At 39.2% G+C, this 72,089-nt stretch overlaps 3 protein-coding genes across 4 annotated transcripts; 2 read left to right on the top strand and 1 right to left on the bottom strand.

The window, feature by feature from the left end:
* The first annotated feature begins 20,979 nt into the window (after positions 1-20,979).
* ncam3 (neural cell adhesion molecule 3) lies at positions 20,980-29,629 on the top strand. Its single transcript, XM_038712004.1, has 17 exons — positions 20,980-21,292; positions 21,476-21,547; positions 21,664-21,861; positions 22,636-22,773; positions 23,656-23,799; positions 24,044-24,161; positions 24,779-24,933; positions 25,150-25,283; positions 25,414-25,549; positions 25,807-25,974; positions 26,146-26,265; positions 26,666-26,668; positions 26,864-26,991; positions 27,117-27,285; positions 27,449-27,647; positions 27,764-27,886; positions 28,345-29,629. Exons 1-17 carry the CDS (start codon positions 21,217-21,219, stop codon positions 28,379-28,381), a joined length of 2,118 nt encoding a protein of 705 aa, XP_038567932.1. The 5' UTR covers positions 20,980-21,216; the 3' UTR covers positions 28,382-29,629.
* Positions 29,630-32,827: 3,198 nt separating this feature from the next.
* mroh1 (maestro heat-like repeat family member 1) lies at positions 32,828-60,603 on the top strand. Of its 2 annotated transcripts, XM_038712000.1 has the most exons (45): positions 32,828-32,987; positions 33,619-33,723; positions 33,945-34,090; positions 35,150-35,281; positions 35,382-35,544; positions 36,852-36,950; positions 37,186-37,337; positions 40,186-40,326; positions 40,604-40,696; positions 41,971-42,049; positions 42,445-42,558; positions 42,764-42,837; positions 42,975-43,097; positions 43,442-43,549; positions 44,100-44,244; positions 44,471-44,511; positions 44,936-45,077; positions 45,345-45,397; positions 45,728-45,835; positions 46,244-46,363; positions 46,478-46,600; positions 46,724-46,870; positions 47,743-47,769; positions 48,753-48,875; positions 48,980-49,059; positions 49,215-49,356; positions 49,619-49,714; positions 50,181-50,285; positions 50,561-50,696; positions 50,870-50,982; positions 52,220-52,372; positions 52,482-52,538; positions 52,811-52,908; positions 53,149-53,314; positions 53,783-53,952; positions 54,081-54,218; positions 54,686-54,800; positions 55,038-55,184; positions 55,311-55,377; positions 55,610-55,731; positions 56,805-56,954; positions 57,073-57,207; positions 57,451-57,553; positions 57,763-57,828; positions 57,973-60,603. In XM_038712000.1, the coding sequence occupies exons 1-45, from the start codon at positions 32,843-32,845 to the stop codon at positions 58,047-58,049; spliced, it is 5,139 nt and encodes a 1,712-aa protein (XP_038567928.1). In that variant the 5' UTR covers positions 32,828-32,842; the 3' UTR covers positions 58,050-60,603. The 2 variants fall into 2 exon arrangements, with proteins under 2 accessions (XP_038567928.1, XP_038567929.1); XM_038712001.1 differs by lacking the exon at positions 47,743-47,769.
* An 802-nt stretch (positions 60,604-61,405) lies between these two features.
* ccka (cholecystokinin a) lies at positions 61,406-67,126 on the bottom strand. Its single transcript, XM_038712002.1, has 4 exons — positions 67,059-67,126; positions 65,035-65,114; positions 64,402-64,570; positions 61,406-63,773 (listed from the first exon to the last, which is right to left on the bottom strand). The coding sequence occupies exons 2-4, from the start codon at positions 65,110-65,112 to the stop codon at positions 63,634-63,636; spliced, it is 387 nt and encodes a 128-aa protein (XP_038567930.1). The 5' UTR covers positions 65,113-65,114; positions 67,059-67,126; the 3' UTR covers positions 61,406-63,633.
* Between the last annotated feature and the right edge of the window lie 4,963 nt (positions 67,127-72,089).

The raw sequence follows: 72,089 nt of genomic DNA, 5'->3' as shown, positions 1-72,089 counted from the left end.
CCACACTACCATGGATAGTAGTGGTGCAACGGGTTGCAGAATCCGTGGTATGGATCTTTTCCACACGGTGCGGCACGCAGGTGAACCGCGGATTGATAGCAAAGTTTATGAAATATCCTGTTTGACCTCTCAAAATATCCTTTATTCTGGAAATGTCAGAGAACCCAGTTAGATTCTGAATGTGCAAAACTTTGAACATGAGCAGAAAACCTGCTGAAACACAGGAGCTATTAAAGTCCTTGAGTTTATAACTGAATTTAAATGATTTAATTTAATTTTGATGGTGCCACATGCACATTTAAAGAGGTTACCTCAATCAGTCAGGCCTGTGTGTGTGTTGCAGTGATGATGAGGTTACCTCAATCAGTCAGGCCTGTGTGTGTTGCAGTGATGATATTAAAAGTTGATCTACAGGAGAAACATATCTGAAAGCAACCCAAAATGCCCAAGAACTGCTCTGCATTATATTCTGTTACAGTTTTAGATTTTAAATAGCTTTATTATACCTTTATTAAATCAGAAAAACTCTTTTTCCAAGGGTGTCCTGGCCAAGGCAGGCAGTAGTACAATTGCACATTTAAGATGGAAATAAATAATCAGTTACAAGGTCATAAAATATCAAAATGTTCTTAAATACTCACCACAATTCAGCAACACCTGAATTTTGTGTGTCCCTTTACATAAATAATTTCCACAATAAATTGATGCAGAAAAGGCAGAAATTGGTGTAGAAAAACACCAGAATGCAGGAAATTAAGTGTTTAACCCCCCTGTTCATACTGTCGCAGTTTTGTTGTTATATTATTATAATTAGACACATGACATTACAATTGAGCAACATCAAAATGAGACAGTTAATAGTGTTGTTCTGAGTTTTGTTGTGCCATATAAGTAGAGGATGTTTACTGTTGCTTTACTGCTTTACAGACTTAACTTTGGGGTGGGGTGGAGGTCAATTATTATGTGAAGATATTAAGTTTTATGGGCTGGGCTAAGCCCCCAGTGTTTCAAGATCCTAAAAACGCCCCTGGCTTTCTCTGTACTAAACGCCAGAGCTGTTAAGCTGATCAGAAATTAAAATGTGTTGTTTCCGGGTAAATTCCGTGATCCTGCTGCAAGCACGTTCGTTACTAGGTAACATGGATGCGTGTGCACACACGGAGTGAGTGGAAGTTGGAAGCGCAAGAACCGATGGATGCGGTAACTGTAGGTGTCGAATCTTTTTTTTTTCTTGGACGAAATCACTTGCCTGTGATCAAAGATATTGAGAGCAGCTGATGTTGTGGAGTATCCTGTAGCCAAATTCATGTTAAATAATTATTGAGGCAGACAAAAACTTTCCAACCTCTTACAACCAGAAGCTTTGGCTTTTTCACCCAGTGGTGAACAAAGTTACTTAGGCATATTCAGATCCTTTTTTCTTTTTTTTCGTTTAATAAAAGTACTAATAGGCCTATCTCGCTGTAAAAATACTCAAGTACTGCATTGAAAAAGTTAAGTAAAAGTATGTTATTAGGCTATAAGCAGGAAAATGTAGAAGTAGCCTATTAAAAATAAAAGTAGCATACTCAAAGCAGAAAGAAAAATGTCCCATATGACTGTTATACTATTAGCCTAGATATCGTATTAGATTATTATTCCTCATGCATTAATGTAGTTGGTTGTGGTTGAACTATATTTTATCAGAGTGCTATTAATGATTATTTTTAGTATTAATCAGCTGATTATTTTCTCCATTAATCGATTGTAATAAATTCTGAAAATAGTGAGAGAGCTCTGCGTGACACCTTGTATGCTTGTTTTGTCAGTTCATACCTCAAAATCAATAAAAACACATTAAAATAATAAAAAGTTAAAGCAAATCTTCAGGTTTGTAAAGCTGGAACCATGAAATGTTTTTATATGAAAAATGACAAATGCTAAATCAGATATACAATTCAGTTTCTGTCAATTAGCTTAACTGATGCAGCAGTTCTACTAGCTGTAACTAGTAATTGAAGGGCAAGTTCTGCGTGTACGATATACATTGAGCACTGCTGTGCATTGGGCTCGTTTGGGGCCAAATCTCTTGTTATTTATGATAGGCTACATTTGTATTTTTGAAATAAGTATCAACAGTCTTATCAGATTTACCTATTTTTATAATTTCTATTTGTTCGGGTCAATTATAAACTATAGGTCAAATTTAACTGTTAGTAAAAGCTTGAGAGAATTGGCTGGGGCCGAGGGGCCGCTGCTGCAAATATTTGAGTGGCTCCTCCTCTAACATGCGTTATCTCACTCCAAACTTTTGATAAAACTTGAGAGCCCTGCCTTCGCCCTTGCCTGGTCATGTAACTTTCTTCTGTATACTCTTCAGACATTTTCCTCTTTGCCTTTTTCTCGGCTATCTCTCCTTCTCTCCAGTGCCTGGAGTCCAGCATGTGTGCCGGTGTACAGAACTCTCTCTACCACTGTTCCTGTACACGAAAACTAACACCACCTGTTGCTGATTGGCTGGAACAATGTTTTAGGGAAGGTCCACACCATTTAATTTTTTTTCCATTTTCAGAGCCAGGGCTGTGTAGGAAAAGCAGATTTTTATCAGAGCACACACAATGCAGAGAACTGGCAAACCGTGAGGAAATATTCACTGAATTAACAAAAAGACTACTGGATTACAATCAGTTACAATCCATTTGAAGGGCAACAAGTTTGCTTGGTAGTATGAAATGCAGCTGTTGTGTGTTTTGAAGTGACTGCAACATAAAGTTCAATAAGGGGTTAGAATATGGTATGTTTTTTGAACTAATTAATATATGGTGCTATATCTTTTTTGTGCATGCAATAGGTTTGCAAACACATTGTGAACCATCAGTTAAAGAGTAGGCTACACCATTTATATGCTTTTTCTTCAATATCTCAATCATATTGCTTGTTGCCTGCTTATGCTTTGGCCTTTATTAAAATATAACATTGGAAAACTGAAGTCTTCTTGGTAACCTTTTTTTTAGTTAGTTTTGGTTGCTAGACACAGGAAATAACATTTAGTGGGAGGCACAAACCACAACAGCAGTTACATATACAAAAGACCAGTTGTGGATCAGAGTGACTGCACTGTAGTCAGCCATCAGCGTGCAGGGTATATGAGGAGGCCGGAGCTTTTCAACAATGAAAACTGTTGACAGCGAGGTCTGTGGATTAAGTTGATAATAAAAGCAAGTAAAGACATTCAAGGGTACAACAGGAGAAGGAGATAAAAGCTACAGACAGTCTCCTACTATCAGGTGTTTGTGTGAGTTTGACTTGAGATCTATCTGCCCACTGTCGTCCAAATTGCTGTAAACATCCTTGTTAATATCAATCAGCCAATAATGGAAAATATTGTGTCACTATAATTATGAATATTCTAGGGCTGGGCACGTTAACACATTATTATCGCATTATATTAATTAATTTTTTAATTAATTAATTAATGCCGACAATTATTTTATTGCACGTTAAAATAAGTTTTTAACTTAGTGAAGTCTGTGCAAGTGAACACACGCACATAAGACCACCGCTATATTATATATATTATATATATAATATATATTTGATTTGATTACATTAATGTATAAGTTGAGATTTACAAGAAATATTTTATTGCTACTGTGTAAAAGGAATGCGGCTGGTAAAAAGCACCTTATTTATTTAAAGTGTTTGCAAACCAAGTTATTGCACTTTTGTGTATAAAGTCAATTTTGTGCGTAACAATCCGATTAAAAAATGTAATCGTTCCGTAGAATATTTATGACTGAAACTGTATGATTTAAACTGACCCATTTTCTTGGCTCTCAAGCTGCATGTTAAGCAACCTGGAGACTGTATGCAAACATGTCCCAGCCTGTCTCCACCCTGCAGACAACAAAGGGAGAGGCGTAATAGAGCCCGAGAGACTCATCATCTCTGGCATCTCTCACATGGCTGCACGCAGAGACACACACACAAATTTAGTTATTGTCAAATGTACAATATGCAAAGCATAATTTCACAGCTAGTGAAGTCAAATAAACGCTGCAAAAGATCACTTACTTTCTTGAAATGTTTTTCACTTAACCAATAGATGGCAGCAAAACATCATCACTGTTTCTGCGTTCACTCTCAGTAGCCAAATACAGACGCTCATAAAGAGGTCCGTCTGACAGACAGATTGATAGAAAATTAAGCTGGTTGCTGGTTTTATTTGCACCTCTAAATTTATAATTTAGAAATGTATTATTAGACATTTAAGGGTAAACATGCACTAGACAGATGATGTTATCAGAATCATCCAATAAATCGTGTCACATTCTGAACATTAAAGCTGTTAAAACCCCACATGTGCTGTGGAATTATTTTGACTCAAGACGCTGGCAAATTTATCAGTGATTGCATCCCCTGATAGATTTGTTCCTCATAGGCTCCATCATAAAGTTAAAATGAGTAAAATTTGTCATTGTCTTGGTTTGGCACTATCTCAATTAAACAAATAAATAATGTTTGAATAGTGATAAAATGTTATTCAGTTTAATGAAACTGATTAATTTCTCAACTGCTAATTACTGCTGATTGAAATATTTTGCATGAGAGTTTGCTGAACACTAGTTCATTTGTGCTATACAAATTCACAGGACTTCTAGGACCATTGCTATTTCTTGTCTTATTTCTCTTCAGCGCTGTCTTTTCAGTGAAAGGTTTCATTAAAAAAAAAACAACGCTCGTCTTGTAAATTATCCGTAAAACATTTACTCAACTTTATTTGAGTAAATGTTTATTTTATTTAAACTATGCATTTGTTCATACATCAATCCCCACATTTGTTTCAAATTCCCTTCAACATACAGTATATATCTAATCAATAACTTTATTACAACAGTAAATATCTGTACATAACAAATATCCAGGTTCTCTTCCTTTGCTCTTGTCAGTTCTATGCATTAATGAACTCGTGCACACACACACACACAAACGCGCACTCACCAGCAAGATCTAACTTTCTTGTTCCCAGACTAAGTAAAACTAAAGAAAAGATTGTGACTATATATAAATGACATAAAGCACATACTTATATTCTTTGAGTTTCAGGTTCCCTTTGTTGTTCCTTTGGCATAAAATATCAAACTGAACCTATGGGTGGGTTCACCGGACTCAAACTCTGGTGCGGACTAAACAACCACTCTCTGGTCTGCCTCGAAGAGGTGGTCTCGGACTGCTTTCAAGTGAACTCTGGTGCGGTTCATTAAATAAATGAAAATAAATAATCATAGAAATGTTTTCTCTCCCTGTTTTGGTGTCCAAAATGTCGACTAGCAGGGAACAAACCTGGACTCCCAGGGAAGTGAGATGCGACCTAAGTATTTGGGCTAAAGAGAATGTTTCTCAATTACTAGAGGAGGTACAAAATAAGTAATATTCAGCCATAAAATGAAGGAGAATAGATTCCAGAGATCTGTTGAGTCACTGTCGAGTATGTGCCAACAGTACATCAAAGTATTGTAGTATGTAAGTATTTGGCTTATGTTTCCAATTTCTGGACTGTCTTAGAGCAAACCTATAGACTATGGAGGACTTAATCACAACCGTTTATCTAATATGGCGCAGGTTAATACCATCACCAACACAGGAGCACCGATGAGACATTTTCGTACACAAGCAATGCAATGCCCGGCTCCTGCTACAGTGATATACTGTGTCATCAAATACTGAGACACCCTATTTAATTTCAGCTACAATGATGAATTGAGTTAATTTGTCAATTTACATGTATTATACCATCTGGATGATGCAGACAAAATCTGTGGTGACAAACACCAGCCATGTCCTGTACAAATACTATTATTGATTCCTGAAATGTTTGCATTTGAGACAAGATGTCTTTTTCTTTCTTGGTTTCTGTGGCGCTGAATACAAATACAAATATGTAGAAAAAGTTAGAAATCCTACATATACTTAATATATTTCAACAATCATTAATTTGATTAAAACTACTAAGCCACTGAAAGGTAAGGCACACTCCTCAGTTATTTTCTTGTTTTAAAGCATACACAACATTGTAATGCTGCAGAACTACTCCTGTGAGTGTGTGTTGGTGTGACCCTCCCATCTCCCCGTCCCCTGAGTTCTGACACTGTTTCAATTACATGGTGGCCTTTTGTGCCCGGGGGAGGGTGTGTATGTGTGTGTTTCTGTTGAGGCAGACGGTGTGGTGCCTGCTCCAGGACACCCACCTCGCTGCTGCCTTGTGCCCACTGGTCCTGCCCTGGGCTGCCCACAGGATGCTGGCCTGCTTTGATGCCCTCTTCTCATCAACATACTGTAGACATACACACTTATACAAGATAGCCAATATCTCTTTAAAGTCTGTTACTCTTAGTCAGCCAACTCTTCTCTCAAGTTGGTTGACTTCCTCCGCCCAGAGCAATGCTCACATTTATCCGATAAAACTCCAAAGGACAACAAAATGTTTTTGATCAGTTGCAGTGTTTAAAAGGCTGCTTAGGTCAAAGCAGGTTATGAAATTCACTCCCCTGTGAAACATTTTGGAGGAATTGGCTTTGAAAATTTGGATCCCAATAAACATTTGAAAACACTGAAGGCCAGACATACAAGTGTCTACAAAGGAGGTTGCCAGCGAACATAAGCACTCCAGCTTGAATAGGTGTAAAAGCTTATCTTAACACCACGACTGGAAACAAGGGGAAACAGCTTACCTGGCTCTGCCCAATGGTAACACCACCCTTCAGCACCTCTAAAGATGAATTATTATGTTCAATTTTGTTCAGGATAATGTGCTGGTATTTCTTGGCCCTTGTAAAACAGCAAATTTTCATTTTTAGTGTCTGTACAGTAACTTCTGTATTTTTAAACCTGAACCCTACTTTCCTATGTTGTTGTGTCTTTGTGACTTAATTTTTAAAATTTGTCCAGTATTGAGCAAGCACCCAGCAAAACAGGGCTGCAACTTATTCCTTGCAGATGTTTGCACCCTGTCAAAGTATGTCCACTAAAGTGCTTGTTTTTGCCACTGATAATTCAGATGTTATTTTAAGTGTCAACTTTATGGAAAGGATCCTTACAGAGATGGACCATTTTTTTTAAATAGTAAGACAGTCACTGTACCGCTCTCATCAAAGGAACAAGACACCCTTGACAAAAAGAGTAATTTTACCTCTGGTCTACGTCGATAAATTTGTTTGTGTTATTGTGCGACTATGGTGTTTTTAACCCTTTAAAAACACAAAAGTCACACAATAATACAAACAAACAAAGCAAAAAGTCACACAATAACACAAACAAACAAAGCAACAAAGTCACACAATGACACAAACAAACTAACCGGCTGAGGCAGCAGTAGACCAGCAACTCCTGTGTTCTGCAAGGTATAATTACTATTTTTATCAAGGGAGCCTGGTGGCTTTGACCATAGCAATATAGTAACAAATCTTGCTCTTTAAAAAAAAGGTCTGTCTCTGTAGGAATCCTTTCCACAATATTTCCAGACACTTAGTAACAATCTGAGTGGCAGTGGCAAAAACAACCACTTTAGTGGATGTATTCTGACAGGGCGCAATTTCCCGCAAGGATTACATTGTAGCCCTTTATCACTGCTGCTGGCGGCAGCATGCTTGCTCAACAATGGACCAACTGAAAAAAAATGTTTTCCCAATTCATCACATTTACACAAAAATATGGGAAAATAGTTACCCTTTAACCAACAATAAAGTTTTATGTACTGGAGCCCATCTGGCCAAACGAGATCTGATTCAACATCAGACTTGACCAAGGCTTGAGTTGGATTTCATCCTATTGGACAGGTAAACTAAAATTACTGCAAAGCATGTGAAATATTGTGATGTTGTGCTTTAGTTGGCTCAAGTTAGATAATGTTAGCTAGCCGACCAGTTGCTAACATTATCCGGTGAAAAATAATATAGTTGTATGGCTTTCCACATTACTTCATCAGCTAACGTGGTTCATATTACTATCTTGTGTACCACCAGTATTATGTCAAAGTGTTGATTTTAGCCTGCAAGAAATGATATAATGGTATAAAGCAAATGTGGAACGATTTGTTTATCTGAGCCTATGGTGATGCAAGGCATGAGCAGCCATCTACTTTAGCACAAATCTGCCGCTGTTTGTTTCGTAACATTCAATTTAAATTTATTGTTGTTTTACCAATGCTCAGGTACACAGCTTGTCCACTGCCTCAGTCGTTGTAACTTACATGACCCACATAATATACAATAATGCAACACAATGGTGCAGGAAAACACCACAATGGAAACCATCCACTATAGTAACGTTACTTACTGCGGTCTAACTGTCATTGATTGATTCAGTCCAGCTCACTTTTTGTTATCATACAATATATTTAGCTGTGCTGACAACTACATATAGCTCCTTTAAGTAACACCATAATTTGTTACCGTTAGACAGAGCCAGACTAGCTGTTTCCCTGTTTCCAGTCTTTAAGCTAGGCTAAGTTAACTGGCTACTGACTCCAGCTAAATATTTACTTTACAGACGTGAGAGTATCTGCGTGATATTGATGTGTGATATCAGTATTCTCATCTAATTGGCAAGAGAGTGAAAATACCAAACTATTCCTTAGCAAATTTTTTCATCACACCTTCACACGCTGAAGCTGACTATTGTATCCATAATGTTTCTGTAATATCTGCATAGCTAAACTGTCAATGCTTGATGTTCCTGTTAGATACATACAGCGCACTACCAGCCCTCCCCAGGGTCATATAGCCTGCTGTAGACAGATAGACCAGTGATAACATACACTGCAACATCTAAACTTCCTCTCCTCCCTTTTCACAGGGTAGTCACCAGGAACATTGATGCATCACCTTTGTATGCCTTCTTGTTAAATTATGGTGCACAACACGGGGTCTCTGTATTTATCTTTCTAATAGCTACCTCGACACACAGTTTGTTACTTTTTTACTTACTTTGCTTTTGCTTTGTCCTTAATTCATTTTTTTCCCAAATTAAATACTTTATACATCTGTGTGATATCTATCCATATAAAGTGGCTTTTTTTTAGAGAAAACACACCCTGGTCTTTCCTCGAATACAACAGATTTGACATATTTTAACTCAGGGCTTATGTCAAGCTGCTCAGAGCGGTTTAACCAGTTTTGATTATGGACCTTTCCTCTTCTGCTTTGTTATAGACATAAACAAAATACACATTCTTTCTGACAACATATTATCTCTTCCATCCATCCCTCAGCTGTCTACATACCCTTCATTCTCTCTTTACTTTGAATGCACTAACAACAATCAATCATATGTTTCCCCAGGACAGTGGACATATACAGTGATATATTCAGCCACGTAAACAGGTAGGTAGCATTTGCAGTGCTATGTGAATAACTTAAATTTCTCAAGCATACATGCAGATGCACACACTCTTCAGTCACGCCCCACCCAGGGTGTCTGCACAGTTCCGGGCCGTGGAGCAATTAGCAGTAATGGCAGGAAGCTAGTTAGTGTTATCTGCTGACATGGCGGCCTCCACTGGCACTGACAGACCCTGAACCGGTCACGTAGAGACACAGACAGTCAGACAGAGAGCCTGAGAGGGAGGAAGAGGAGGAGGTGAACGGGTCTAAGAGCCCCCACGCAAGTGGCCTGAGAGGACATCCATATTATTTTTTACCTGCATGCCATCATCTTAAATTAGAAATGAGACTCAAGGGAACCAGGAAATACTGTGTTTAGTCCCACATTGTCTGTCAAGAGAATAATTAAATAAACCTAAAATTTCTTTTTTTGGTAATAATTATTTATCTTACTGTTTTCATTTAGTGATTAAATGTTCTCAGTCTGTGATGATCAGGACACCAGTTATCCATGCTAAAACAATCTATTAATCAGCAATTAATAAACCAGCATAAATTATTCCTCGACATTACTGTGTCATCTATTTTTACAAAATATAAGAAAAACGACATAGTGTCCCATCTATGTGCCACTGATTAGTCTGCACTACGGCTCCTGGCTGCGATACGAAGTCTCTATTGTTTCAGCAGCACGTCTCTCTTCCTGTATGCATGACACTACACACATGCCTGGAGTGGGTGGCTGGGTGGGGGTGTTGTGAAGGGGCGCCGGGAATGACAGTATGAGTGGCGCTTTACAGTCCAGTCCAAATTTAGTTATAAACCATGTTCAAAATCTGTATAAAAGTTCTGTACAATATTTACAAAATAAAGCAAAAACTATAAAAACAACACAGTAAAATCTCAAAGATCAGTACAAAAGGACAATAAAATAAAAAGGTGACTCTCATAATGAGTTAAAAGCCAGAGAATATAAAGATTCTTGGGAGAAGGAGCAACTGTCAGCTGACCTGAGCGAACTTGATGGAATGTATGTCGTAAAAGTCGGACAGATAGGTTGGAGGCAACCCATTTAATGATTTGTAGGTAAACAATATAATCTCATTAAAAATGAGAAAAATAAAGTCATTCCATAAACGTACAGTGAGACAGAAAAGGGAGGCCAGTATGGGGGAAATGGGGTTTCGCCTGCTTTTTCCTGTTAAAAGACAAGCTGCAGCATTCTGGATCAACTGCAAAACAGCATAAAAGGATGTGGTCAGGCAGTCCCAAAAAAGACTAAACAAAATAAACAGCAGAAATCCCTGAATGAGGCTCTGACACAACATCAGGCACGTAGGTTTGACCAGCTTGGTGAAGGAAAGACTCAATTTTGTTGGCTGCCATCTGTTGTTGCTGTGTGTACAGTTCAGAATCAGTAGGTAAGAGGATCGGTAGCACGCATGCATAAAATCCGACCCCATATCTTTACATAGGCAGCAGCATAGTGTCTGAGACAGAAGGCGTGTGGTTCATTTTTATGTCAGCTTACAGCACGTTGACAAAAAAGTGATTAATTGATAAGTGATTTCATTAAAAAACTGTTCCTTGGAAGGATAGCATTGCACATTTTTTTCAAGTCTGACTGAAACACTTGCCCTTATGTAGCCTACAAAAAGTTGTTCCTGATGTCTGTGCTGGCTGTGAAGAGATCCCTTCATAATGCTATTTGTTAGTGGTGGGGAACAACATCCACAGTCCTCATTCTGAGCAAAAATACATTTCAAAGTTCAGCCAAACTTAATATGAACACATGGGCATGTGAGCCTTGAAAAATATGAACCAATCTTCAAATCCTTATTTGGCAAAAAAATGACTCAAATACTCAAATGCATGTCCTGTGTTATGCAACAACTCCAGATGTATTTGAAAGGTTATCTACTCTATAGATGATGGCCTGTTGTTGTGGACACAAATCTTTTTTGGTCAAATAGACCCAAGCCCTTGAATTTGTTTCTTTTGAACAAGGTGAAATATCATATTTTCTGTGTTACTGAGCTAATAAGCCCTGTGTGCTGGTCAAAAAGCCTGGTGCCAATTAAGGCACAGTAGTCTCAGTTTGCGTGCCACTCTTCACGATGTCTCTTTTCACACCAAATATTTTTTGGGAGGGCCAGATTTGGCCCCATTGCTGCTATTTGCCTACTAATATGATAGTGGAAGGTGGGTTTTACTCTGTGCATGTGCACATGTTTTACTCATGTTGTGGGGACTCGCTTTGCTTTTGGGGACAAAACGAAAGTCCCTAGGGTGAAGGCCTGGTTTAAGTTTAGGGTAAAGTTAAGAATATCTGGGTTGGAGTTTGGCAAGTAGTGGTTAGAGTTACGGTTAGTCTCCAGGAAATTAATGTAAGTCAATGTAATTTCTTCTGAATAGATCAAAACACGATTGTGTGATTGTGTGCCTATGTGTGAGTGTGAAAGTGGGAAACTGAGGGTTTACTGTATTTGTTTATTTTTGAAATCTTCCCTTTTCCTCTCATCAACTCCCCAAGGCAGCAGCTCAGAAAAAGAAAAGGTCTCAATCAACACTAGAGACTACGATAAGACCCACCAACAAATAACTTACAGTAATGCAGCATGGAGAGGTTACGTGCCAGTTTGCCTCACAATCATTCTCCGTCCATGACTGCTGCCAGCACCGTACTCACTGACTTCTTAAATCTAGTAGTACTAGTAGTTCCCTACTAGATAAACATTCATTCATAAAATAAACTTTGTTTTGTCAGTTTTAATGATGTCTGCTAAATGAGAGGCTGCATGTGTTTGGAAGAAAACATCCTTAACGGAAATTCTAGTAAAATATGAGCTGCTGACAAACCACTCACAGCCGGCTGCAGTGTTTGGACACAAATTCACTCATGTGATGGCATGCAAAATAAACAAAATAAACTACAAGTCAGGGCTCTATTCTGGTAAAATATTGTTAAGCTGGGATGAGGTCAACAACTTTCAGTTACAAATGTCAATGTAAACTTTAACTGAAGTTCCCCATTGTAACAGCAGTACATTATTTATGTAATTTCAATCAACTGATTCTAAATGGAAGACGCATCTAATATGAATCCTGTCTGAGCAAGTGTACGGGTCAAAATGCATAAGCCACATGTACGGAGAGAAAACTAAAGCCTTGAGCTCAGAGATGCAGAAGCAGCGTATAGGTACTTTGTGTACAAAAGCTGATTAGTCTAAACACAAATGTAAGGATGCCTAGTTTCTAGACGAGCTTCACCAGCCTACCATCTGTCTTCCTACTATTGTTGTTGCTAATTGTATTTTGAATTACAGTGACGTACAGTAACACTGACATAGCCCGTCTAACTGAATCACGTAGGGCGGCTTCAGATGACAGATTGACGATGGACTGAATGAGTGGGGAATTTAGCACTTCATAATTTCATCACTAATTTTAGTGCTTTTCTCTTCCACTTCAATCAGACAACAGACTTGAAATACTCTCACAATTGGAGGATGAGATCTTAGTGGCTCCAGATTTAAGCAGCAACCAATTTGTCAAGATTCATTGTCCCTCATCCCAATGCCACGCCTTTATAAACGTCTCTGTATCATTTCCCTCAGTTATTTGACTTGATGTAAAAATTATGTAATTCCTAAAGCATGCTCTGTACCACTCAATTCTGACTCTCTGGCTCTCAGGCTTTATTTTAATCAGAAGGACGGACCATCAATAGCACATCTGCAGCTGTATCTGCCAGTGTTTAGATGCTCTCGATGTACAGATGAAAGATCTGATGAGAGACTTAACGGCGACATTTGGGATTGTTTAGACTGCCCAGCCGTTTGATGAGGGACATGTCTTCAGTGGGAAAATCATCTCTTCCAGTAGTCCTTTAAAAAAAAAAAAAGTTATTCTGCCTTTGCACTGCGAGTGGGTCCTCCACCATTGACCTGACATGAAATCACAGATGCTCAGAGCAAACCAAGCAGACAGACAGACAGATATTAGAAGACCATGTCTATCACCTGCCTGTGTCCTGCTAATCCACTATGAGTTTCCTGTATGGCACAAGAGGCCAGGAAGAGAGGAGCACAGAGCAGGAAACAGTCACTCCCATTATTAGCTAAAAGAAAGGGCAGGGGTTTGGCTAAACGCTGGAACGGTCCAAAATAGACGGGACACGGTTAAAACACGAACAAGGCACGCACATACGGTGTACAAGAGAACACACGGCCATGTTTGTTTATTAGTTGTTTGTGTGACAACAATGGTTGGCGTAAACAGAGGTTTTGATGACCTCAGGGCGTCTCTTTCACTGTCTTCTCTGTGTATATATATAAGATGGATAAATATAGCAAGCAGCTGCATTGCAGTCACTTTCACATTGATAACAATAGAGAGAACAGAAGAGAAGGGAAGTATTTCTTTTGTTTAGAGTCTGGTCTGCCGCTATTTTAGTAACAGTGATGGTGGAACAGACGTGAGCACAAACCATGGCTCTGCGTGCAAGGAATAAGCAGCACTTGGATTACTGTGGTGGTAGTAATTACAACTGCACTAAAAAACTGTACTTAAATGAATATTCCTGCCTTTGTATCTGCACAGGTTACTGAGAATGAAGAGCTACTGGTTGATTCTGCTGCATGTCAACAGATAACTTTCCAAAAATCATCTTTTCCGCTTTTGCACTCCCAGTGATAGAACTAGCCAGCAGTCTTTCTCACATTTCGTAGTATATAATAATTATATCCTTTATCATTTAAATCTTTGCTAATGACATTTAGGGGAAACACTGTTTTTTTTAAATTTTATTTAACTAGTAAGTCCCTTGATATTAAAATCTCTTTTCCAAGGGAGACCTGGCCAAGACGGCACCGCTAGTTAAGCTATCACTGAACACTTTCTGTCTTCTGAGATATTGTATGTGTTGTCTAACTGTGTTTTTTGATCCCTATTGGTACTAAGTGCATTATACACATTGTGACTCTACGAACAGTTGTGAGCTGAATGAATTGTTGAAATGGTGAGCATCAAATATTTTACACCCCAGCTGTGTAGCCATTTGTGTACAGTGTCTTTTTGAATTTTCACTCTAAATAAGGTTTTAAGAACACCACTGCAGCAAAAAGCAACTTTAAAACTCATTGCCCACTTTTAATGAATCACATTAAAACTCTCATTTTCCAAATCCACAACATTTTCTATTATAAATTATATTTTTTTTAAACAGATTTTTTTAGAGCTAATTCTGGCAAATTAATCTTGTGAAGAGAGCATATGCATGCGCACAGACATAGACTAACATTCAGTCAGTGTGAGGGCACAGCGCTTTCATCTGGGTGGAGAGGACGTGTCTGGCAGTGGGCATTACACAAACCATTCTAGTGTCACGTGTGCAGACTAAGCACTGATTATTATCTTTGTGTGTGAGCACTAAGTACTTCCTGCATCTTGATGTCAGTAATACTATAGAGTGACGGCATGTAAGCACCATATTGGGAAGTGATGGCATGATTGCTCCTTTTGACCTATTTTTTTCCAATTTCAGTTTGCTTTGTTGGCATGAATGTCAAAAGAACAAAATTACCAAAACTTCTATCTCTTCTATCTCTTGTCCTGTCTGTGGTTGGGATGTTATTTAAGTTGTCATACACTGAAGAGATGGATGCCCAAGCAAGATTTGAATAATTGAGATAGCAGAGGTGGGACCAAGTCATTTAGTGATGTCTTAGCACTCAAGTCCTAAACTTTGAGTTTCTTGTCCTAACAAATCATAATGTGCTCTTCACCAAATTAATACCATTTCATATTTTTAACAAGGAATTAAAAAATAATAAAAACATTAAAAATGTGAAAAAGGCCGAGGTGCAGTTTCACACAACAATTGTTGTATAATTACATGAATTAAATGTGTGATAGTGTTGTAAAGTTTTGATGTGCTGCACACATTTTTTTCCATAATTTACATTTGTGTCAAGTCAGATCAACACAAAAGGTCCAAGAAGAAGTCAAGAGTCATTGGTGTTGAAGTCAAAGTCAAAATTCAGGTCTTTTTTGCAGGGAAAAAACACTTGTGAATCTGGGACTGAGGATCCGTCCAATATGTGTCTGTGCTCAGTGTAAGAATATCAAAAACTGTCCTGATTGGATTAAAGGGTCACCACACAGCCAAACTTGAGGAAATAATCCATCTCACTGCTCCATTTCACATGTTTTGAAATGATCTTGATTGGCTCCTTACAATATTTGTTACATATATCTATCATGCACATACAATCATGCCAATCAGGACTTTGCAGATGAGATTCAGTGATATTTCCAAAAGGGGACAAACATTGTTTTCAGCTCATTGTGAAAGATGGCAGCAGTCCAGGCATCTCCCAGAGTGAAAATAAATCTGGAAAACAGTGAGAAAAATGCTTTGCCTTCCTTTCACTACCTGCTTTGTGAAATGTTTTCGACAATACCGTTTACTGTGGTTCCAGTTATGTAAACCAACGAGCCAAGCTTATCTGAATAGTAAGGATACTTGAGGCCATGCACATACACACACAGGCCTGTTCTGTCCTCACAAATGGGAGTGTGAGGGTGTGTTTTCTCCAGTCACGAGAGGCTGTCTCTGTCTCTCTCTCTTTCCTGCCTGTCTCGTCTTCATGTCTTCTGCTGTCACATCATTGTTTCTGTAAGTCCGTGTGTTACATGTGACTGTGTTTGTGCGTACATTGTTTTTCTGTTTGTATTAAATGAACACAAAATGTATTATGTAAATTCATCATCTTTACCATAAACAATGCATTTTGTGTGTTTATATCTTTAACATAAACAATGTATTTGGTGTATTGTCTGTGTATTTGTCGACAGAATTGAAAACAGACACACCAACACAGCACACAAGCAAACCCTGCCAAATTGTCCTTTAGCAAGGAGTCCCTGCTAGTTATGTACCAGGTTGACTTAAAGAGGATTTTAAATGTAAGCTATTGTTAACACAGCAACACAAGTTTATGAAAGTTTCTATGATAAAGTAAAAGCTCTGTTCAGACATCACAAAACTGCCTCCATGAGGTTTTCAGACACTGGATCATTGGGAGTACTTAAGCACATGTTGAACTGTGGCATCTGAACTAGCATTATTGTTTAAACTTCCTGTGTCTTCCCGTTAGACTCACTAAATAGATTTTGGCATCAGCAGAGCAGCCAAATGTTCTCAGTGTTTTGTTTTAAGTGGTCACAAAGACAAAGAGAAGAACAATGAAAATGCAGTGCTGAGTGTGTGTGTTTGTGTTGTTATAGAGGAATAAAGATAAAATGCAGTTAAAAGCTAATATTAACTTCAACAACTTCAGCACTGTTTAAAATTATCCATTTGTTTGTAAGATAGGAAACCTTTTGAAGTAGAAGATCATAACGCTTCCCCAGTGTGTAAATGTCTTTGGGGAATATTTTCTGTAAATAATAACAACGCTGTAATTCACAGGCTCAGTTAGGACGGTCAAGCTTTAAACTTCGCACATCTCGATATGACACGTCAGGTGAGCTACACCACCTAATCTATACACTGCTCACATTTTTGACAAGTTCTACTCAGAGCTCCACAACAAGATGATAATTTTGCCATTCATTTGGAGTCATGTCTCTGTCCACTGGACAAATGTAAGTCTCCAGGTCTGAGTTTTTAGTACAATGTTCAACTTTCTTCAAAATCTATTCACTATCTTTGTCTTTCTTTCGTGCTGGACGGGTATTTCACAGTGTGTATAGGCAATTATATTATATTTATATTTTATATCAACATTGCTATTTTAAAGAAAGTAATTCTCAAACTGGAAACTGGGAAATGGTGTTAAAGGCTCAGCAAGTGACGCTGAATGGCTCAACATCACTTGTATATAATTAACAGTGTTGGCTGTTGTCTGGTTTGCATTCTCTCTATATGCTGTGCTATTTAGCTATAGTGATGTTGAGGTGGTGAATAATTCTCTGTGGGGGGCTTTCACATGAGCTTAGGTGTAGGCTAGTCAATTGAATAATTGTAAAAAATATGAGTTAGTGCACAGTTATAATTCAATTCAAATTAGCTTTATTGGCATGAATGTGTAACAACAATATTGCCAAAGCATCATAAAGCGTTATATAGGGTACAGTGGATGTCTTTCAGCTTCAATACAGATACACATCCATTTTAACCAATGCAGTTTTACACACTGAAACAGATCAAGCTTCACTCATAACTGCCACTGAAGCGCCATCATCCTTTTTAATTCAGTGTTTTGCTTAGTCGCGTGTTTGAAGTACCTGTCTTAATATTTCCCTATGAGCACTGTCAAGATGCGTAAGTGCACTGAAGCTCAAGCTAAACATTTAGTAGTCCTAAACACACTTGTGTCAAAAAGATAGACTTAACGAATAAGATGGAGCAGGTCAGAATGATGCACATAATGGCTGCAGCGTGATCTCATGTTAGAAACCATGGTCTCTGTGTCACTAAATAAAGACGTTTAAGGGTCTACACTAACTGAGTGTGGACAGCAGCATCCATAAGAACACGGGTTTTGTCAATTATATCAATTATAAGAGTTAACAAGAAAAAAACACTTTGTAAGTGGATGTGATGTAGAGCAGCTGTCGGTGTGTACCCGCCCTTGTTAATGGCCCTCCTTACCAGCTCTCATTATGAGCACACTCCATTCTAATGAGCCATAATAGCACCTCCTGATAATCAACCTGATAGGTGGCCCCTTTGGACTCTCTACCCTTTGATTGGCTGGCTGGACGGCAGTGTCGGGACACTGATAGGCTATCAAGGGGGAGGTGGGAAGGGGAGACTGGCTGTTAGCCAATGGACGTGATAGGACCCAGCGGACCGAAACTACACTGGCAGCAGGTACTAACACCACGTAGATGAAGGACAGTGACGTAAGCTGTGTGTTTGTGTGTGTGAGTGTTTGGGTGTTTCAGTTAAGGCTGGTCATTTGGTTGACCCTTCTATTAAAGGCATGTTAAAGAACAAAGCCTCAAACTTTAGGTAATGACCAAAACTGGTGTTAAGAGTTTTTTGACAAACGGCGTGCGTGATTTTGATTTTTTGTTCAGAGATTTTTATAAGAATGTCCCGTTGGCTCACTGAAGACATTTTGACATGTCATAGTAAGAAAGGCACAGGTGTAAATAATAAAATTAATTTTGGCTGAATTCTATTTAGCTGCTTCAGTCCCTCAGTTGAGGGTCCTGGTATTGTTCATGCTGGCTCACTGTCACACTGTCATTGCCTACTGGGACACTTGAACAGAACAGATCCAAGTCAAAATGTCTGCTGTTTATAAGGTCTATTGTATTTTGAGAGAAATTAGAGCCTTTTTGTTCCTTTTTCATTGACTTCTTACAATGCAGTGATATCTGGACCAAGGAGTATTTGAATTAGATTTAATGTCAAAATATTAAATGGATATGTTGGCATATAGGTCTGATTTTATATTTCCATAAAATTGCACCTTATTGTTTTTTTCTACTTCTACCTCTACTTCTGCTGGAGAACTGGATGCAAATTTGGATAAAATTCAAGACTGCTCAAATGCTCTCTCTCTGTGTACCTTGATGCTGACTTGTCCGTTAAAGCCGTCAGTCAAGTGTTGAGAGATGACTGATTAGACAAAGCTACTTTGTATCATTGTTTTTTGTAAGTTCCCAGTTAAGTTGTAATCATGATCAGTGACATATCATGATCATATCCTGAGTCAGTGTTGCACACCTCACATATTCTTTTTTTTTTTTTTTTAAACCTGCCTGGCAGCCTGGTATGAGTATGAGGAGCAGGATACCGTATTGTGCCAGACAGATTTTACTTTAACAAGACAGTATTAATATACTCCTTTGTCCTTTGTCCTTTGTCCTATTGTTATTTATTCAAATTTATTTGTCGCCGGGTCAGACAGGGGAAAGACATGGGGATGGGGAATAGAAACACCACATAAACAGACAGCACAGAGAGAGAGCAACACCTGCAAGAACAGGGAGGGGGGCTTGGGGCAGAGAAAAACATACAACAAACAAACAAAGAACAAACAAACAAAAACAAAGAGACAACCAGCCGAACAGGAGCGATAAACAGCTGACATAGTAAGATAATTGAGAGAGAAATGAAAACAAGAAAAAATCAGGCAACATAAATAAACAACACAGCACCGCCTGAGAGCTGAAATAATAACAATTAATTTAAATAACTTAATGAAAAATATCAAGAATAATTCTACCAGGGAGAACCTTTGTTTGTGTGTGTGTCTATGTGTGAGACTGTATGTGTCTGAGTGCGTGTGGGTGAGTGTGTCTGTATGTGTATGTGTGTGTATATGTTTGTGTGCATAAGCCTGTTACAGAATGTAGTTCATAGTGAGAGTGGGATGCCACAACCGTGCCGCACCGACTCCAGCGACAGTCATGTCACATATTCTTTTTACAATCAGTCTCTTGGTTGCCAATCAAGTCTATAGATCATTCTCACAGTGGCATCTTGTAAAAGGTGTAACTAATAACATTAACGATGGCTCTGTTCTATTGAAGTGTCCCAGTAAGCCAATGTGAATAATAACAGGACTAAAGCAGCTAAATTCAGCTATCATTCATTTTATATACATCTGTGCTTTTCCTAGTGTGACATGTCAAAACATCTGCTGGGAAAAAGGTTTATTGTCCATGCTAGCTAGTAAAATAACAGTTAAATAGAACAGAGTCATCATTGCTGTAATAAGTAACACCTGTTCTTTGCAATGACAAGTCTGCTATAAGAAAGGCCTTTAATGATAACATTTTTAATACCCTTTCATGCCAGTTCAAAAGCCTTGGCTATATTTCTACACACCTCTGACTGGAATCAGTTTTACTTCCATTAACGTATTGTGGTAAAGTCCATTTTGATTTAACTTTGACTTCTTATATAAAAAGCTTATCTTTGAAAAAGATGATTTAGCGTATCAACACTATCAAATTCTGTTTTCTTCGTAGAAGAATGGGTGTCACTGAGGGTTGTTGATTTCAGTATCCTAATGCCCGCTTTCAGAAAATGTGAATGGTGACCGTGTGGTAAATTTGGCACATTGTATGTGCAGTTTGGTGCATGTGCTTGAGAAGAATGTGACCTTTTTTTACTGAGAGCGGAAAAAAACGATGGAATGATTAAAATATCTTTCCCCATCTCTTCTTCCCCTGGGGGGCTGCCTCCCCTGCTTTCATCCGGTAGCCTGGAGGGAGAGAGAGGGAACAGGGTGGAGAAAGAGAGAGAGAGAGAGAGAGAGAGAGAGAGAGAGAGAGAGAGAGGTGGGGGGAAAGGGAGAGAAAGAGAAAAAAATCAAAAAGAGGTAAAAAATAAAGAAAACCAAGAGACAGACAAAGGATAGAGGCAATTGTGAGTCAACAAAGAGAGATAAATAGGACAGGAATGAGAGAGACTGACGTCATTCAATCATCACCTCCCATTTCTTTCATGAATGACAAGCGGTGACTCTGGGTTAAAGATGATAGAGCAATGCTTTCCCTCTCTCTCTCTCTCCTTCCCCCTCCCCTTTCTTGTTTGTACTCATACCCCCTGCTCCTGTGCCCCTATATAAATTCTGACACAGACCCTCTGCCTTAGAGTTATGTTAGGTGGATAGGAAACAACAGGTGTCTGCTTGTCCAAGTGATACAGAGTTACAGATATTTGAGGCTTCTTTGGGTGTAGCAGAGTTTTAGTTAATTTTGTTCAACTTTGTTAGATACATATTTGAGCATTCTGTCCCGCTGTGCTGACTGGAAAGCCAAAACATTCAGACTCAGCAGACAAACATCAGTTTTGATTTGACGCCGAATAGGACTGTCAAACAGCAGCATGGTGAACATGACGAACCAGTCTGCTTTCATCCAAAGAATTGGCTTTCTGCTGCTACTGGTGGTGTACGGCACAGGTAAGATCTGTTGACATTAATTTTTAGATTTTAGCAAGAAATTGTGTACTGGGGGACTATCAGTACGATTTCCAGGGTAGAAAGGTATTAGATCAGAAGACACGTTTTTTGGAAGTGTAGTTCTATAACACCTTTTGTAAAATGCTGAAACAGAAACAAAACTCTTCTTCTCTCCTCCTCTAGATGCAAAGATGCAAATCATTACCAGTAAGCAAGATGTTCTGGTAGGAGAAGAGATCTTACTGCTGTGTAAAGGTGAGTCATTTGTGAATGAAATGTTTCAGTTTGAATGTCTTGTAGATGATAAGCTTATTTCACTCACTCATTTCCACTCTGTCTCTTCCTGATTTCCTTCTTCTCTTCCGTCCCAGCTGGGGCAGAGGGAGAAATGACGTGGCAGAAGGATGGGGAAGATATCGATGATGAAGAAATGGTGTCAAAGGTGGATGAGACAGTCTCTAAATTGCTCATTAAGAAGGCCACACTGCAGGATACGGGCGAGTATTCCTGTCGGTGTGACTTTGACAGCGGACATCAAGATAATGCTCAGGTGCAGCTGTATGTTTATGGTACGTAACAAATGGCTACACACATATACATGTATACGGTCAGTTGTACTGAGCCTGTCCAAACCCTGTTTTGATTATCACTCATTTTGTTGCGTGTAGTATTGCCAACTGAACTTTATAGAATCTGTACTATAAATGTTCACATATAGTTTAAAAATCAGTTTAGTATGTGACACATGAGTGTGCACGGCCAGTAAGTGTTTCACTGAGAATTTTCCAGGCAGGAATCCAGGATTGAAAATAACAGGAAGTAGCATTAAGGGTTGCCAAAAACATTATTTGATAAGGGACAACGAGAAAAGCTGTGTTTTTTATATAATAAGGATTTGGTTACTATGCAAATTGTCCGCCATTTCTAAGACAGGGTTTTTTTCAGGTTAATTCAGGGGTTATAAAAATCAAATGCTGGGAGAGGCAGTTAGTTCCCTCTTTGAGCGTGAGATGGGGGAGGAGCTATTGAATCCACTGACAGGTGAAAATTCCCTTTAAATAAGACTAAATTCTTTAATTGATATGCCTCAAAAGATAATACCTTTTGAAGAACATTTAATATCTTAAATCATCATCTGGAACAGAAGTGTTTTGTCCTAGCATTTTGTTATTTGATCACTTTGTAAATATTTTACCTTTTATTAATCTGTAAATAAATATCATTTATCATTTTTAATCAGTTTATTCGATTGATTATTACTTTCTCTGAGGGAAACAAAAATGTCACCACAATTGCTTTATTACATAAAAATTATGCATCCTAACCATCTCAACTTTTGTCAGAGGGTCCATCATTTGGAAGCACCACCACCTACCATGAGTTTCTGGAGGGCAAAAACGGGATGGTACCATGCTTGGTGACTGGGCAGCCAGCGGTCAATGTTCGCTGGCTCAGAGACAAGCAAGAAATCCCTTCTCATGGTAGGACCAGCACCTTAGATCAAAAACTTTGCAGCTGCCATCAATGCACCATGAGTTAGATAATTTAGTTTTCCAGCATAGCAAGATCCAGCAAAAAGAAACATCACAGGTGGTGATGAAGACAACAGCAAATGAAATGTTTTTCGCTGTTAAACTTTCTTCAACAGTTATACTGTTCATACTGTTGTTGTCAAACATTACAACATATACATATTAACAAGGACATTGTCAGACATTGTAATAAAAACATGAATAATGTTAACAACATTTATACAGTTTTGTTACTCTTGACCCACCCATTTGTTACTTTTGTCCCGACAAGAGAAAAAGTAGTTTTCAGGGAAAAGGCTCTAAAATCCTACTTTACGCTACTGAACCAGCAAGAGACAGCAGACAGACAAAGTTAGCGACTAGCTTGAGAACATAGTGGACGAGCCAAATATTTTCATAGAACTAGCAGGAGAGTGAATATTGAATATTTGTAATGTGACCAAATAAACTCCAAAGTTTCTTGGTATCTGCTGGATAATGCTAATAAAAATTAATGACAGGAATGCAGGTTTAAGTATCACAACTAAAAATTTAAGCACTTGTCAATTTTCCCTGTGATACAGTACATATCAAGTCACCTTTACATTAATACAGTTTGTATTTGAGTGAGCACTTACTTTACAAATATACTGACTGTTTAATGGAGAGTTCAGCGTTTCTGTTGCTAATTACCACGCTGTCCTTGAGGCTCAGCAGAATGAGCTCTGCAGTGATATGGCTTTGACCAGCTGCAGAATAATGGACTTTCATCCACAAAACATAACTTTGTCTTCTTGTGTTACATCTTTCCATCTCTCTTTGTGTCTTTTCCGTTATTCTGTCTCTCTTCAGGTGAAAATCATGTGCGTCAGCTGCCTGATAACACACTACTTATTGAAACTGTAAAGCGAGAGGATGCTGGGACATACGTGTGCCAGGCCCAGATTAGAGGAAGGCCCATCTATCAGCAACTCTCCGTCTCTGTTGTCGTCAATGGTAAGTGTAATTTTTTCAAATCAGGATTAAATAGTGGCCATAGACACATAGATCTTTTTGGGCCCTTGCTAAACCTGATGTGTGTAACATAACAATGGTTTTTTTTGGTGTTTGGTTGCTTCAAAGGTTACACACTTCCTTGAAAATCTAATTTTGTATTTCACTTTAGGTGATAATGATCCCATGATAAATCTGAAGTGTGAACGAAGCTTCATTCTGACTAAAATACGATTCTTTGCTGCAGCTCCTCCTACTGTGCTTCTGAGAGAAGAGGTAAAAAAAGTGATTGCCGGACCAGAAAGCAACGTTTCCTTACGGTGCTTGGTGGACGGTCTACCAAAACCCAACATCACCTGGGCCATGTAAGTCCTGACATGTGACGGATTTGTTACACCTTTTCAGTATCTCCATAAATTGTGTTTTGAAATGCACATTATGTATTAGTATGTTCATAATCTAATTTAATTTGAAGTGAATTTAACTAAACTCAACCTGTTTTCTCTCTAATTATTTTACATTACAACAAAAGTCTGATGACTTACAGTGTATGTAATTTTTCGGTTACCTTTTGCATTGCAGTTCATTGCTTCCCCTCATTTTAGTCGACTTAGATGTTTCTCAAATATTAAAATGTTTAAATTACAACCTTAGCTTAGGACAATCTACCATCAGCAACAAAACTGGGTTATTTGTGTTGATGTTTAGTCTAGTGCACCCGACTCTCAGCATTTCTAATGTAGCATGACATCTTGTTTGTGTGCCAGTGGGTGGAGCAGAGTGCAAAGATGAGGCAAGTAATTTGCTAATCAGCTTTGTTCTGTGGCGTCAGCTGTCCCTTTTCTGACCTCTTTTTTTTTCTTCTCCAAGTTGTTTCTGCAAACATCTGGAAGGCATAACACTGTCTTTTGAATCCATATGAATAACAAATCCCTCCAACATCACTCAATGTGTACGTTGCTCTGCCTTTTCCTACTCGCAGGCCTTTGACGTTTGACCCTTCACGTCATCAGTTTAACTCAGACCGCAGCCAGTTGACAATAAGGTCTGTTGCCAGGGCAGACTATGGAGAGTACATCTGCACTGCCACCAACAAGATAGCTGAGAGCAGTGCTACCATTATGCTTCATGTTTTTGGTAAGTTCTGTTTTTTCCCCCCACTGCTCTGATAACTCCATTAGATTACTGAAACACAACAAAAATTACAACAACGAACTGTAAAAATGAAACGATAAATCACTAAACATGTTCATATGCTTCTTTATCTTGTTGTAGTGTAAAGACACTTGTCCGGCCCAACATTTCTTTGAAGTTTGGTGAAGTGGTTACTGTTATGGTGATGTTTCATTTCAGAGGCCCCAGACGTGTCTGTGTCAGCAGAGCAGCAGAGTGTTTCAGTGGGTGAGCGCTTGTCTGTGTCCTGTAACGTCTCTGGCCATCCTCAGCCTGATCTACACTGGCTCAACAAGCAGAATGGACAAACACTGGTAAGAGTGTGTGGGTGCATGCCCACACACACATAAGCACAGACACACAATACAAAACACAAAAACACACACACTTGCGCTTTGGTCTAATATGTGATTGTACATTTCCTTTCGTGTCCCCCTCTGTCAGGACTCTACCTCTGGTCGTGTCCGTGTTGTTGATGGGGTGTTGGTGATTGATGAGGTAGTGCCCTCTGATGGCGGACTGTATTCCTGCATGGCTGTCAGCTCCTCTGGAAATGCATCAAGAGATTTTGCACTACACAGTAAGATTTAAATTTGGTCTTTATTTTTAAGAAGTTCAGTGAAGTAAGAGTAGATTAAATCAATTCTATTCAAATCAATTCAATTCAATTCATATTAGCTTTATTGGCATGAATGTGTAACAACAATATTGCCAAAGCATCATACATAAATCTTTACCTATAATCATGCCATTGACACACATTTTAAAATGTTCTAATATTTGTTTTTCCATCTTCCCTTCTTTCTTTCCTCCTCCAATCTGCCTCTTGACCCACAGCCCAGCCTGGTCGCCCTCTCTACTTGTCAGTCTCACCTGGATCTACCTCAGTCCTCTTCTCCCTCAAAATCCCACCCACCAGTGGAGGAACACCAATCACAAGTTACGTCATGCAGTGGAGGCAACAACAGGCAGAACAGTGGAAGGAGACCACAGTCCCAGCTTCAGGTAAAACATCTCTTCAAAGAGGATTGCAGTTCTGTATCATGACTCTCAGTCAGTGTATCATTTATACTTTAAACTGCATGTATTATACATTTTATTCTGCCATAAATACCTACATAATATTTAATTATGTACATTAGCTGATGTTGTGTCTTTCTGTGTTTGTTTTTATAGATCCCTTAGCTATCACCGCCCTCAAGCCATATACGATGTACACAGTACGCTTGGCTGCTTTGAATGCAGTGGGAGTGGGAGAGTTCTCAGACACAAACACTGTCCAGACCCAGGGAATACGTAAGTAAATACCTAACATATTAGCAACGCACAGTGTCAACACACACCAAAGCAATATTTCATGCTATGTGTGGAGCATTAACTGGATATTAAGTGTGTGTGTGTACATATTTGCACCTTTTAAACTTTTGCATGAACGCATAAATGATGCACATTTAATGATTAAGTGTAAGCGCCCATATATTCATGGATGCTAATGTGTATGTGGTATATATATATATATATATATATGTGTGTGTCTAGTAGGCAAGGCTTTTCCTCCTCATCTGCTATCGCTCATTTTTCTTCTTCATCTTTCATGCCACCATCATCATTACATTCCCACGACATCATCACCTGCTGACTGGTGTTCATTCATGCTGCCGATGACACCGTGTAATCCTCTGTCTCCCATCCACAGAGGGTAAAGTACACACAGTGATCTATTAAACTATGAAATAATGGACTGACGTGCTCAGTCAATCTTTATGTAGCCTGTATAAAGAAATATCTAAATGCAATGATTAGGTGTTCATCATTATTTATTACTCTTAAATGTGAATGCATGGCCATCAGTTGGTCATCAGTTCTTTCCTTTCTCTTTGCCTCCTGTCTGTAGGTGAGCCTGACAGTCCAGTTTTGCTGTACAGTGCAATGAAAGTAGATGGCAACTCCTTCTACGTCCCTCTTAAACAGGTCGATGATGGTGGATCTCCGCTGCTGCACTTCAGCATACGATACAGACAGGTAAGAGACAGCGCGAGTCTGTCTCTGCATGCGCCCATTTCAATTTCTTACTCTTCATTGGTCCTTTCGTGTCCTTACTGTCATCCTTTAGTCCTCTTGTATGCTCTCTCTTTATGATCTTTCAGGATAAAGAGGGGACTGAGTGGAAAGAGATGCAGTTGTCGTCCAATGCTGACTCTGTCTCCCTTCAAGACCTGTCTTTTGGCTCAGACTATCAACTGGAAGTCACAGCGGTCAATGCTAATGGCTCCTCTCTCCCGGCCATGTTCAACTTCACCATCGCAGACCCGCCTGGTATGTGGCCTCTCACTCCTTACACAATACACTTTAGCCTGTTAGCCAGGAAATGTGGCTTAAACTACAAACTGGGAGTGCTGACACAAACATTTAAATATTATGGTGTGACAGATTCCCTAACACTAGTCTGTTTGCCACGACTTTTTATCTCTCCCCGCAGTCAAAATGAATAGCCGCAGCATGACCAAAGGCACTGTGGTTGGCATTGTCATGGTGATCTTCCTCTTGGTGTTCCTGGCGGTAGACACCACCTGCTGCTATAGAAAGCGCTGCGGCCTGCTCATGTTCATCGCTGTGAAACTCTTTGGACAGAAAGTCCCAGGCCTCAAAATGCTTGAAGAAGGAGAGGGAACCAATGGGTAAGTAGGCATCTGTAAGAGAGCATGTTTATATTGTCATTCATGTACATGTATATAAATAAAATGTCATCAAGTTGGCATCATCTTATGAATCTTTGTGTGTGTCGTGGCCGCAGGGAAGTGAAGCTGAAGGGTATATCTCCGAGAGGCAGTATCCAACCGACGGGGGTTCAGACACTCACGAAGGACGGGGGGCTCTCAGAGATCACCTGCGACAAAGCCCCCCTCACCAAACACGAGTATGTGCAATTTATCCCATTCACAGCAAACCTACATCTCACCTTTTATTTAAACACCTGCTGTAAGCTGGGGGTTTTTTCACTTTGACACCCAAGCAAGCTCCATTCATAGACAATTGCAGGAATGAACAGTAAACCAAATTCTATGCTTCCATACAACACTTTTTTTTGTCAATGTCTGTCCCCTATATGCATAGGTGTAAGTAAAGTAAATTTGTACAACGGGACAGGGAAAGGTGTTGAAGCCTTCCATGTTTAAATGGAAGTCTACATGCATTTAGTTAAGAGCAAACTATCATCATGAACATCTTCTAGATCAATTTGCAAGACACTCTTGCTCTGGCAACAGCAGTCTTTGACTTGAAGAAAATCTAAAACTCCAATTTGAACAGTTTTTTTCTACACAGTTATATGTTTTTTAACTAATATTTCATTGATGAACTCATTCTTTCCCACAGGAAAATACAGCCAGACCTGCCCACTGCTGACGCATGAGACCATAAACCGGAGAAACAACACATAAGAAGTGTGAACCAACAATTGACAATGTATATACAACAAGAAAAGATATCAAACCGTCACTCAGTCTTAACAGCTGACTCAGAACAGTTGGACATGGCTGTCATGGGAAAGGTCAAACATTACTGACAGACTGCAGAGAAAACACTGATGTTGCTGGGGCTGTTTCAGATGTCTGTGCTGTTAGGGCGCGAGTACAACAGGACTGTGCTCAGCCTCTCGTGGTGACACTGTCCTCTCCTCAGGTTGAAAATCTCCCCGCTTCCAGCAGAGGATACAGGCAGGAGATGATGTCATGTTGTTCTGACTGCTCTGATTTAGATTAGATCTCGTTCTACAGGGTAACCCCGGTGTCTGTGTGTGTTACAGGGTAAAATTATTGGTGTTTTAAGTTAAAATTCAAATAGTTACATTTTCCAGAAGTCACAAGAAATGTTTACCCACTGCATTTTGAATGTTGTACACAGACACAAGGTCTTATTTTATTTTTACTCTTTTTTAATCGATTTATTGCTATCCAGTGTAATTAGCACTTTTTGGCATTTAAAATATTTGTTTCTGTTAATCGTGTTTGGTTCCTTTACCTTTTAATTGTTATTAACTTTTTATTTCATGTTGCATTGTGGCTGCTCTTCTGGTGGTTATGTAAGGCTAAACATCTTGTTTTTTAAGATTAGATTACACTGTATCCTGATACTGACCAGTACCATTTTTAAGCTTACACTAAACCTAACTAACCTTAATGTAATTATTTTGCAGTGATATTTATTGTTTGTGCTTTGAACTTAAAGACATATTTGACTCTGTGGCCAGCTTTACTGTAATCATTTTTTGTAAAATAATTTTTATCTGGCTGGCCACATAAGGAAACTGTAATTAAAAGCAACTTTTATTATGAGAATCTTCTTCTGAAGTACCTGTAATAATAGGCGACACGTTAAACATATATACATCTAACAAAATCGACTAATGTTGTAAGTTATTTTGTATTTATAGTCATATTATTATTAACAGTAATCAAATATCTTAAAGTCAAAATGTTTCAAGTTAAATGTTAAACTCGGTTGCAGCTTCTTTATTTAGAAAATACTCCAAGTTACCTGACCAGATTAATGAAGTGTTTTGTGTTTTGAGATTGTTGTAATATTGCCTTGAACATTGTACATGGTTGTACATACATGTTGTTACATCTTTGTGCTTGATTAAAACAGGGACTGTTGAGCAGCTTTATGTGTTTTGTGCTCACCAAATGAATGAATGTCTTCTAGCAGCATCTTCATCACATTCAGTAAAATCACAACACAGACAGGAAAATGTTTTGTTTTTTAATGGCTTCATAAATCTGTGTGATTCTATAGTATCTATTCAGAGAGGAAAATACTTTTCCCTTTTAAAAAGACTTAATTCATTCTGCATGTGACTAACAACAATATAAACTAGATGTGAAAGTAGGCGTACCAGGATCAAAACACCCAGCACCACTGGGAACCAAAGGTTCACTGGAGACTGGGGGAATTACAGAATAAGGCTTAAACAGGTGGGTTAATGCACATGTGTTTTTCATACTTGGGCTGGCTGACAATACAAAATTTAGATACAAACAAATTTTGAAACAAAACAAAAACCATGGAATCGTGGAACTGATGTATTTAGGCAGTAGTTCCCTTCTCTGATCATTAATACAACACCGGGTCTTTATATACTGAAGAATCTGTCTGGGCAGAATCACTTCATTTCAGACCTTGACACTGTGTTATACAGCTGTTTGTCCGAGAGAGATTAAGACAAGAAAATGACTTTGAGAATGCATTCGACAGCCCTGGACACCGACAGGTGGGACTGTGAGATAGAAAACCAAGCGCTTTGTACCCAGGTAGAGGTGCTGAAGGCTCACCTTCAAACTGCAGAGCAGCACATTGCCTGCCAGGAGGAAAAGGTGACCGAGCTCTCCGCCAGGCTGGAGGCAGAGATGAAGAACAACATGTCTCTGTCGAAACAGATGGAGGATTTGATTAATGAGCTCCAGAGAGAGAGGGCTGAGAGACTTGAGCTGGATGATCAGCTTCAGGAGGAAAGAGCCAGTTATCAGGCTGAGCGGGGCCTGAAAACAAGACTGGAGCAGCAGACCTCCTCCAACGTTGAAATTGCCACTCAGCTTGAGGCTGATAAAGAGATGAGTCAGGCCCTTCAGGCAGAGACCGCCAAGCTGAAAGAGGAGCTGAAGACACAGGAGGAGAAAACCCTTGTTGCTTTAATGGCTGTCGAACTCCTGGTAGAGGAGGAACTCTCTGTGGACAAGGCCCCTGAAATAAAAAAGAAAAGCTCACTGTGGAAAAGAATCTGCCACTTCTTCGGTTTGAGGAGCAGAAACAACAGGAGCTGGGAGGAGGTGTCCACATCAAACTAAGATTCCTGTGCATAGCAGCTCAGGACCTTCCCCCCCTCAGTGGCTTTAACAGGCTGCAGGGCGGCACGGTGGCCCAGTGGTTAGCACTGCTGCCTCATGGACAGACCTGTTTCTGTGTGGACCACACTCCCAAGACATGAAGCTCAGGTGAAATGGACAATCTAAATTGCCCCTATTTGAATCCCATATAAATATATAAATAAATACAAATACATCTCATATACTCTGACATAGGTGTGTCATGTTTGCAAGTTACCTGACCAGATTAATGAAGTGTTTTGTGTTTTGAGATTGTTGTAATATTGCCTTGAACACTGTACATGGATGTACATACACATGTTGTTACATCTTTGTGCTTGATTAAAACAGGGACTGTTCAACAGCTTTATGTGTTTTGTGCTCACCAAATGAATGAATGTCTTCTAGCAGCATCTCCATCACATTCAGTAAAATCACAACACAGATTGGAAAATGTTTTGTTTTGTAATGGCTACACAAATCCGTGTGATTCTATTCAGAGAGGAAAATACTTTTTCCTTTTAAAAAGACCGAATTCGTCCTGCATGTGACTAACAACAATATAAACTAGATGTGAAAGTAGGTGTACCAGGATCAAAACACCCAGCACCACTGGGAACCAAAGGTTCACTGGAGACTGGGAGAATTACAGAATAAGGTGGGTTAATGCACATGTGTTTTTCATACTTGGGCTGGCTGACAATACAAAATTTAGATACAAACAAATTTTGAAACAAAACAAAACAAAACAAAAACCATGGAACTGTGGAACTCTGAGTTTCCTCTGAGTGCTTCAGTTTCCGACCACACTCCAAAGACATGAGGCTCAGGTGAAATGGAGGCTATAAATTGCCCCCAGGCTAACATAAAAGGTCAATAAAAACATTTCAGAATAAAAACTCTGTCTCTGTTGTTGTATGTCACAGTTAACACTGTTAAAGGATGACTGTTGGAGAGACACTACTGTACTGTGTTTGACATGTATAAGATGTTAAAAGTAGATGGACAGGTAAGCAAGAGGTTGACTAAACTTAAAACTACAGATATAGTCTGCAAGTTAGTCATTGATCAAATTACTAAAACTAATGTTAAGCAGATTTTTTGAAACAGCTAAATGAAATCTAAATTTTCAAGAAATTATTCACCTTAGTGAAACTGTGGTGCTTACCAAATTAAAATTTTCTTCATCTTCATCCAATACAGTAAAATCATTTACAGAATTGAAAATGTTTTGGTCTTTATTGGCTGTCAAAACAGAAAATTTGATTTACTACTACCACATGGTGGTATATATTCAGAGAGGTGTGGAACGAATCTTTCTCTAGCATAAAGTACAAGGTACAAGGTTGGTTTAATGGTCACATCACACCAGGTTGAAAAGTAAAATGTGGTTTGTAACTCCCTACTACTACATAGCAGACAATAACAAAAAACAAATGTCTAGTTATTTAGTAATTAAATCATGCAGGTGACTAATCCAAGTAACTAAAACATGTTTTCCATCATTTCAAATACTTTGGTAAGGCTGTCCAAAAACTGTTGTGTAGGCTCTCAGTGTAATTTATCAGGCATGTGACTGACCTGATTGACTCACTTTTAAACAGAAACACCAACTGATAACAGTGGACTAGGATTGTTTTGTGCACCCGTATTTGGATAATTCACAAATTCACACTGAATTTGCACACTTACACAAAAAACGTACGTAATTTGGATCCCTGTTATCAGACGTCTTCCACTCATCGGGAGGAGGATCGAACTGTTACAGCTCTTTTTCTGAAGTTGTTCTTGCCCTGACATGAGTTAAAGCTGAGTCAGACTGTCCTTAAAGACTGAGATGTGGCAATCAAGACTCTGAGGGTGCTGAGGAGTGCATGGCACATTTTATTACTCAATACATGTATAAAAGATGTGTTTGAATACCACTGAATGACTAGGTAAGAAGGCACTTAAGCTCTGTCTGTCTCAGTGCTGTGACTCTGGGCACGCCTCCTCCTGCTGACTACAAGCACATGACCCAGCGTGTTTACACCTGCAGTGACAGAGAGACACACGGCGCTAAGTGTTTCCCTGACAGGGAAGCCTATTGTTTGAACCGAGAAAAGAAGCAGCATTGTCGTGAGGGGTTACTGTTTAGCGGACGCTCTCTGGGACTTGGTAAGTTAGCTTAATTAGCAAGTCTGTGTTTTGTCCCCCGTCTTTAGTTTGCGCTGTGGTGACGCTGTTGTCTCTTCCGTAGCAGCAGCTGCTAGGTTAGCATGCTAACGTGCGTCAGTAGGTTAGCTCCCTGCTGCTGCAGCATCACCACCCAAGCAGGTTAAAGGCTGATATTAAATTATAGCTCCAGTAACAAAAGACACGGCGCTAAGCGTTTTACTTTATGTCTTAATGAATGCAGTTTTTATGTAAGTTAGCTTTGTAAAAGTGTTTGTAGCTAAAGAGGTGGCTTTAAAAGCGTGCAGAGCTGAAGTGACAGTGGTGCTAGATTTGAAAGCATAATTCAGTATATCCACATAGACTACGATAGTCTTTAGTTTAAGACAGGAATGTTGTCACAGAGGCCAGTGTCAGATGTAAATACCATCATTATATGGCTGTAGTCATGTGAGTCAGCCGCTGGTTCTCGGTATCAGTCATGTGAATGAGAAAAACAATATGAAACTTAACACTTGTGCCTTCAGAAAGCTGTCACGTTACAGGCAAATCAATGACTCTCGATAGATCTACAATATTTTAGATGTATTACATTAATAATATACACATTTCATATCCTGTTCCTCGGCTCCAGGCTACCTCTGCACGTCTGTAGCCCAGGAGGGAAGCTACATCCCCGGCCACAGGCTCCAAGAAGGCAGCCTCTTGCTCTCCACCATGGAGGAGACAGATGTGGAACGTGAGTCTGCTTCTTCTCAGCTACAGTAATGTCTTTGCTCTGTTTGACACAGCTCTGAGCACTAAGCTGTGCATATTTTCCTCAGATCTTTCTCAGGTAGCCAATAGCCGATAGCTGCAAAGGTTTCCCCAACTTTGTCTAGCCATTTGTGTTTCATCCATTCCTCTATTCTTTCTTAATTTGAATCCTTCTGCTCAGTCTCTGCTGTGTTTTCCCTCTAGAGGTGACCCTGGCTCTACTAGATGCGGCCACCGATAAAGACTCAGAGGTCCAGGAGCAGGTCAGAAAGTCTGTGTTGACCCTGGGAAAACAGCAGCCAGACAGAGTGTTAGCCATGTGTCAGGACTACCTTCTGAAACACCCAAAGGTAAAGAAAACACCACTATTATTCAGACAGCTCTCAGACTTTCAGCATAAGGACTGCCTACCGGGTTCACCTGGAACTAATTGTCAGTATTCCTACCCCACACAAGCTCTCGAAGCCCTTGTCAAAAAAGCCAGATAAGCATGACCACAAGAGCATGCTAATACTTGCATTTAACTCTGCCTCTGGTGCTGGTGTTATTGTTGGTAACGTGCGTTAAAATGAGTTGACCACTTCAGTTACATACTGTACATATTAAGAGTAGAAGGGGGAAGTGCTCCATGCCTTTGATTTCTGAAAAGGGAACATATTGTCCTTTTGAACTGTTAAAGATTAAGTAGGATTTCAGGAAGCACTAAAAACTGGTGCTGGTAAATGTCTTTGGTTTAATGAAAACGATTTGTCTTGACTCCAGTAACCCCCTGCTAACAATAGTCTGCTGCTAATCCGTTAATCAGCCTCTCAGAGCCCCTAGCATGTGGTTTGCCAGCCTGTTACAGAGAGCATGCCCATCAAGACTTTACTGCTAGAGGTTTTACACATTTATCAAGATGTAAAGAATCGAATTGCTCAGCGGGCTTCGTGTTTCAGCTCTGGTGATTAAGTTCATTTAATTTACCAGGTGTTAAATTCACTGGATTTGCCAAAAAACGATATTATTATTCATTCTAAACATTGCGAAATTTCACCATAGAGTGACTCTCAGTCTCAGCTCGTGTCTGTGTGATGCTGCAGTATCTTATCATACTGTCACAGCCATGGACTTTGTGATCAGATGTTGACATCTTAACACAGATGACATGTCTTGGGAAACATGAGTGACAAAGGATGACTCTTTTGTTACTTATGGTGTTGAATGTGTTGTAGTATATTTTATTTTGCCTTATGTGAAAGCCAGTTGCAAACATTTTACTTGGCCTTTGCTGCTGTTTTTATACAGATTAATAAATGCTGTGCCATTAATTATTGTTCCATTTTGTTTTGTATTGTATTTTAAATGTGCTCATTACAGTTATTCTCTTGCTGTCCCAATTTTTTTAAATTCTCTCCCTCCTCCTCTAGTTGGTAGTGACCCACAGAGTTGTGATTCTTCGGACTATTGAGCTGATTGTGGGCTGCAGGATCGAGGAGATCAGTTACCCCAGGATAAAGAGCATCATCTCCCTGGCCTCAGATGAGATGACACGATCAAAGGTAGAAAATGAGCTGTTCATTATTCATTTTATTGTTTGTTGCAGAGGGCAGATGATAAATGATGTTCCCTCCTGTTTTCTCCTTCTTCTGGTTCAATCAGGAGGTCGTCCCTGATTGGCAGCAGGCAGCCAGCAATATCTTGGTTGCTGTGGGTAACAAGCACATCAATGACATCATGGAGGAGATACTAAGCAAGTTTCAGCCGGGGCTCCTACCTCACTTCTTTGTGGTCCAGACGCTAGCCAACCTTTCCGACTCTAATGGTGCGACGATGTTCACACACAGAAACACAAAGGAATCACACATTCGCGTCCGTTAAGGCCTCAAAACCACACACACACACACACACACACACACACACACACACCAGGAAATCACAACGTTGGCTCACAACACAGGTATTCAGGTTGTTAAGAAATACATGAACCTGTTAAACCTGTCCAAAAAACAGCATTGGAAGACCAAATATTTTGCACACCAGAAGAATATGTTTGTTAAGGAGCAGTCTCTTTTGGGGTTTTCTAGCACTCGCACTTGGGATGTACTGAGCCAACCAACTGATCGAGACATTAATATTTGGTCAGTATCAGTTAGGGCTGCAAATAATGATCATTTTCATTGTAGATTAATCTGTCGATCACTTTCTCGATCAGTTGTTTGGTCTAAAAAATGTCAGAAAATGATGAAAAATGTAGATCAAGATATTCAGTTAACTGTCATAGAGAAGTAAAGAGGCCAGAACATATTCACACTTAAAAAGCTGGAATCGCATAATTTTTCTTAAAAAAATGACTTAAACCGATTAATTTATTATTATTATAAATACTTGCCAATTCATTTATTAGTCTAATTAATTATTCAGTTAATCATTGCAGTTGTAGTATTAGTTATATAAATACGTATTTATTTCCAATCTTTTGTCCTGCTGCCAAAGTTGCCCCGATGCGCTTATTAAAAATTTGAAATTATATTTATTGTGATACATAATGTGATTTTAACATGTTGTTTACTAACACAATGGAAGCTGCTTATAGTTACAGTGATCAGCTGCTTATGTGGATCTATTTGCACTACTGATGTTACTGTATTTGTGAATGGCATAATACTACTTTAGGCTATAGCCTTATTATAATCTGAACTACAGTAAGATATATTTTATATATAGTACTGTATTACAGTATAGTGTATTTGAATTATAAACAGTACAGTAATTTTAAAAGTGTTTGAAAGAGCTGTACTTTATTTTGAAACAGTCAATAACATTCAGTAAATAGCGACGCTGTCCATTTCATTACTTTATATTCATGAAATCTGCATGAGAAATAAAGACAAATAGTGATCAATTTGACCTCAACAGACATGATTACTATAAGAGGTTTCCACTATAGATTGATGATGAATTTTGCAAAGATAGATTTCACTGGGGGCTACTACAACCTTCCTCCATGCTTTTCTTTTACATTATGTACATCATGCCTTAGCACTGCTACATCAAATGATTACAATGTATGTGTCCCTTCCTTACAGAGAAAGTGGTAATTAATGCTGTGCTCTTTTCCTTGTTCTCTAGTTTATGGCATGGTACCTTTCCTGAATGCTATTCTGGGCACTATGTTGCCCATGCTGAGCATGGCCAAACAGGACAACATGAAGTGGGTCTTCTCCTCTGGTAAGAACTTCCCGACATGCTTATTTAAATTATAATTATTTATTATATTTATTTATAATTAATGGTATATTAACCCCTCTCCAAAAACTCTTGAAATAGTTTAATTTATGTATTCACCTCCGAAAACATTAAACTTCAAAATGTGCAATTCTGTCCGTACTCTTTCTTAAAGTTTTGTGATGACGTTGTTTTCTACTCTCTCTAATATTCCTGTGTTTTCTTTCTCTCCCTCCAGCTCTGTGTCATTTCAGTGACAGTATCTTGGAGTACCTCGCCAACCTGGACAAGGCTCCAGATCCCACAGTCAGAAAAGACACATTCTCCAGTGAAATCTATGCTTCTTTCGACATCCTCTTCAATAATTGGTTGCAAAGCAGGGAGTCTAAGGTGAGTTCGGTGTTGGGGGTAGAGCAAGATGGTTTGATAAACAGTGGATTTTACAACCTACAAAGAGGCTGTACATTTGGCATTAAGTGGGCAGAATTGACAGAAGTTGAGTAAGAAGAGCTTCTCACCTTATACAGTATTATGATGCATTGTGAGAACACTTTTCTGTTGTCATTTTCTGTTCCCAAATTAGTGAAACAACACTGTAATCACTAGCTAGTTTTCGAAGTATTACAGGGTTTCCACGGCTCCTTAAAAAGTCTTAAAAGGTCTTACATTGAAATCAGGGAAATTAAGGTCTTAAATTGTCTTAAATTTACTGTAAATTTGCTGTAGGTATAAAATTTGCCGATGGTGTGTTTAAGGCTGGTGGGGAAATTGTCACGCACAGTTGCCTAAAATGCCTAATTAGGGTGATTTTCTTTTAGTAATTGACAATGCGAGACCCCGCCATTAATATAACTCATATGTTACGTTTACGTTAGCTTCAGACATTGACGGCAAGACTGCAAGATTGGGAGACGCAAGTTAAAGTGGTTGGAGGAAGAGCCGATCGTTCTGTCTAGCTACAACTGTAGCCTACATCACGTCCTCCTCTCATTTGCGCAGGTCCAAAAATGATCTATAACTACAGGTTAAAATAACTTTCTAAAGTATGTCTTTCACTGTGATTTGTTTTCCTCCATGGATTATTTACCTCTCTTTAGCGGTGCGCCCGTAGGCTATATTAGCTCGGCTGTAAAGTGAAATTTAAGTTCGGTCCAGCATCGTTTTCTTGCTACCTTTCTTTATAATGTTCAAGATACTCTTTTCTGTTATTTTAGTAGTTTATATTGAGTTTAACACAGCAGTGTATGAGTAGGCTAAGGGCAGGGTTATATGGACAAAAATGGTAAAATCATTATTTTTATTATTAGCCTATAAGTTTAAAGGCTGTTTTTTTTTGCTCCTGAAGAAACCAGATGGTTAATTGTGCTTTTAAACTTTTCTTTATGGTCAGAACATGACAAACACTTGATGCCGAAAAGCAGCCTGGTATCAAACAGTGGATCTGTTCGCAGAGCTGAGGTAGAACATTCAAAACAACAAATATGCATGAGAAAAATAAAGTAAAGTCTTTTTTCAGTCCCTTTTCCTCAACACAATAAATATCTTAATAGAAAAGAAAGTGTTAATTCATTTGTGATTCAAGTGAATTAAATCAAATATTTATTGAACATTTGTTATATTGTTATTGAGAAAGATTGTTATCACTATAATTACCATTATTGTTTTATTGCCCAGCCCTAGTTTATGTTCACAAACGAACACGATCAGTTCACCAGAAACCTGAACATCTTCAGTAATTGGCACTGTTTGAGCACGTTTATGCACAACACTGAATGGACACAGTGTCTAGCCGCCTGTCTGCTCTGTCAGATTTTTGGATTTTATTTGCAGAAGACTGTGACCAGTAGGCTACATATTTTTGCCCAAGTAGTTGTTGTATGTGGATAGACAACTCATTTGCATCCATGTGGTCATGGTGTCCCTGACCACCTCCAGAGGTCGTTTTGCTGATTGGATCACAATCTATCCTCAGTGTGTCTCGGGTGTATTTACACGTGCTTTCATGTGGTCAAGTGCTAACCGATCACAATCTGATCACCCAAAAGACATTTTAATGCCAGGTGTAAACAGTCTCTATGTTCCCTGATTTGGAATATGCAAAGTCATTCACCTGTGGTGAAAATATAACTGCCAAATATGGCATTGTGTCGTTCGTTAAGAGAGCAAAGAAATTGTTTCAAAATTTGAGGTCTTAAATTTATATTTGTTGAGGTCTTAAAAGGACTTAAGAAGCATTAAATTTGACTTTTAAAATGGTGCAAGAACCCTGAATTAGAGCATCGGTTTGCATGTTTTCTTTGTCAGTATAGTAACCATACAAGCCCTAGTTTGTGGTTGTATTGCGTCGATACTTGGCCACGTTAACAGAGTCTAACAGTTTAACCACTGTGCCTTCATGCTGCATTACAGAAAGCAGGAAACCTATTAGATCTAATTATGGTTCACTGGAATGGCATCCACAGCTGTTCAAAAGGGCACTGAATATGCAAACAAAGAGTTCAGTATGAGCAAACACTGGAAAACGAATGATTTCAGAAGGATATTTATACGGCGACAGAACATTTGCTTTAAACACTTTTTTTGTTCTGTTGTCTACCTGAAAAGTAAAACGTAGAACCATTATGACAAGTCCCCCAAATGGATTTGCAGTCTTTCAACAAATTACCACTAGTTGTATTATCTTGTATTTTTTTATGGCTTGTGTTCCCCCTTTACTTCTTCTCTATATATTAGGGTTACTGCGATATCTACAAAATTTCCATCAGACGATGTCTACATTGAAGCATCGGGATGGACGATGGCATTGGGGGCGCGCGCGGTCTTCTTATGTGCATGTGTTCACTCACACAGACTTTACTCGGTTAAAGAGGCGGGGCAAGCCGGTGTGTTTACCTGAGATGTAGGCCTCTTGTATGTCTGAGTGTGGGGAGAAGAGAATTCCAAGGAAGGTGTGAAGCATATTTAAAATTTATAATAATAATGTTAGTGGTGATTAAAACCTAACAGTATTATGTGAAAAAATGAGATTTTTTTGCCGGGGGACGGGGTTTCACAATCACGATGCCTGCTCGACCATCTGTCAGCCATCGCCGATGAACGATGGCATTGTCTATTGGCCCAACCTTACTATCTACACACACCTAGTTGATGTTAGGAGTTAGTGAACCTACAGTATGTCAGCTAATCCGTGTCGTGTCTGTCACATGACATCCTGTCTTTCTGTCTCTGTGTGTTCCAGTTGAGGCTAACAGTAGCTGAGGCAGTGGGCTCTATGTGCCATCTGATGGCCAGCGATAAACTGGAGGAGCAGATTCCTAAACTCATTCCTGCCATCCTGTCCCTGTACAAGAAAAACAATGAGAATTATGTCATTAGCAAGGTGGGTACAGTCTGCAGCGTGAGTGAAGTGGACTGTTTAGTAATGGATTTTGTAACGTGGATAATTTGTGTTAACAAGCAGACCATCACTCTCCGTCCGTCTCTAAACTGCTTCCTGGCTTTTAATTGAATTTGTCCCTTGATGCTCCTCAGCAGGGCTTGTGGTTTAAAACCGCCAATCACAGTGTGTGTAGCATGACACTGTAACTGCGACATCACACAATTAATTTAGCTTTTTCAGAGGGTGAGTATTTATTTTCTTTCTTCTGTCTATTCAGAGTCTCTGCCAAGTGCTTGATGCTTCTGTCAACATGGGCAGCAGAGTGCTGGAGACACAACTGGACGGTCTACTCTTTGCACTGCATCAACAGGTACATGTTACGTACATACTAAAATAAATACTGCAGCTTTAACCTTGGGTGAACCAGGTGACGCACGACATAGATACCCATAAAAAAGTGGAACAAGGCAGAAAACATGAGAATATGCTCCGCCCATTTTCATAGATCCAAACCAGGTACTGTTGACTGTTTTTACACAGCTATTGGATTTAGGAGACACAAGTTTTTCTAACATCTTGAAAACTGACATAATTCTAAGAAACTCATGAGATTAGAGAAACCTTATTTAGATGTGCTAAATTGCAAAAAACTGATTTATACATAAATATATACATAGTCTTGACAGATGAAGTTTGAATACACTGTTTTTTAACACTGTACAATAAATAACTATCAAAAAAAGTCTCATTGAGCTTTTGCGGATTGTTGTAGCAGGGTGGGTTTTTGTTTTTACTTTTGGGGCCTGTTTTCAAGTCAGAGGAGAACAACTTTGAGTAGAAAAGAGCAGTGGGAGTGTCCTGTAACAGACCTGCAAACAGCAAGCGTAAAAGACTTACCAACAGTACTACATTATATTAGCTGTACCTGGATCTGTGCTCTGTTTAGTCACAAGACAAGGATGATGTCATTCTAACTGTAACCCAGTCCTTGTGTCTCAGTCTTACTGCTCAGTAACAGAGCTGCTCACCACATTGAAACTACACATCTGTTACTAAATAGTGGACAGACTGGATTACTTGTGCATATTCACCCCTATGCTGCTTTATTTCAGATGTGTCAAGTGACTGTTAGAAAGTTGCTGTTTTCAGATGTTTTCATAATCTTGTGACTCAGCTGACGCTCGACCCGATGCCTTGGCTGTAGCAGTGACCACAATGACTCATGCCAATAATATGAATGTATGATCAGGATTGTTTTTCACCAGAAGGACAGCAGCAGTACTCAAAAGTTACAGTTATTATAGTCTTGCACAAAATCTTATAACTGTATTAACACTAAATGGTGTGTGTGTGTGTGTGTGTGTGTGTGTGTGTGTGTGTGTGTGTGTGTGTGTGTGTGTGTGAGAGACTGTAAATGTTCCTGATAATTATTACTAAATGATTAGAAATCATGTGTTACAGTAAGCCATGTTCATTAAGTTTGAATACACCTATACTATAATGGTGAGTATTTTCCCATTTAACCAAAGTGTCAGTGCTCACCAGAACTCACATTATGGCATATGACGCACAGCGTCTGAGGGTGCTGAAGTTGACACGTGGCTGTTACAGAAAACTGTGTAACAACTCCTTTGTCTCCCCCAGGTGTCCGCCCCTGTTGATTACAGTAACTCTCTTACTGTCAAGAACCACAACGAGGTCCTGCGCTGCTTCAGCTTACTAGGTACTGAAGCTCTTCAGTTGGTGCTTGTATTTATGTGCACATATGTATGTTCAATGTGACTGTTGTTGCCACTCCATTAAATGATGTAAATTTTATAGACAGTTCTGTAAGAAAGTCCGTGGGGACCATGTTCAGTGTGGACTAACATCTGAGGGTTGTCCAGCAGCATCAGACCTTTCTGTCTGTCTTAGTTCTCTTCAAGTCACAAGAACAGTAATGAGATCATCCATTAGTATCTCAGACTCTGTGTGCACCAAGATTATCTTATTAACTCTGACAGCTGATCTACTTTCCCCCCCGTTCCTATGTTTTGCTCTTGCGTTTGTATTTCTTTGACAGTTTATGCATTTCACATTTTAATTTCTTTTTTTCTACTTCTGCTTCTCTCGCTCTAGCTAACTCCTTCCCAGACCGGCTGGTCATGTTTGTTCTTCAGAAGTTAGAAAACAGTAATGAGCGAAGCAGGATGGGCTCCCTGGCTGTCCTTCGTCACCTCATCAACTCCACCAGTGAGAAAATACTTTGGCATATGCATCCCCAGCTCATCCTATACAAACTTCTATATAAAATAATAATAATATATAAAATCTGTTACTCCACACACATCAGTGATTGTTTCGGACTAAGGAGGGTAGTAATGTGTGTCTGTGTGTGTCTGTGTGTGTCTGTGTGTGTGTGTGTGTGTGTGTGTGTGTGTGTGTGTGTGTGTGTCAGCTTCCACAATGGAAAGTAAGAAGTTGCTGATTCTGGCCAGCATCAGACAACCGATGGCTGACCACAGCAACAAGGTAACACACACGCAGACTCACACAGTCTCTGTGTGACTACGTCACTTGATCACAAAAAATATTTGTTTGTTAATTTTGAGTTTTCCTGAAGTTGTTTTTTGATGACATTGTTATGTCGGACTCTCTCTACGTCCCAGGTCAAGAAGCGTGTGGTCCAGGTGATCAGTGCGATGGCTCATCATGGCTACCTGGAGTTAGACGGAGGGGAGCTACTGGTTCGATTCATAGTTCAACACTGTGCCTTACCGGACACTTATCAGGTACAACTTCTGTTGTGTTTCATTCTTAGAAGTGTATTTTATGTATATTCATGCATATGTGGCTTGTGTGATTATGAGTGGTAGTTTTAGTTACTTTATGAATCCTCCAGAAAGAGAATTACTGCTCAAGTAACTTCAATATTATTCCATCATATGTTTAAAACAATATAAATATTAAAAATAAAAAAACAAAAGGAAGAAAATACTAAGCAAACAAACATCTACATGTGGTAAATGGACAATATGGAAGTTACAAGTCCGCTACTAAGTTTTCAGTAACAGATTATTTGATGCACATTTGTTAAAACATCTATCCATGTGTGATTGTGTCCGTGTGTCTCTAGCGAGTCGAGAGACCCACAGATCCAGAGGAGGTCACTAACGAGGCACTGAGGAGCATGTGTGACAGCACCCTTCATCTCCTCACCACCACTGTTGGACGACTAGCTGATGTACACTAGTATTCACTTGTTTACACTTCTGTCTAAATGGCTCATGTTGTTTGTTTCACAGCCTGTAGATATATGTTTATGAAGCTTGAGCTTTTTAAAAAATTAGTTGTCGATACGTTTATGACCAAGACAGCCTCATACCCAAACGGCAAAATAGTTTGATTGTTAATTTTCCCAAAACAACATATACAGTACAACTTTTTTCCAAAAGGACATAAATGTCCTTTGAAAAGTACAATGAGATATAGGACCATTCTCGAAAATGAGATGTATGAGCGTTGACAAGTACCAGTTCAGCGACAGGCGAACCGGTCCTTAAGTACGTTACAGAATTCAAGTGACCTAAGTCACATGACGTTAAAAAGGTTGCTCTCTATACTATGTTACCTGACTTCTTCTGCCACTAGACTTTGCACGCTAAGAAAACGTAACTATGGGTCGTTATAAGCTGCTGCATATTTTCTGGCAAGGACGGGCTGTTTAAGAGGGTTAATATCAGTTGTTGTCCATTGTGTGTGTTAGATTAACACATGTATTTTGTTATTTGTAGGTGCTATGGCCAAAGCTGCTGTACTATCTGACCCCTCCACAGTACAGCAATGCCACCACTCCTCTGTGTAAGAGTCTGATAGTGCTGGGTAACAAGAAGAAACATAATCAGGAGCCCAGCTTCAAAATAGACTTTACACAGGAAGGTAGGAGGCGTATTTACTGACCAGGTGCATCTTTGTGAAAGTTATTTTCTGTGTGTGTGTCACATGTTTGATATAAGTTCCTCATAGATAGGATGTGTGAATTATGGAAAAGATAGCACCTCAAATAATTTCTTAGGCATAGATATTGGCACTTTGAAAGTTACAATTCTTACTTTTCTGTGTGATCCACGGCGAGCTAAATGTGTCTCGTCCCTCTCTCCTCCAGTCAATCTGCCCTCTCCTCAGACACTAATGATCCGACTGCTGGTAAGTAAATCCAGTTCCACAATTTCTTCAAACTCTGGTGACTTCAAATGAAGCCAAAGTATAAAACAAAGACTCGCTAAACATTCAATCTAATAGCTTGCCTGCTAACTTGAAGCAACAGATTGTAATTAAATAATATTAATGAACTGTAGCTACGGGTTTAGACAAATTGTTTATCGTGCTAAATTTCAATCAATTCATAAATCAGTTTCCTTATCCAGTCAGATTTTTACCTTTCATGTTTCAGTCACTATCCGTGACTTTTATTATATAAACATTAAGAGCTGCTCTTACTGTGTATTTAACGTGGAGCTAGGGATGAGTTGTAAGTAAAAGTTAAATAAGTAAAAGAGAGGTTGTAATTTATATCATTCCCAACTGGTATCTGTTTATTTATATGCGTTTGTGCCTTGATGGGTCCCAGGTGAATGCAGCGTTCCCGTTCAGTAGCAGAGGTCATGGAGCTCCGTCTCTCTCTCTCCTTCAAATCCTCAGTGTCAACATTCACCCCAATACAGAGATATTCTGGGAGAAAGAGATACCTCCTCTGCTTTCAGTACTAGAGGGTATGGGAATACATGGACACCTTTTTCTATCCGTTTATTTATATAATATAGTATATATAATTAGTATATAATATATAATAGTTTTGGAGCAAGCTTGACTTTACTGCACTGACACCACAGATGAAACTTAAGTTTGCTCTACTTAGTTAACAACATTTGTGCATTTGTAGGCTGCATGGTGTATTGGGTCCTTTTTCATTGTCATTCCTTATGTACTGTAGTTTTCTTCTCTATAGTAGAGTAATCTGACTGTGTTGCTGTTTCCAGAGTCAACGGCAGAGACCCTGGATAAGAAGCAATGGGATGAAAACTTGCTGAAGGTGTGCTTGTGTACTGTACATGGGATTATAAACAATTTTACATTATAATGTGTCAGAGTCTTGCATTTGGATTAAAACTAAAATGTGGTGATAATAGAAATTTTACTTTATTTATAAAAGATCATTCCTATTTATTCTCCATTAATGGTCCATAATCATTTATCATCATAATCCATCATCATCAAAGACTGAATGCTGCTCATTAGATACCCATTATGTACTCTATATGTATAAAGCTGTCAGCTTTGTTTGTCTGCATTGAAACAGAAATATTCATCTCTGACTTGATTTAGTAAAATGTCTTTCTAAAAGTGATAAATTTGTCTTCAGCTCTTGTCTAAAACTCTGGCTACTATTGACGATGACAAGTGGGTGTGTCAGTTGACATCTGAGGCAACGAGATACCTCTCCACGTATAACAATGCCTTAGAGGAGAAGGTAAGTGCAAGAGCAAGCTGATTGCAAGCTAATGCTTTGATATTGTTGCCAACATTTGTCTACTGACTGAATGGATATAGTTTGTGGTTTGTTGAGTTTCTAAGCCCCATCAGAAAGCCTAATTTAGAGCATTATGTTTTGAGAGAGACTTTCTGGTGTTTTAACCACAGTAAACATCTTGAAATGTGTTCAGAATAAATAAGATGTTGTATATTTTATAATACAAATGGTATTTCTGCTAACCTAGAAGTAATTTCACGACACCCTAACATGATCTTGCAACCCAACGAGGAGACCCAACCTGTAGGATGTGAGCCATTTACGAGGAACATAACAGGAAAAAAAATACTGAGTACATTAAAGTACATATATGACAATAATATAATTAATATTATTCACTCTCTCTAGAATTTCCTGTATCGATGTGTTGGAGTGACTCTCCAACAGTGTTTTAATAAGGAAGTTGTCAAAAAACAGCTGCAGGAACTCCTGCTCACAGCACGACACAATGATGCCATGGAAAGAGAGGTACCTGAAACACAGATGATGATGTCATCTTTGAAAAAATCCTTGATGATTAGTATTGTGTGTTTCACACCTGGACTGGTTTAACTTACGGTTTCTTTCATCTGTATCTGTCAGGGAGTTGCAATGGGCGTCGGTCTGTGTGCCAACAGCCACTTAGAGGGAACTCTGGCCAAGTTGGATGAGTTCGGCAAATCAGACGCCTTCAAGAAATCACCAAGCATCTTCAACCTTCTCAAAGTAAAAGGAGCTTTCATGATACATCACAAATGAGAATTGTATTATAGATATAACTTGGTTTCTTCAGGTCTGGTTGTGTTGCTGTTAATGAGTCTTTGTTTCTGCTTCCTTTCCTGCCCTTAGGAGCGTAATGATGTTGAGGTAGAGAAGGTAAAAAGCACATTAATCTTGTGTTATGGTCAAGTGGCTCTGAACGCACCACCAGAAAAGATACTGACCCGCATTGATCAAGACATCCTTCGCTGCATCAGTAAACACTTCAATACCAAGGTAATGTAAATACCAAGGTAACATGACACAGATAAGGAAACTGAAGGAGAAACAAGGGTTGCAGCATGCAATCAAAGCTACTAGACTGATTGTTATGCAATGCCAGTTACAATTAGTGTTGTTTACTGTACACATCACAAACGTAAAAATACATATGTAGATAATGAAATATTTGCGCATCATAGTACACATTTATGGATTGTATTATGTGGGTTACAAATATTAAAGTCCAATAAAATCTTCCATAAAAACTTTATTAAATCCCCGCAGCCATCTGAAGGCAGTAGGACAAATATGTTTATAAACCTGCAGACTCTACTTGAGAAGTGCCAGGCAAAAGCATGTTGCACACGGCTGCCCACTATGTTTACCTCGATCATAAATACATGTAAATGACACCAGACTGTTAAAGAATAACTACACACATCAGACTTGTCAGTTATAATATGGTATTCTGCCTGTTGTTGCACAGACGTTGAATTACCAGGCTTCATTAATCCTGCGCCTCACAGCTTCCATTCCAACTTAAAAAATTAATTCATGTTTTGTGGCAAATGCTGTGTCACATTTTCAGATATGATGTGAACATTTGCAAGATGAAATACAGTAGAATTATGGCAATGGAGACCAGTGATGTAACAGGCCAAGAACGTATTTATTAATCACCACACCCCCTGATTTATATCCACTTTCACCCAGCCCTTTGCACCTGATCTAAAATAGCAGGTGCGCTCAGTTGCGCTCAAGACCTACCGCCTTGCGTTTGTCGTCTGGCTTGCGTGATTAAAATAGGTCCCATAAACATAATTTTACAGGTAAAACAGCTGTATTTGTATAGACACTCATGGCTTTATCACCTCTATTCCATACAGGTTCTGGGGATTAAAGTAGAGACAAAGGTATCGTGACAGGAATACCGGGGCGCTCTCCTCTTGCTCTCCTTCCTTAGGCTTCTTTGTATTTTTTGCACAATTGTGGTGACGTGTCACTAAAATCTTTACTGACTGTCTTCAAGTCACAAAAACACAACTTAATACAATAAAGCAATTACTTGTTCTTTAAGCTTTAACTTTGCTGTGTCTAAGTTATATTACACAATGGTAGAGCACCAGATTTGTGCCCATGTCTTGAAGGCATTCAAGATTTCTCCATCGTTAAAATGAACCCATTGCGATGGTGGAGCACATGTTTATTTTGAAAATGTTTAGTTTGAGGACTGTATTTTAGACATGTACAGTTGATACCAATCAGACCAACTCGGGGTATAATTTAGAAATTGGTCAGTTGGGAAAACGCAGATTGCCATTATGCTCATGCAGTAAGTGAAAATGCTCTGCCTCAGTGAAATATAGCTTTAAGTGATTACTTAATGGTGGATCGTACATGAAATGCTCGCCAATGACTCAGGCTGAATGTAAAAGGCCTTTTTGTAATTTCTTGCTAATTCCTAACAGCTCGTTGTGTCTCTGGGCCTTGAGCTTCTCTGTCACTTCTTAGACCAGAACCTGCTATTCAATCTCCTCTAATCACACACTCTAATTTCAGACTTTTCTCCATCCATAGGCATGGAGGATCAATCTACAGTACCTTTTTTTTGATTGATTTAATTGATTGATGGACTGTGTGGATTGATTGGAATGATTTTGGATTGTTTTTGCTTTTGCTCAGTCACGTGTATAGTTGCATCTGCTGTAAGGGGCTGCGATTCGCCTTGTTATTTGCATTCCTGACAATTTGGAAAATGCAATTATCCAATTTCCTTCATAGTTTGCCTACTTTTGCTCTTTACCTGAATCTTTTAGTCTGTGTATGTCCTGACGTATTTTCTATACGTCTTTTGCATCTCTCTGTATTTTGTTGACATGCGTTGCTGTCTTTCCAGGACCTGACTATGAAGCTCAGTTTGATCCAGAGTGTCGGGCTCATAGCCAAAGCCATCAGTGAGTGTGTTAAGAAACAAGGCTACATCTTCTCTCGCAAACAGGAGCTCATTACTGTTATGCTGGTCAGTAGTCAAGTCATTTCAGCCACAAGTTATATATGTAATTGCTGATAGAACAACAAGGGTTTTCTGATCTTTCCTTCTGCTGTTATGTCACCGCTGGTCAGGATTTTATCAAGGCAGAGCCAGCTGATTCAATGAGGACTCCAGTACGCCATCTTGTGATGACCACCTGTGCCAATCTAATGTATCCTTCAGCTGAAAAAAATAATGAACTATGTTAGAAATAAAAACAATGATTATGTTTATCAAAAAGGTTCAAAAAAGTCTGTGGTCTTTGCATTCTTGCACTGGATATTCTGTCATTTCCCAGTGTTTCATCTTTGACCTTTAGTGTGTCAGACCTCTGGACCCTGTGCTGAGTGAGAATGAGAGCTTTGACTTGCTAAAGGTGTGTGTGAACAGTGTGTTCTCTCTGCCGCCTGAGACACACACTCCAGAGAAAACTAAAGAAGAGGAGACACTGGACCCCAGTCAGAGAAAGGTGATGTAAAGAAATCAGACACATACAGTATTTGTGCTACTTCACAAATCTGCCGTGCATTAGTCTTGTGCTGATTTAAACGCTTACAACTAGATAACAAACCTTCTCCTTCAGTATCTCTTATTAACCCACTATTACCGTTTATATTTGAGATCCACAAACCTTGTATCTACAAACATGTATACTTCATTAAACATTTTGTGCAACATCTTTTAAATCCTGTCATGTTGTCAAACTAACGTGTCCTGGAACATATGTGCAGGCATTGTACAAAAAAACGTTGGCTGCACTGCAGGAGCTGCTGAAAAGTGTACTGGCAAGGGATCCTACACCCGATGGCCTGCAGAGTGTCTTCAAGGTGAAGTGTGGTGTTTCTGACTAATCGGATCTTTTCATCTTTAGCTAAACACAGTGTTAAGTATCAGTAATGCAAACACACAAAACCAGTAAACAAATGTGCATTTTTAAAAAAGGAGTAGTTAATACTGTGGATACAAATGGTGGCAGCGGTTGTCTGAACAATAGCAAATTCTTATTATTAATTTTTTGTAACAAAAACCTCACTTAGCATCTTTCACTATATAGATTACAAAATAGTACTTAAAATTATTTGAGCCAGTAAAGTATTAACCAAGTTAGTATGATAACTAAAAGCCTATCTCTCCTCCTTTAGCCCTCTGACTTGTTGTTCAGCTGTTTAATTAAAAGAAGAATAATAGGCTTCAGTAAACTGCCACGCACCAGGATGTAACCTACCCGGCAGTATCATACTGTATCACTCTGTTTTCTGACATGTATCTGACTTGTTTTTTTGTCCTGTGCAGCACATTGAGTCGTGGCTGAGCTCTGGACAGGACCACGAGAGAGAGAGAGCTGCCATAACTACTGCTCACATACTGGCTTTCTACCTGGATAACCTGACTGTCAAGGTACACACAGTTTTGTCTTGTGGGTTTCATTTTTGACGACATAACTATCCTGAACACACTACAGATGGTAGTTTTGATTATGATCCTGACAACTATTGTAGAGGTCTTGCAACTCATTCAAACTTGACCAATGGTCCAAAGTATTTATTTTTATAAGCTGTTGAATGTCACTAAATGAGCTGATGGTATATAGTCTTCTCTTGATGTTTAAACTGACATTTGGCGTAGCAGCCATTTTGTACCTTTCCTTTCTTAATACCTGCATCTTTGTCTAGAACATGGTCTCTTTCCACAACCTTGGAGCTCTGCTGGGTCGACTGTCTCCGCGGTGTTCTGACCCTCACCCTGCCGTACGCGCTGCTGCTATGGACTGCATCTACACACTTCTCTATACACAGCTACGCTATGAAGGTACACACAGCCCTGACCTTTTACCCTTATTATTAAATCAATTAAAATAAATGTTTTTTCTCCTTCAACCTACATATTCCAGCTTTAACCTAAACTTTTAATGTAGACATACAACGACTGGTCTTTGTAAAGCTTGCTGTTTTGACTTTACTTTTCCGTTTTTCTCGGTGTAGGTTTCTCACTAGATTATAAGGATGAAGCTGTGGATAGTCTTTTGTCCCTAAAAGACCAACTAGAAAACCCTGACCCCTCAGTTCTATATAAGACCTGCTCTGACCTCACCAAGGTACTGTCCACTTTGTAGCACTCAGCAAGGCTTCCTTAAAAGTCGTTACCTTAAATATTACATGTATTGAATCATGTGTCCTTGCCAAATTAGATTATTTTGACTTTTAGTATGGCATTAAATGACAAAGCATTACTGTAATCAACAATGTAGTTTTGTTGCTTTCATTCAGCTTATCTCTGTCCACTTGTGTTAATTTTGCCATTTTAAAATGTAGTCTTAGTCTTACTCCTGTGTCCAATGTCCTTGTTAGTTTTTGTCATGTTTTAGTTGACTAAAAGTCTAGGTATTGTCGTGTGATTTTAGTCAAAAGTATTTAGTCTAGTTTTTGTCATTGAACTTTACCTAAACTAAACCTTAATCTTTTTAGTATTTTCTAACTCATTAGTATAATTTTAATTAGCATTTTGGTCAATCTGCTCTAACCAAAATAGAGACATTTATAATTTTAGTCTTTATTTCGCTCATCTCACATATAGATAAAATGTTCTGTAAAATTTGAGTGTTAGCTTTGCTCATTTTTATTGCAAAGGAGACATTAACTTACCTCAATTCCCAGGTGGTTAGCCTTGATATGCCGCTTCAAGTTTGTATTGTTTTTTTTCCAAAAATCTTACAACCACATTGCTTTCCATCCAATATAATTAGGCACTCTGTTTTGTTGTCCGCCTCACTGTATTTGAAAATTGGACCAAATATTTAAGCGCCTCTTTCTCCCTAGCATCTTGTGTTCATCACCAGAGTTCGCATCCTCCACAGTTTTCCTCGCACACCAGGCGTCGCCCTGGTCGGCCAGCGTTCAAAGCACAGGAAGAAAAAAATACCAATGAATGAACACACTGTTCAAGTGAAAATTTAGAGGGAGAAATATTTCGTCTCCTCATTATACTGACAAAAACAAATGCCATTTCAAGAGATTTAGTGAACACTGTATTTTATGAATTACATTTTAGTGTCGTCATTTTTCGTCAACAATATTGCATGTTAAGATGGTCACAGTCAGTGTTTAAGTACATTGTCCCCTTCTCGTCATCATGTCGTTTTAGCTAGGGGGAAAAAAAGGTCATTGATGAATATATTTCGTTTAGTTTCGTCTGATGAAAGAAACACTACTGTCCACGATGATAGTCATACAATCAGTGTTACCTTTTTAATGTTTGTGTGAAGTTAGTAAGTAAAGACTTAAAGTATACAGTAAAACTGTGTAACTGCGTGTTTTTCATTGTGTGTGTGTCAGGTGATGAGTAAGCGTCTGCCTCAGCAGCAGCTGACGACGTTGGTGTTCATGTTGTTTGAAGGGCTGGTCGACAGTCAGACAAACTGCTGCAGAGCTTCTTCTGTCATCCTAAACAGTCTGCTGAAGAACCGAGGAGGCGGGCTACAAGACCTGGTAACACACAACACACAACACACAACACACACCTGCTGTACTGGATCACCAAAGACACTGCTTGTTTGTGTCTTTCTGTCTTTGTCTGTGTTTTACATGTGTATGTTAGGTCCCGGAGATGATGGAGGTGCTACATGTGCGTCTGCAGAGTATCACAGAGGAGCAGGTAAGGACAGACATCAGTATAACAATATTCAGCAGATATATGTATTATTCAATAGCTCTCTCTTTTTATGTTTTGAATAGGGAACATACAGACTTGATTCACCCTTTTGTGGCTTATTTTGCAATGATGGTCAGCTCACAATTATATCTTATTTGTTTGTTATCATAGATGGATAGATAATCATTATTACCTAATGATTATCTATGATCTTTACCCACTTAACTTATAATTAGTTCACACTGAAAGAACTGTTTCATTGTACCTGTGTTTAGGTGAGAGTGGCAGTGGGACAGACGGTACTAATCCTGGCCTCTCAGCATCTACAGACTGTTATCAATACACTAGTTAACCAACCACTTCCTTATGACAGGTATCTATACAACAACATTCACACACACACACACATAAAAAAAAAATATATATATATATATATATTACAACTTAGAATTATATAAACTGCTCTGTTTCAGCTAGGCCAAGGTCATTGTCAGTTGCAATTTTTTGTCTTTGTAGGGTAGAATTCCTCACATCTCGTAGAGCCAGGAGTTTTTTTTTTTTTTTTTCAATGGAACACTCTTAAAACATGAAATGTTTCTGTCTCTCTGTCCAGCTGGACCAGTGAGATGTGGATGGCCTTGGGAGCAGACCCCATCGTAGCCAGTCAGATCATCGAGATGGTGATGGAGAAGCTTGTCATCATGGCGCCCTACGTAGACAAGAAGGAGTCAATGATCAGGGGAGGGGCAACAAAGGTGGCCACCCATCAGCCACTGGCTGTAAGTCACAAACACTCAGACATGTCACTGATCAAATTGTATCTGTTCTAGATCAAGATTCTGATATTTATAATCATGATTCATGATTATAACATTTTAAAGTAGCATATGCCGATAAAGGTTGTAGGGTCTTCAGTATTATGTCCTCTGGCCATGTACTGTGTGAAACTTTTACTACTGATCATTTGCAACCCAGCTCACGTAGCGAATGCAGCACTTAGCAGAGCAGCAGCTGCTTTTGTCCTACATATGTGTCTACACAGGATGCCTTCAGGGACAGTATTGTTAGGACACCTGTTTTTTTGGCAGCTCAGAGCCCAATACACAATCACTGTTATTAAACGGAAGAAAAAAGACTTGGAAGTGTAAAAGTATGCACAGCAGCTCCATGCCAAACACAAATTGCAGAAGGGGATGATTCTTGTGCGATAACGTCTGCATGTGTGTCTGTGTGTTCTTTGTTTCCAGATGACATGCGGTCTCAAGGAACTGTTATTAAATGGCCAGAGTCAGGAGCCGGCAGTCGGTCTGTTTCCTCAGCTCTTCTCCTGTCTCACTGTCAGACTTGGAGCAAGTGTTGGGGTCTTAGCCCCGAAGGACAACAATACTAAACACATCACCGCTGTCCATGTAGCAGGGTGGGCATATTTTTCTCTATATAGCTCATAAAATGTCCCTACATGGACTAGTGATATAAACTTTTAATTTCATGTGTGTATCTGTGTGGACAAACAATATGATGAAATTGTTTTTATGTGTGTTTCAGGGTAGCAGCTGATGCCCTGCGAATCCTGTTGGCACGGGCCCAGTTAGATGAGGTGACGAAAAGACTGGATGAAGATAACGCCTGGGAGGCGATCAAGGAACCGAATACACACATTGCTGGAGTTACACTACTGGCAAAGTACGTATACATACAATGAGCGCTGTGGGTTCAGTTCGAAATTCACACCAGATAAACACTGGTAGTAGAAATTGTAGCTTGATATTTCAACTAATTTCTGCTCATCAGTATTTATTACAAAGACAAGTGTTGCAGTAGGAGAGTCCTACCTGAAGAGAGGTTATGAAGTCTTCATGCGATTAGAGAACCACATTACAGCATGATTTATCAAATTGTGTTGGACTTAAAAGTAAATGGACACTTGTAATTAACTTTACCGGACCATAGTCTCTCCAAATCCTGTGGGAAACAATGAATAAAAAGCACATTTTGACTGTTTAATTTATGCAATGCTAAAAAAAAAAAATAAATAGGCAAAATAAATGGAAAAAATGTGAATGTACTTGTTTGATATTCGGCAAAGTTTTTCATTATATTCGGTTTCACTTCGCTTAATTTCGGTGCATCCCTATTCTAAATGTCTTCAGGGCGATGGCTAAGCATGCTGGTCCCAGGTTGCCTGCCATCGTGGAGTGTCTGTGTCCCTCCTTGAACAACATCTACGAATGCCAGAGAATCACTGTCACTGCTTTCTTTTCTGAGGTGAAATATTACATCATGTTTATTTTTTCTGTGTGAGGAGGGGGTCCAGTGTTTTAATTAAGCTAAATGAAATGAACGATAAATGCCTCCACCTGTTGACTTTTTCCTCATATTCCTGACCTCCATTTAAGTTGCACAGTGTATTAAAAATTGTTCCAAATGCCATCAGATTAAGAATATCAATCAGCTTTTAATGAACAGCTGGTGGAGAACGTGTGACGTGTTTTGTTTCTCCAGCTCTTAAACCATCACGTGGTGACGGAGTTGATGTTGATAGACGTGTTAATGAACAACATGATGGAGAGGATATCAGATCCCTGTTGCACCGTCCGCATGTTGTCTGTGCGGGGGCTCGGCAATCTAGCTGTGGGATCACCTGAAAAGGTACATTGTTAAAACACACAAGCGCATGCTCTATACCACCAGGTGAAAACTAACATGGTTGTGGGATACTTGACACACACCTTTCATCTCTTCTTCTTGCTTACCCTCACTTCCTTCCCCCACCAGGTGAATAAATATGCCAAGGAGCTGCTGGCTGCCATGAGTTCAGGCATGGAAGAGAAAGACGATCCAGGTGAGTTGACACCATTTCCGATGCAGGGAAGAAGTTAAAGTTACAGTAATCTCAGGTCTGGCTCACCTGATGTATTACATTAATTCCTAAATCTTACTGTCTACTGGTTCTGGGTTTCACTTTTCTTCACCATATCCATCACGTTTATCATGAAACATGTTCAGCCACTCATGCTGGATCAGTTGTCAGAAATGCAAAACATTTTCATTAATTTCTTCTGGTCTTCCTGCAGGTAAGCTGATTACGCTTGAAGCCATGTCGGGTCTTTCTAAAGTCCTCCTCTATCTGGACAAGAAGAATGTCCACTTGCTAGTGGTCTATATCTTCATGAAGATTAAACCTTTCTTGGAAAGTGTGAGTTTCCATGAGTTTAAGATGTGGTATAATGATACATACCCTATGATAACTCTCACAATAATCCTAAGGAAAATTTGTGTATTTTAATAGTGCTGGAGATATTTAGCAGTTATTTCAGTGTTGGCCCTTAATGTAATAAACAGTATTTAACATATTTTACATATACAGAGCTGAGGATTGTTAGGCTATGTTCAGACTGCAGGCCAAAGTGACCCAAATTAGATTTTTTTTGTCCATATGTGACTCAGATCTGATCTCTTTATAACAGTGTGAACAGGCCAAGTCACATGGAATCTGATCTTTTCCAGTTCGGATTTGGGCCGCTTTCATATGTTGTCCAAATTCGATCAGATCTTTTTCAATGCGACCTCAGTCTGGACACACAGGTCGGAATTGATGCGACTTTGACGTCACTTTAGAGCAGCTGTTGTCACATTTCTGCTGAAGATTGAGCCGCGGTGAACAAAGAAACACCACAAAAAGCCTTTTATTATACAGATGGATCTGTTTTTTTTCTCTGCCTTGCTGTCATCTGCCCACAAATTCCCTTTCTTACACCTGAAATCCACCGGACCGAGAGCTCACTTCTCTCTTATTTACGTACATGCTACTTGTCCGAGCGGACGCAGTAGAGCCAGAAAGCGAGAGAGAGAAAGAGAGAGGGGGAGGGACTGAGTTGTGTGGCAGATGCGTTGTACAGCGTGAGAAACCGTAGTGAAAAGGACAGAAAGTTGTGAGCACTTGTCATAATTCATGAGAAATATGACCCGTGTGAGGTTAGTAATGGCAAGTAGGAGCTGTTTACTTCTGTACGACAGCGTGCTGCGTGTGACGTCGTGGTATTCTTCTGCGCATGTTGGTCACTTTGAGGCTGCAGACAGTTCACACTGGAGTCTGATACGGGCCACATTTAAACAATAATGTGAACTGTAAACAAAAAATGAGAATTGAGCATTAAGGCCTGCAGTCTGAACGTAGCCTTAGTGTTCTGTAGCTCTGCAGTTGTTTCCTCACTCATACAGAGACATAATAAAATGCTAATGGTACCTTCTGGCTCCGTGCTCATCCAGGAGAATGATGAAATCCGCTGTGCTTCCATACATCTCATGGGGAACCTTTCCAAGTTTGGCTCAGGAGAGCCAGTGTTCAAAGACCAGATCCACAACGTTCTGGTCAGCCTGCTGTTACACCTGGTTGACCCAAACCCACAGGTGGTCAAGGTACAGTAGGAAATGTGCATACACACACACACAAAAAGTTTTTCTTATAGTGCATGCATCTTAGTCCTACAGGGCAAACCGCTTCATTGTTTCACACAAATTTGTTGCATCTGTCCAGGCGTGCAAATATGCCATGCGAGTGTGTGCTCCTGTGGTGGGATCAGAGCAGATCACAGCCATGTTTCAGAACCACCTCCACGAAGACAAGAGCTTGCACTATGGAGAGTTCATTAATGACCTCACCAAGTACCTGGTGAGACACACAGTCAAACATGAGCATTGCTGAATAAGGGCATTTGTGCACCTTCTTATAAAGTATGAAATGTATTGAGCTGGTTCTTTGTAAGGTTACTTTGATTGTTTTTGTTTCTATTTTCTTAAAAATGATGAAACAATGGTATGGAAAGTATTTTGTAAAGTAAAGGTAGATGATATGATATTGTTGAAGAGATAGTTATTCTTCTTTGATGTTCAGTGCATGTTTTGTGGTTCCTAGATTCAGGACTTTCCAGGCATGCTGAACTTTTATCACATCTCAGTCATCCAGTTCTTCAAGAGCAGCTGGCCTGAGGTCAGAGCAGGAGCTGCCATGTTTATAGGTATGACTACAGCAAGACCTTGCTCCATGTCATGAACATTAATGTTTTTAATGTTAATCAGAGGTTTAAAATGGAGGAAGTCTTTAGCCACAAGCCTTCACAATATAAAAAACAAATCCAGTGAACTTGAGTTGATATACGGGTTAGAAGCAGTGTGTTCCTATATGATGTGACCTGACCTAAAGGGGTGTGTGTCTGTGTGTTATCAGGGTTTCTGCTAGGGAATCTTCCAGAGGAGCATCTCTCCCACCTCAACATGGGGACCATCACTAAAGGTGATTGACTGTACAACCTTGTTTTTCTTCAAACATTTCAACTCAGTATGTTTGTGTTCTTGCATTGACTGTGTGTGTGTGTGTGTGTGTGTGTGTGTGTGTGTGTACCTGTGTTTTTGTGTGTATGCATGTGTTCATCCTCAGGTTTAGTGATGCTCCTCCAAGATCCAGATCCTGTGGTGAGAGTGAAGGCTGCTGAGGCCATGGGGCGTTTCCACTGACACAAAGACAAATCTCAGCATTTCATTTAGTCACAAGTGGTAGGTCGCCACCACATAAAAACATGAAAAGATGAAGAATATTTAAGATTTGGCCTGCAGGTTGCAACAACATTTAGAGCTCACCATGTGCAGTCATTATAACAGCATTCAAATAACGCAACTACAACCTTCATTAAAACAAACACAGGGACCAAAAACAGGAACAAATGTGGAGCCAGAAACCAAACAAACACTGATTATACAAACATACACACAGATGCACATATATTTAGCACTTAGCAGCTTAGTTTAGCTTCTTTTGACACTTGACTACTTGAAAGATACTTGAATGGAGGTGTTAATTCTTAACTATATTTTAGTGACCAAAGACTGTGTTGCTGTATACAGATGGACGTTGTTTGTAGCGTTTAGTATTCTACCAGAGATATACTGTGTTCTTTCAATGAAATATACCATGCGTCAAGGAGTTTCTAATGAACGGGGTAAAAACACATTTGAGCTTGAGTGAAAGGTTTAAATTCAAATATTTCTGTGCAAACGATAACAATAATGCACATTTAGAGTACATGACAATGATTTCACATGACTGGCTGGCTAAAGTGTGTGTGTGTGTGTGTGTGTGTGTGTGTGTGTGTGTGTGTGTGTGTGTGTGTGTGTGTGTGTGTGTGTGTGTGTGTGTGTGTGTGTGTGTGTGTGTGTGTGTGTGTGTGTGTGTGTGTGTGTGTGTGTGTGTGTGTGTGTGTGTGTGTGTGTGTGTGTGTGTGTGTGTGGTCATACCAGCATTTCGTGATAGTGTTGTGGATGTCAGTTTTAGTTTCAGTTTCAGACATCCTCTTTTAGAGAGAGTTCCAATGTAGTGGGCTTGGTTTTATTGTCCTAAAGCCCCTCCCTCTGATTAACACGGTATCTTTCTTTCCTCAAATCAGCTCTGAGCTTTAACCCTGCCCTCCATGAAGATTGTAGGTCTGTTAAATGTGCAGTACCATGAGTAAATTAACATGATGTCTATAATAGAAATGGTGAAAATGCAGAAGAGCTACAGTAGGTTTTAAGGTTTTACGGTCACCTCCATTTTTGTTTATCAGTCACTGCCACCGCTACAACTAAATGGCCACACTGAACACTTCCCGGTGTAACATTAATGTGTGTGCTCCACCTCAGACGGCTGCTTTGTCCACAGTCTATTTCTTCTGCACATAGTTTATCAATCAATTTCACATTACGGGCCACAAGAGTTTTCAGGTGTGCTCCATACGGACATTAATTACCATCACAACATTGCCCGGCATCCTGTGGCAGCCATCATGAACACAACAGCCAAGTGAGAAGTTGATAATCACTTTAATGTGGTGACCCTTGTGTTTTCATTCACGTTTTGCATCATATAACACAATTCTGCGAAGCGAGCTGAGAGCGTTTTTTTGTTTTGTTTTTTTTTTGTTAGCCAGGCCAAACTTACAGACTTGACTTCTCTGAACCAGCCAGTTCCAACCAATCAAACCATTCCTGTGTAGCTGTGCTAAAACAGTTAGTGCCAAATGTTTATTGATAACACATAATACACTATAGTGATGCTGTTAATGATTCTCTCTCACTTTGAATCCACTTCATGTCTTTATTCCTTTAAATGGTGGATTTTGTACAGTTTAAGGATATGGTTGTGGGTTTGCAGACCTCTTACTATGATGAGTGAATGTTGTCTTATGTACATGTCATTTTAATGTTTATGTCTCCAAAATAATTCACTCAAATGGCAACAAGGAGAGATGCTAAATAATTCGTTATGTGTCTTAATTTGGTGACAAAACATGTCCAAAAGAGAGTCAGATGAAAGCAATATATTGTTTGTTCTAGAATAAATGATTATGTGTATGTCGATCTGCAATATCTCAGTTGCACGTTTAAGCTCTTGTCATGTAGTCCCTGATTTAAGAACTGAAAGGCAGACTAGGAGCTGAACCTGGTTGGTGTATGTACCCAGTTTCATTGAATCCTAATTTTAATTTTCTTCACGTCGACAGAAGTCACAAGCAGAGAACATTTTAATGTTTTTCTCCTGGTTTCAGCTGGTGGCTTTTGGTTATTTCAAGTTTAACAGTAAGGAAAATGTTTTCTCAGTGGAAACAAGCTAATGTTCATACTGTACATTTATCAATCAAATGCAAAAGGCAGCTCCTGGATTGCATTAGATGTTCTACAAACAGGGACTTGTGGCTTCTAGCATTTTCTAACACTATGGCTTGGTTGAAGGTGATAGGTAAATATTAATTAGCAGAGTTCTCTGTTTTAAACGATGTTACGAACTTCATACCACTGATTTGATTTTTCATGACATCTACCTGTTTTTTTTTGTTTGTTTTTTTTAACATGTTGAATGTTGTAAATGTATGTATGTCTAAGTATGTATGACACTGAGGCATGGCTCAATGTGTGAATGTATTCAGGTGTGACTGTGTGCATGTCATCTTGTTGCGTTGCTACGCCAGAAGAGAGACTGGGTGATGGCAATCAATGTATTTAAAATGAAGAAATAAACAGATCTATCCAAATGTAACTGATTGTATTTCTTGTCCAATTTGCACACATTTCCCCGTGTCCATGTGGGTACAGTAAAGAGTATTGTGGTCACACAATATACAGCTGCAGTTTGTCTTAATGCAACAACAGAATAGATTAGTTTTGAGTTTAAAACACAAATATGTAATAATGACTTTAACAATGCCAACGGTCTAACTGCCGCATATTTCCCTCACCGCTCTTCATTATATTCCTTGAGTTGTCTGTAGGCTCTTTTAATCATGTCCTCTATCAAATGTAAATGTTCAGGTGTACCAAATTATCACCGTCATCTTTTTGGGGAATTCATTTTGGGATCAGGTGTGACATGTTCATATGATATCATATCGGGGCTGTTGGTCCCTCTGTCTTCACCTTGTGTCCTTGTAGACTGACTAACTCATCATAACCAGAACTGTGAGTATAACAGCGTGCATTACAGTGGGAATTTGCATCTGGTCTCTGTGTTTGCTTGTGTGCTGTAACAGAAGCAGAGTAAATATTAACCACCTGAGGTCTCACAAGAGCTTCACAGACAGACAGTAAACAAGACTATTGTGTGTTTGGGTTTTGTCTGTGTGTCCTAAAGTGTGTGAGAGAGATGTCCTTGGTTTGTCTGTTGTACATTGTGAAAAGTATTTGTAATGAATGAGTACACCTCCTTGTGACTAAATAGTTGTTATGCATATTATAAATGTGTGATTCTGTGCTCTTTTGTTTCTGTATATTTGTGTAGCAATCAGTGTGTCTGAGTAACGGCGCTTCTCTCTCACAGTTGATCTGTCTGATAAAACACTGGATGAAGGGACTAACTTACAGCAAGCTTGATGGCTAGAGTGGTCATCTTAGCTGGTAAGTGTGATGCGTGAAGAGAAACCAGGAATATGTTTTCAGTGTGAACAGTATGCAAGAGTACGTGTGTGTGTGTGTGTGTGTGTGAGTGAAGGCAGCTGAGTTTTAATCATTCCCCATCAGAGTTAAGGATTTGCTTCACTAACTAAAACCCAACAGAAAAGACTTCTGTCTTTTCATCAAAAGTTCTATACACATACATTTTGCTTCGTGTCTGTGTAACAAACAAATTTACATCAGATGCAATACCATTTATTCTGGAGAGGTTTATTTTCAAACTAAAATCTTGAGTTTATGACATTTTCTCTAAAATGGGTGCGTTCAGGTTATGTTCAGCTGTGTGGCAAATAATGGCCTGCTTCTGCGCCTAATAATAACGCTGGCAGCGGCTACTTGAAATGGTTGGGATCAGCCCACCATGTGTCCTTGAAACATAACATCATAATCCCAAACAAATGCATTTGCATTTCTTGCTGACATGAGAGGAAAATTGAGCTTTATTTTGAATTTCATTGAATCTGAAAGTTGGTAGAAACATATTTATTCCACGAGACTTAACCTTTAAGACTGCATACATACATATATAATAATCTTTCAAAAAGAACAAAAACACTCTTCTATCCATATCTACAGTACATGTAATCATGACCTGATCCTGATCTGCCACCGAGGTCCATTATGCAATGATTGGGAGACCCCCAAGAATCTCATACAGAAGACAACACCTTGTGCTTTCTAAAACCTATCTTGTGCTTTTTCACACTGCACACTTTAATCCCAGGGTTACCTTCAGCAGGCAGGGGTGGAGGTGAAAAGTTGGTGCTGTTTTAGGCCCTTTTTTCCCAATCCCGAGATGTTCTTCCTGACTCCATACAAGTACTGTAACATTAACCTCTGCTAGATTTTAATGTTCTATCACACTGTTTTCTTTAGTTACAGACGGTATGAAAATACTTTTTTTTAACCGTACACTTGTATAAAGTTGAAGTTAAATAGAAGCTCTGGGCTGCAGTTAGCTGAGTGCATTAAGGTACCAATCAAAGATACAGACTTAAATCCCACTTTTGGTTAAATTTGCCAAAGACACTTTAGTGGCTCACTAAAGCCCGATATAAACCCTTCAATACATTCTCAATTGTCAGTGAACTGAGACACTTTAAAACTACTTTAAGTGATCTAAATTTGAGTGTTAGACACTAGGTTCTCAGTGGAATGAGGCTGAAATGTATATTTAAAGGAGCAGGTTACTCTATTCTATCTAGCTTGATAGTGTTTTGTCTTCCAAATGTTTATTGAAATTATTGAAAAAACATGATATTGCTCAGTGTTGTGCTAGAACTAAAAGCAAAAGTCTGTTGAGCTGTTAACACCAGTAAAAGAGAAGTTTACTTTGTATTTGACTCCTGTTGGTCTTTGCAGATAGGTCTGGTGGTTTATATTTTTCTTATTGTCAACAAATTTCATGAAAACATCAAAACCAACAATTTATTGAACGTTTAACATCTATTACCTGTGTAGCCAAAGCCTTATTCCTCTGTGCCATAGAACTCTCTCAAACCCATCAATGAGCTGCACTGTTGAACTGGTTGACATGTTCCTTCAGGACCATGAACACACACACACTCTAGTTCACCAATTCCTCCTATTTGAATAATGTTTGCTAACTAAATACTACTAAATACTAAACTATTTGTTAGTTGTTTTTAATGATTTGTGTCTTCAGCAGGAACAGGTGGGGTTGAGGCTTAGAGCCACAGACAGGGTAGGGAGGGTAGGGGAGTCAGAAAGTACTGAGAGATGGACTAACACACTGTTGGTTTTGATTTTTTTCATAGAATTTTGCAACAGTAACAACAATATAGACATTTTTTTCAGCCTTACCCTTTAAAATTGTCCTTAAATATTATTCTGACATACTCTGGGGAACGGTTTAGAAAGTGCTTGAAACTTTAGAGCATGGAGATTCGGGGTCTACCACAGGTTCCAGGAAATGCCCTTTAGCGAATGTTTTCTCCTCTCTGCATATATATAATGAATCTAAACTCATTCTAGGATCCAGTCGAGTCAGCCCTTGGTTACAGTAAGTGCAGTGTGAAAAGGGCTTTTTATTTTCGGGGCTTTTAGTGGCGGTGTTGGGGGTTATAACTCAGGTTTTGCAAAAAATCAAGCTATGCCTTTAGGAGGAGTATTCATACTCCTCTGCACTGCGTCTTCCAAAGTCCATCCAGCCGAGGTAATCTCTGTCCTTTATCCTGTGGCCGGGGGCTAGACCACTGGCTCTGCTGGTGATAGAGGATCTGGTCTGGTAGGGAGAGCCTGGGGCAGATGAGACAAGAAGAGAATGCTGCTCGTCACACTGATGATGTTATGAGGATAGGACGATGGCCAAAACATGATTACAGTGCACATTTTCCTGCCTATACTGACTGCATAATGAAAATGTATAACTCAAAATGAAGTTGCTGCTGACTTGTTTTGTTTCTACTCTCATGTCTGTCTCTGTGTGTGTGTGTGTGAGTGAGAGTTCTGTAAGACCAGTGAGCTCAGCAGGTCTCCCAGTCACACAGCGTTGACTTGAAAGACAAACAGAGATCCACAGTGACAGAGAGAGCAGAGAGTGAGGTCAGGAGGTAAGGAGACGAGCGAAGGAGACAAACGGAGGGAGCGGGCTGGTAGGGGGAAATGTCGGAAACAGAAATGGAAAAGACAGAAGGAGGGTACAAAGAGGAGCTATGGTAAGCTAGAGGGAGGCAGGAAAATGCCAGATGGTGGGACTAAAACACAGCATGAGTGATGGCACATTGCAGTCGGATGGATGTTGGGAAAAGAGAAATAACAAGACCAGGAGCGAGATGAGACAAAGGAATGTTCTGTGTGTAGTGAGATGATTAAAGGGAAAAACTCCCCCCTCCCTAGTAGTCATGCCATACATCTGACTGCTCACCCTTCCTGGAGATGATTCTGGCCAGTAGCTGGCTCAGGCTGTTTCGAGCGTCCCCCTGGGGCTGGTTGTAGTTGGCTAGCTGCCCTGAGGGGGGCGCAGGGGCTGAGCGGGTATGGCGCGTGTGGTTGGGTGAGGGGGGAGGCAGGCTGTCTGTCAGGAGAGCCTCTGACTAGAGGAGAAGAAAAAAGCAAGAAGGGGAATAAGAAAAATATCTGCCATTTCAACACTTTACTGTAACTTTAAATCGGTTTAAAGCAGAAACTCACTCAGTCCACTTTTGTTTGAATTTCAGCGTATATATTTTGAATGCAAAAATCTCCAATTAAGAATAATCAGACATTGTTCTGGACTAGGTGAGTTTGCAAAACACCCCATTCTCATGCTTAGTACTCAATGAATTGAGTGGGATTGAAACATATAATACTTTCATTAGTGGATCTGATGTAGCTACTGGATATGAAGAAAAGAATATATGTTTCATGGTCTGTAAAATGCACTCAATACATTATTTAGGTATGATGGATGATAATAATTATCAAAAATAAATGAAATGATGAAAATAAAATGTTTTTTTTTTTGCAAATCCATGCAGACTTCAGTACACTTCTAGCTGTGTTTGTCTGTGTGTCTTACCATGGAGTGTGAGGGCAGACTCAGCGAACTGCTGGACGCAGCAGCCAGGAGGACACACACACAGATACCTACATTCATGACTTCAGGGAGACAAAGGGGGACAGAATATAACAACAAAGTTAAAAGAAATCCACTACACCTACAGTTATGTGGTAATTTTCCTATTAGGTCACTCGCTGTTTACTTTCTCTGCACTGCCCGCTGTTTTCTTTTCTTTTCTCCATTCAGCTTGTTAAATGGGTGAAAAATATCACAGGCAAAGTGGGTTTTGCAGAAAGCGGCAATAAATCATTTCACAGTCATTGAAGTGCAGTGGTGGGGGGGGGATTAACCTTTGATGGTTCAGCTGGATCCTGAGGCAAGCATCTTTTTGTCTGTCTTACACCCTCCTTCGCTCAATCACACCCAGTTGGTGTGTGGCAGGGTTGTGATGCTGTCAGCACGAGCAGAATCCCAAACAAAACACCAATTATCTCTAAGTCTGTTTTGCTCTTTTTTTTGAACAGGGTTCACATGAGAGTCAATATTAACATGACCTCACTGAAAGAATAAATTACATACTTACATCTTTTCCCTTGTTTTATTATGTTCAGCTCACATAAAGGCTCACAACATTACTATATTAAAAAATTTTAAGAAATAAATAAAACGTCTTCTATTACTACCGTCTATCTGCTTAGATAGTCATCATAAACTGTGGATTTGACATTAAATTTTCTATGAAAGAGCAGTTGTAAAATATACAGGAAAAACTACAAGATGGTGTAATTTTTCATTAGCCAGACTGATTTTCTAATACTGTATTTATCTTGGAGCCTGGCAAAGCAGCATGTTAGTTGTGATGAATGCTTTATGCCGGAACATTCTTCGAGAGGAAATCATCCAATTAGTTAAAAGGCTTTCACTCTCCAATAATTTAAACCCCAGTCTCTTTGACTGTCTCTGTGTTTCTGATACAGCAGTGCTGTTGTTGAATATTTCAACTAATAACACAGAATCAAAAAATCATAAAAATATGTACTCCACTTTGTTGGTCACCGAACAGCCTGGATAATATTGGTAGAGTGAATCCGGATCTTGTTCGCTGGACACTATGATTATCAGCTGTCTTTATCAACATGGACATACAGTGCAGCAACTTCAAATGAATCCCTGTAGTTATGAACCAACTGATATTTAGAAATCATAACTGTGTAATGTTATCACTCTAACTCAATTCAACAGTCCATTTGAATCACTGTGTTGAAATTGACACGGTGGTGGTGTAAATAGTCATTCTCTTGATGCTAATATAATTCCTGTTAGCAGCTGGTCATTGTCTATAATTCATTATTCAATGGGCTGGTAATGATGTGGTGCTATTACGTGTGTTTGAAAGCCCTCTCCTCTCCTGAGAAAAAAATCAAATTAAAAAATTAAAGGGGAATGTTTTACTTTATCAACACGTTCATGCTCAGTTATTGCACAGAGATGAATAATTAGCCTCTTCTCTTTTTTGCTATTTTCCCTAATTTTCTTCATGAGCACAATCCTGCCTCTGATATTTGCTGCAATAATACCTACCTAACATACACAGAAAATATGATAACATGAAGATGAAGAACCTCCAATGGCACGATCTGATTATTTTTGTACACATATACACGCCCAAGGTGTAAATCTGCCACCGTTCATAATACTCATTCATTAGTACATATATGAAATGCACTGTCCCTAAGATACATCACTACTTATCAGTTGTTTCATATATCTATGTTATCCTCAGTGCACTACAACTCACTGAACTAAAGAAAGAATAAGTAAATTGTCAAAGGTATAAAAAAAAACATGCGAAAACTAAATGTAGAAGCAAAATTTAAAAAGTGGCAACCCTTCCTCTCAACCTTTCAGATTAAATGTAAATCTGAACCAGTCACCTTCACCAAAAAATACATTTTTGCTAAAATTCTCATTTGTCATCGTAAAACAAAAAAAACTGGCAACAACTAAGGATGCAAATTTCAGAATCAGTTTTTAATTCTTACCTGCAGTTGTCGTCGTGGACCACGAGAGGATGAGTCTGAAGATGCTGAGCTTTGCACTTCCAATGTTCAGGCTCTGAGTGAGGGTGAGACAGAGAGGAGACCACATCTTATACTGACACACAGGAAGAGGGCGGTGCCTGGACAGATGGGAGGGGCCTGTTACTGGTGTAGAAACTGACAGCACTGACGCAACTGAGGACGCAAACATGCACACATACTGCAAATACACAAATGCATTACAGACTAAGCTATGTGAAAAAGTGATGGGACAATGGTGACAGCTTCAATTGTGTCGCCTCATCGCTCCACCTGTGTGGCAAACAAGAAGAAGAACACACACACCCTCACACGCACACAGTTTTGGCAGTTTGAATCAGTGGTTTCCAAGAGCAGCTGAAACGTGTCTGAGCATTTAAGTGAAACACACACAGAAACAGAGAGATGGACAGACATGAATATGCTGAGACGGAGACAGAGAGACTTTAAAGAAAGATTGAGGTACAAAGAGGTAAAAAATCAAAGTGAAACATACTGAATTTATATTATGTATCATATATGTAGATGTGAAAGTGTATGAAAAAAGAAAGATAATATGCCTCACTCTGCAGCTCAAGGCCAGAAAATATTCCCACCTTATCATTGTGATTAAGTCAAGGCAACATGCAGTTCAGTGACATTCCAATTTCAGCGAGGACGAAATGACTCTGGCATTGCTTAGATATGACAGGCCATTGCAGTTTCACAGATGAAATACATTTCTCTCTGGTGCTTACTTTCCTTCCTACCACCAATGATTACTGCTGGAGTTCTGACAAAATTAGTCCAAAGTGGGTCAGAATGTAATTCTGGAGGCTTTTATTGTGTCTGATGCATGGACAGCCACTGGCTCTCAAAGGGTTGAAAGACAATGTTCTTGCTTTTCAGCCTCAAACGAACATCTGTCCAAAGCTCAGAACAGTATGATCAGTCAACATTTTTAAATATTTCATACATTCATCGCTGAAATCATATGTAACTTCAAACATATATGAAATACAGATCCACTGAATAGTCTGGGTATAAATTCTGTAGGGAGTAAGTCTGAAAAGCTTTAAGAAATGTTGTTAAAAACATTATTCAACAGGTTTGAACTCCCTGAATAAAATGTTGGAATAAAGCACACGCTTCAACGTCAAAGTTAGCTAAAATACTTTTTTTTAAGAATTAATTTAACTGACACACAGAAAGAACTCAGAAAGCAAAAGCCTGAGTGAGCTTTGTGGAAAAAAAAGGCTGACTGGCATCCATTCATTAAATGGTATGAGCTGCACACTGGCGTAATAATGTGAAGTGCTAATGCAATTTGTTTTTAAAAGGTTCTAGGGCTGAAACGATTCCTCGATTAAATCGATAAAATCGATTAATAAAATGCATCGACACAAATTCTTTGCATCGATGCTTTGTTTAATCCATTTAACTATACAGCACAGTGTTTCGCATGCACATATTACTATCAACGTGATTATGATGGAGCTGTTTGCAAAGTGGAGGAAGAGGGAGAAAATTGCCAGGGACAAAGAAGAAAGTGTCCGAAGTATGGGATTATTTCAAGCAGAAGAAAACAACAACTCTGTAATGTTTTTGTCTGTCCACCGTAAAAACGAAAAGTTATGTGGCCTCCGCAACAGCACGACGGCAGCTGAACAAAAAGCCCTGGTGTTCTGCCAGCGGACCACAGACAAGGTAACAGTAACAGCAACTTCAGCATTTAACTGAAATCATGATTGATTGTTGAGTTGAAGGCTAGCCAAAGTAAGCCGCAGACCTCAGCTGAAAATGTGCACACGTGTGTTTGTTGTTCTCCTTTTTGGCCCGTGAATTGTAACCTCATAGTCAGGAGTTAACTGGGTGTCGGGGAGCTGCACCTTTTTACTCACCTCCAGCTCTCTCTGTAGCTCAGATAATCCCTGCTAGCTGCATGTGCTAATCCATCTTTCACCCATATTCTTTGTCTTTATTATCACCATCTTTATAATAACAAACTTGTTAGCTGTATGACACACTATGAATTTCCGAAAGGACTAATAAATATCTACCACCTATAAACCTGCACAGATCCCACTAAGCAAAAGTACCTCTTAAAGGATGCATTGATGAAACATTGAAATAATCTATCGAAGCTTCAAATACTAAAATCATGGTTAGCTGTAGCCCTAAAATGTTCATTATAGCATTTAACTTACTGTTTAAGCTAAAGCATCATTTAATCATTGATTGACTTCTTTATTCACATTAAACATGACTGCAACATTAAAACCATAAAGCTAAAAAAAACTGTAAAATATTTTTTTATAAGAGCAGCAGGTCATGTAGAGTACCTTCACAAGCCAGAATTCAGTTATTATTCCTCTTACGTCTTTTTCAGTACTGGTTTGCTTGCAGGGCTTGTCCAAATTATTTAAAATTCTTCAGTGGTTCAGCTTCTGGCAAGGTCACAGGGAGGCTCTAAAGCATTTTTGAAAAATATTTTCACTCTTTTGATGCTTTGTGTAGTTCAGGGTGTGAAACTTTAACTTCCCTGGGGATATTTGCTGGCACTAAGGCTTAAATGAATAAAGTAATATTACGTGGGTCGATTTTGTCATTGTTTATAGATGTCATTAAAGTACAATTCATACAGTGGACCAAGTTTGTGGCAAACTGAAACTACGTCACCAGCCAGTAACAAATTAAGTAAACAATATTGTTGTCACAAAAACACATTTTGTGGAAAACATATACTGTTTACCTGTTCCACCATTTTTCAAAATTGAATCCGTCGTGCCTGACTTTGCTTTTGGGCAAAAGCTGAACAAATGACAATGTCCTCCCGCAGGATTTCATTACAGAAGTACAGCTGTATGCCTCATCAGACAGCTTCTGTCTGTAGTTTGGGAGAAAAAAGATAAAATAAATAACAGATGTAATGAAGCTACATTTTCAGTTTTGCATACTTTAATCTGCATCACACGTTTCTATTAGTTGCCTTCACATGTTACTCTACTAATGTCCACATTGCTAGCACTGCTACACTCTCACATGGCATACCCTGCTAGCAGCAATAACTGAAATTGTGCAGCCTATATAAGCCCTTGTTTGCTGTTTTTCACATGAAAACTTTGATGTTTTGCTGCTACTTTTGGACTAACGGTCCATGACCTTTTTGTTGTTTGTCTATGCAGGACGGCTTGGTGGAGGAGCCGTGGTCCAGAGGCTGTTGCTGCACATGGCAAGCCCTTTTAACATTTAATAGGTTTCACTTGACCGCCTTACATATTAGACATCTACGAATGCAATCCACAAATCTAGTCAAAATGTAATTAGAGATATCTTAGATTAAAGGTTTCACTAGTCATAAATGATTTGCAGATATCTGTAATGTAAATCCTGTCTATCTCTTGCCATAGCTGCATTTTGCCCATTTTGTGCTAATATATGCAGTGGTGAAATATGAACACTCATAGTGGTGTTAGTGTTCACATAGGCTGAAATGGTTTAGCAATATGTTTGCCTGGAGGCTGTTGTTGTCTTATTTTAAGTTGGCTTTAGTGAAACACACGTAAACACACTTTCATCTTGCTCACAGCTTATAAAAATATATATTGCTCTGTATTACTGGTTTCTTGGAGCGCTTTTATTACACAAAAGTTAGTCACATTGGCAGTTTTTCTACATACCTTATGCAGCTATTAGAGAATAGTGAATTAGAGAATACTCACAATCAAACATGTTATAGGCTCTGTACAGTGTGTAATGTGGTCAGAGTCTAGATGTGAATGCTATTCTGTGCATGTATACGTAGACACATACAGCAATACAACATGAGTCGGTTGACTGAATATAAGTATTGTGCCTTTCATTGATCTAGAAGCTTCAACATGAAGGAAAGGAATTATTAAGTTTATAGGAAAAATAGAAATAATAATAAATTTAAAAAAATTACTTTCCAGTTTTAAGAGGGAGGCTTTGTTTACAAGTTATATCCAGATTTGTCTTTATACCAAGTTGACTATGTAGCACCTATGTTTACATACAACTTAAAGTTGACCCTCTAGGAGGAGCGATCAGTCTGAAAGTATCCACACAAGGTGTATGCACACAGGCCTGTGGTTCATAATGACATTTGTTGTCATCAAAGAAAACATGAATGTAGACACACAGTTTTTTAAGGAATGCGTTCATGTTTATTCCCTGCGTCTCTCCCTCCCAGTAGTGAGTCATGGTACTTGAGTTAATTGCGGCGTTGTGTTGTGTGGGACAGAAACCTCTTCAGTGGATGAAGCCTCTTTTCTCCTCTAATCAACTGGCTCGTCCTGTATTGTCAGACATGAAGGGAAGGCCGGGGGTAGAGATGAAGATAGAGGAGGTGAAAGTGGGCAGGGACAGAAATTATGTTGAAAAGGTTTGAAAACAGTTACCAAATGCTTTGGGGCATTTTCCATAGATATAAAACATGCACATATATTGTCTGTGACATCAACCATAGGTTTCTGAAACAATGCGGGCAGCGCCAATCGTCGCCACCTTGGCAGTGTCTGTCTCTGGCTAATCCAAAAATGGGCAAAGAGGTGGAGGATAAAAAGTTAGGCATTTTAACATGGGGGCCCATGGGAATTGACTCGCCTCAAGTGGCCATTCGATGAACTGCAGGTTTTGGGTCAGTAATTCTTAAGCCCCGGAGGCTGCTGCTTAGCGTTTTCACACTAAATTGTTTGTTTGCTCTGGTCCAAATCAGCTGATGAGTTTGTAAACGTGGAGAGTTTTCCCCTCAGTTCGGTTCCTTTTCACACAGAGAAAAATCCAAGTGAACCAAAATGCATCAGTACTTCTGGTCAGATGTGTTTGGGACAGGATCAAGTAAGTAAATACAGGAAGAAGGTCTTGTGTTCTGGACTAGTTCATATTTCTGTGAGAGAAACATTGCTATGCAATTTAACATGGAGCGACTATACCAGCAGAATGCAGAATGCACTGCGAGGAAATGTCTTGTATACTAATACTATACTGCTTCAC

This window comes from Micropterus salmoides, unplaced genomic scaffold, assembly GCF_014851395.1.
Source record: "Micropterus salmoides isolate LMB-PRFRI ecotype aquatic unplaced genomic scaffold, ASM1485139v1 Ms_hic_scaffold_11, whole genome shotgun sequence".
In the NCBI taxonomy this organism is placed as follows: domain Eukaryota; kingdom Metazoa; phylum Chordata; class Actinopteri; order Centrarchiformes; family Centrarchidae; genus Micropterus; species Micropterus salmoides.
Note: the sequence above shows the minus strand (reverse complement) of the source record. Positions and strands in the feature narration are given on the sequence as shown.

Bases quoted from the DNA above. Each gene is read 5' to 3' on its own strand.
- ncam3 (XM_038712004.1), top strand. From the start codon at position 21,217: ATGGTGAACATGACGAACCAGTCTGCTTTCATCCAAAGAATTGGCTTT. The intron at 22,774-23,655 runs GTAGGACCAGCA...GTCTCTCTTCAG, and splicing joins GCAAGAAATCCCTTCTCATG to GTGAAAATCATGTGCGTCAG. The intron at 27,648-27,763 runs GTAAGTAGGCAT...TCGTGGCCGCAG, and splicing joins GAAGGAGAGGGAACCAATGG to GGAAGTGAAGCTGAAGGGTA.
- ccka (XM_038712002.1), bottom strand. From the start codon at position 65,112: ATGAATGTAGGTATCTGTGTGTGTGTCCTCCTGGCTGCTGCGTCCAGC. The intron at 64,571-65,034 runs GTAAGACACACA...CTTCTCCTCTAG, and splicing joins GTCTGCCCTCACACTCCATG to TCAGAGGCTCTCCTGACAGA. The intron at 63,774-64,401 runs GTGAGCAGTCAG...CATCTGCCCCAG, and splicing joins CAGAATCATCTCCAGGAAGG to GCTCTCCCTACCAGACCAGA.
- mroh1 (XM_038712000.1), top strand. From the start codon at position 32,843: ATGACCCAGCGTGTTTACACCTGCAGTGACAGAGAGACACACGGCGCT. The intron at 36,951-37,185 runs GTAAGAACTTCC...CTCTCCCTCCAG, and splicing joins GAAGTGGGTCTTCTCCTCTG to CTCTGTGTCATTTCAGTGAC. The intron at 46,601-46,723 runs GTAAAAGGAGCT...TCCTGCCCTTAG, and splicing joins GCATCTTCAACCTTCTCAAA to GAGCGTAATGATGTTGAGGT.